Source organism: Gossypium hirsutum, chromosome A08 (assembly GCF_007990345.1).
Source record: "Gossypium hirsutum isolate 1008001.06 chromosome A08, Gossypium_hirsutum_v2.1, whole genome shotgun sequence".
NCBI classification, from domain to species: Eukaryota; Viridiplantae; Streptophyta; class Magnoliopsida; order Malvales; family Malvaceae; genus Gossypium; species Gossypium hirsutum.
Genome location: NC_053431.1, coordinates 105,694,897 through 105,746,451, shown reverse-complemented (window position 1 = coordinate 105,746,451; position 51,555 = coordinate 105,694,897). Strand labels below are relative to the sequence as shown.

The following is a 51,555-nucleotide window of genomic DNA, read 5'->3' as shown; positions in this document are numbered from 1 at the left end:
CCATCAATTTCTTCCAAAAGGTAGGGACATTAACAGCTCGAGAATAAATTCTATCCACCTGGAACCTGGGACAACGTAACAAAGCAGTGTACTCCTCTACGGTAGGCACCAAGTCTACCTCCCCTAAAGTAAAGCAACTGTACGCTGGATTCCAAAACTGAGCGAGGGCTCGGAACAAGTGCTCATCTATTTGAACATCGAGCAAGTAAGGTAAGTCTCCGTAATTATCGTAGAATAACTGTTTAGTCTTGTTGCCCCATTGATCCCAAATCTCCTTAAGCTCTTGGAGATTATTCTGCGTAACACTGATGCGAGTATATCCTGATAGCTCCGACATATATCCCGCACCTATACTATCTCTCTTTTCTAACTGATTTTGCTCAAACCATCTATGGACGTTAGCGTTGCCCTCCACTCTATCAAGAAGTCCGTTCTCCATAATAAAACTCTCTAATTTAGACACTGACCATGAATCGATACCTTTGTAAATGCAAAATGTCATGCAAACAAAAGAAAACAAATAGTCAGTATCACATGATATCAATAAATCTCAACAATAATTTATAAGGGTAATATCTAAAGTTTAACTCTAACTAAGTTGGGCTCTTACGGTTTTTTCTATATGAGGTTGGTTTTAAAGTTTGAGGTACCCGAACCAGCAGATTCCTCGATCCTCACCCCTTATAGGCTCATTTGAATCGAGTTCAGTTCAGGGGAATACATTTCCCTATGGCTACATGGGGATGAAAATCTCACGAAACCATAGGTACGGATGTATCCCGAAAGTGATCCACTATCCTGCACGGAGGCGAAAACCTCACGAAGGCGTAGCTTCTCACTCCCACTTAAGGGTGTGACCACAACGGTCATGCAAATGCAATGCGTATCAGAATATAGCAACACATGTAATAATACAAACACATGTAATGCAAAGAGGATTAAATTTTAAAATTTTTAATTTTCGACATTAAGACAAGAGATAATCAATTACACGGCTTGACTCTCCTATTGGTCCCAGTGGAGTCGCCAAGCTGTCGAGACCATTTTCAAATCGAGTTTTGGAAAATGGGAATCGATTTTAAAAACGAAAACGGGAGTCGCCACCAATCTTTTTAGGTGTGATTGGATCACCTTATAAAATGTTTTGTTTTAAAACATTAATTTTGGTCTACGAAAGTCGAGAAAATGGATTCGGGAGTCGATTACGTATGAGGAAGGGTTAGCACCCTCGTAACGCCCAAAAATTGGTACCTAATTGATTATCAAGTGTCTTTACTGTCGAAAATTAGAAATTTTAAGCTGCAATCCTCTTTGAAACATTTTTTATTTTGAAAATTGGAGTTCACTCGTATCAAAACATTGATACTGAGTTAGCCTTTTGGAAATCCCTATCTCGAAACAACAAAACACCACATCCAGTAAGTTAGGACATATTGCTTTGAAATTCCAAGACAGTCGCTTACATTTTGAAAACCTTTAAAAACTTAGAAGGGTACTTGATTATTAGAACTCGACGAGAACAGTCGCAACCCAATAAGTTAGGGCACTACTTTCTCGAAGTTTCCAAACATCAAGCATTGCCTTTTTGTATTTTTGAAGACTTTGATGCCCCCTCTTTTTAAAGTGAAGTGTGGAGAATTATATTGCATTATAAACCATACCTAGTAACATATTATTGTAACAGGTAAATAATACATGCATTTAATCAAAATGATGGCAATGATATAAAGAATAATACATATAAAGCAAATATTACAATATGCATACAAAGATATATAACATGTGTTAAGAATGAACAAATATACAAACATACAAAGTAATAATTAAATCATGCATGATATGCAAAAAGGAGTAATATTATATCAATATACATGTTCATGAAATGTAATATCAAATAATAGATGAAATAACATTTAACACATGGTATATACAAAATAAAATCCAATTAAATGAGTTATTATTAACAAAGTATACATATAACACAAATAAAGATACGATATTTAATGATAATTCTTGAAATAGTATTTGCTATACAATATAACACATCATAATAAAATATTTATAAAAGAATAATAATTATATATAAAATATATTGAGCTTTTCTTAAAAAAGGGATAAAAATATGTAAAAGATTTTATAAAATAATACATAATGTAAAAACATCATTTTAAAATAAAATAATACATAATAAATAAACAATTAATAATTTAATACATATATATAGTATGAGTTAAAAAATTGTTTAATTTACAAATCTTAAAATTTTAAATAGTATAATGAATAATATAAACATAAATAATATAGTAGATAATATATGATACACATAACATATATATAGAGAAAAATAAGTAATAGAAATAAAATAAATGCTAAAAAAATAACTTAAATATATAACAAATATAATAGACATAATATAAAATAATGAAAGTTTATATATAAAAATAATATGTATAAATAAATAATATATAATACAAGTAAAAATAAAAATAATGATATAAAATAATAATAATCTGTTAAAAATAATAGATAACGTAAATAATTATATGGTAAAATAATCTTATCATATATAGTATAAAAATAAAAAATAGTATATGGAATATATATATAATAATGATAATAAATATATAAGGGCTAGATTTAAAGTTTAGTAAAGTTACTGGGCAAATTTAAGAGAAATAAACTGAATTAAGGTCTTAATTAAAAAGCGCGTAAAGCAAAAGGACTTATTGGGCAAATTGCCCCATTCCCAAAACGGCTACGTTTTAATCTTGGACTTATAGCAGTTACTGTAGGGACTAAATCAAAATTGAGACAAAACAATAGGGCCAAATCATAAATAAAATAAAGCGTAATTATAATCGTAACAAAGAATAAAAGGACTAACTGAGCAATTATCCCTATTTAAAAAAAACGCGCGGATCCTCCCCGGGTAATCTGGTCAACGCGCGGATCCGGTCATTTTAAAACGACACCGTTTTATGTAGGCTATATAAGTCATATTTTGACTAAAAAAACATTTAGAAGCCTGCTAAAAAAAACTCAGAGAAATTCTATGAAAGAGAGAGGGAGGAGGGGAACTCCGGCTCTGGCCTCCGTCGGCCACGCTTCAGTCACGCGCGCACGCGCCACCCTAAGAACCACCGTACACGGTGGCTAGGGTTTGAAAAATCCTTCCTTTCGCTCGTCGTTCATTAGGTAACCTCTTCTCTTTTCTTTTTAAAAGTACTTTTGTATATATATACATATAAACATTCAGATGTTTCAATACTGACAATAGAGAAATGAAAGGCAAAAATATAAAAACAAAAATCACCTTTGAAACTGTTTTTTTATTCGTTTCCCCCCTTTACATTGGTTTAATTCTGGCTTTTATAGCCACTATTTATTACAAAAATTGGGAAAGAAATCTTCGATTTCTTTCTATTTCTTGCTCACTGTATCTTTGACCTTGATTTGCTGAGATACTTTTTAGTCTCCTTTTTCTTTCTCTATGTATCTATTGTGTTTCCTTCTCTGCTTTTGTGTCCTTTGTATTGTCTTGCAGGTATTTGCGAAAAATCTGGCAATGGCAAAGGCTTGACGATGGTCCACTGGTGGCGTTGATCTCAGTGTGACTTGGGGCCTGGAATCATGGCCTTGATGGGGTAGCTGGAACAGCAGGAGCTGAAGAGTCATGAGGCTTGGCTTCTGGAACCTTCTGTTTGCGGCGCGAGGAGAAAGAGGGCAGAAACCCGTAGGGTTTCCTGCCTAGGTCTGCAGATGTTTGGGCCAATTGGGCCTCTGGAAATTTTGGGTTTGTAATGGGTAGAGGTGTTTTGGGCTACCAGTCTGTAACAGGTCCATTGCAACTGTTTGGGACTTAGTTTAGGCTGGGCTAGTCTAGTAAAATTTGGCTGTTGGGTCTGTCTATTTAGGCTTTGTAAAAAAACTTTTATGGACTGTTTAAATTAAATAAATAAATATTTATTTATTTATCCATTAATTTTTCAGTTTTAATAATCCGGGCAAATTTTGGTGATTGCAGGGAAAATTTATGAATTTTTTTTCATGAAGCAGAGCCACACGCTCGTGGGGACACAAGGACACGCCTGTGTGTCTTCAAGATGCCCATGTCCTCAGGCCGTGTAACTCTCTCACTATGATGTCATCAAGCAAAATGAACCACACGGCCAAGCCACACGCTCGTGTGCTAGGCCGTGCCCTCCACATGGCTGAGACACATGGTTGTGTCTCTGCTCGTGTGACTAACACTTAGGCTATTTTCCAAGCCTTTGCGTTACCCTTAATTTTCACAATTCATTACATATATTAAGGATACATATCATGGCATCATTTTAATGATTTAACCTCCTTCATTAAGATATATTCTTAACATTAACATGTCATTATTCACTTATTTTGCATGATCGTGCAATATGAAGTCTAGATGCAAACATCCATGACCATTAACCTTATTATCGCACCACATTTACTAATAATCTAGAATTATTCACTTATCACTTGTGTCATTAGACCTTGAGCATTCAAGTTCAATCAACATCATCATCTTTTTTTTTTCTATATCATGCATTTTCTCATAGCAATGACCGATTCGATTGGTCATGAAGCATTCATCATACACACATGTTATACACCAACATGCATTTTCAACAAGCATATCCACATCACAAACATTATGGCTTAACATGGATAAATAGGCTTACAAGCCATAATCATTATAAGCCACATCTCATGGCTATATACAATGAATCATTATAAGCCAATACATTTGGCTACTCATAACAACATCTATCATAAAACTAAGTCCCTATACATGCCACTCACTTGGAATCGCTAGCATAAATATATTAATATTCCAACGAAGATGTCTCGATAGTGTAATGCTACCTCCGACGATCTTCAACCCCGAGCGGACCTGAAATTGCTAAAGAAATGGAAAGGAGGGAGTAAGATTTACGCTTAGTAAGCTCGCATGAAACATAATAAGCAATGTGATAACATGCTATTTTTAAAATTCTTTCTATTTATTCAAAGTCCAGTCAAGCTATTTTCCTAAGTCACGGTCACTAAATTATTAGTATCAAGAGCTACGGGACTTCGAATTGAGAACCGTTAATTTTCCCTAAAACTAGAATCACATATCTTCTTACCATAAAATTTTTAGAATTTTTGGTCTAGCCAATAATTACAGTTTATTATTTAAAGTTACCTTTGTTTTACTGTCTGACAGTTCTGACCTCTCTTCACTATAAATTAATTATCTCATAGTACGGGACTCGGATGATGCTTCTGTCTATTTTTTTTTTTTTTGAAAATATACTCATTAAGTATTTTAAGCATACAAATTATAACCTATAGTCATTTTTGTACAATTTTTAATGATTTTCCAAAATTAAGATAGGGGAGTCCGAGATCACTCTGACCCTGTCTCACAAAAATTCAAATATCTCCTCATATGAGATTCCTTTTCTTACGTCGTTTCTTTATCTGAAACTAGACTCAATAAGCTTTAATTTAATATTTTACTCAGCCTATAAATCAATTTTCATTATTTTTGGTGGATTTTCAAAGTTAGATAGCTGGTATTGTAATAATCTATCTTAGTGCAACATGATGATAACTATCACAAATTTGTCATAGAAACTAATCTCATAAATATCACTCATTCATTTGCACTCTTATCACAAGTCCATTTCATTTCACATGGCAAACACATGCTCATGGGCTTCGAGTACGTACCTATGCTATCTCTTAGGACAACCACTCATCTAAACATGACAATCATATACATCATACTAGTATCATCTAAACATAGATGAGTTTATCATTTCAAGTATTTCCATTCCATTTCTCATTAATTCCCGTTGAATTCCTCAGAATCTCGATGGATATCACATTTATCGTCAAGTCATGCAAGCAATCATTTCAAGTAAGCACTCCCGCGAACCTCATTCATTACGGCGGGATTACCAATCCAGGCTAAATCCCCCGTATCATAACTCACAGAGTGTTGTCGGGATTACCAACCCAGGTTAAATCCCTTACAATGACATACACTCTCATAAGTTCGGATCTAAATTACCAGTCCAGGCTAAATTCAATTCTTAATCGAACTACCCGTCCGAGTTAAATCCTTAATGCACCCATATTCTTCGGGAGGCTTGATCACTTGAGGAACACCCGTCCAGGCTATATCCTTTCTATATTGAGATCAACGGATTACCAGTCTGGGCTAAATCCTTTTCTGCAACACATGCAAGATCTCATGTCATGTAAACAATGATTTATCCATCGGATATCCCTTTTTATTCAACCGAGATTTTCTCTTTTCATCAAGTACATCAATAAGCATAGATGATCATGCAATGTACATTCAATTTGACACATTTTCATGTTTATTTGGGCATTAGTCCATACAACCAAAAACAACATATCACCTAGTTTTCATACAAACTTATTCATTTCATTTAAAATGTCAATTTCTATCAAATGTCCACTAACATCAAATTCAATACAATCGTAGCAAGATATATTTCATGTATAACAAAAATAACATGAATAATATGCTTATTAAATCACGCGAACTTACCTCGAATACGAAAACGAAAAAATTACCATTACTTATTTTTTCCCGATTTAAGCCCAAATCTCGATTTCTGTGATCTATCATTTCAAAAATGGCCTATTTAGGACTCACGTTATTCAAATTGACTCAAAATCATATTTTGGAAAATTACATTTTTGCCCCTAAACTTTATTGAAATTACACTTTTACCCCTAAGCTCGTAAAATGATTTTTATTCAATTTTCTCTTTTTATAAGCCTAGCCAAACATTTTCATAACTATAGCAAACTAAAATTCTCATCATAACACCCTTTTATTCCGTTTTTACAACTTTTACAAAACAGTCCTTTCGGACGTTTTCACAAAATCATCCTGTGAAATTGTAGACCATAAAAATATAATAAAAATAAATTTTATTATGTCGGTTTGTGGTCCCGAAACCACTGTTCTGACTAAGCCTTAAATCGGGATGTTACATTAACATTGACAAATCTTCACCGAACATTTTTGTAAGATCGTATTCACAATTAATTCAATAATAAAGCATTTAAAATACAATTATATGAATTCTTATTAACATACAAACGCACCTTGATGATAAAAACGTCGGAACAGGATCTACTAGTCCAATACTTTGTTTTTCCCCCGATCTAGATCCGAACTTCGCTTTTCTTGATCTATATATAATCAAATTTAACTTATTTAATTATAATTCTATTCAATTTAATCTAAATTTCATATTATGGCTACTTCTTTACAATTTAGTCCCTAACTCATAAAAATGCAAATTGATATAATTGCTAGCCAAATTTAAATTAAGTCCCAAGAAAGCCCTATATTCCATTTATTTCACACATTTACCACATAATTTTTATATTTCTCAATTAAATCCTTATTTGATAATTTTATCAAAAATCACTTAACAAATGTTGTTTATCTATTTCATAAAACATCAAAATACACACATATTCATCAATATTAAAACCCTAAACCTTTTAAAGTTTTTCAAAGTAGTCCCTGGGCTAGCTAAGCTACAACGATCTCAAAAACATAGAAATTATTAAAAATGGGACGAAAAATACTCACATGCAAGCAAAGAGATGTGGCTGAATGAAGAAGCTCAAAAATGGTGTGTTTTTCCTCCCCATAATTTGGCTAGAAGAATATGAATAAAAGAGTTTGTTTTGTTTTACTTATTTTGCTATATTTATTTATTAAATTACTAAAATAACCTTTAATTAAAACATTAAAATTCATTTAAATGATGTCTATCTTTGTCTACTAATAAAATTAATGGTATAATTACCACTTAAGGACCTCCAGTTTAAATATATATAGCTATTAGACTCCTTTATCTATTAGAACACAACTTTTACGCTTTACGCGATTTAGTCCTTTTTATCAAATTGAGCACTCAAACGATAAAATTTCTTAACAAAATTTTTACACAATCATACTATCATGCTATAGACATTAAAATAATAAAAAATAATTATTTTGACCTCATATTTTTGGTCTCAAACCATTGTTCTAATTTAACTAAAAATGAGCTATTACAATCATGATGTTGTTTTGGTAATCTTTTAATTGTTTAAAGCTTGATTTTATGGCATGTATATAGGCGATTATTTTTTAGTCTATCTTGAATGTTGGTACTTTGGTTCTTGATTGTGGTTTGAGTTTTGAATGGTTATGTTTGTATAAAAGTTTATTTGGTAACTTGATATGTGCGGTATGGTTTATGTCAAGTTTGGTCTTTAAAAGGTTAATGATAATGGCAAGTTTGAATGATGTTATTCACATGATTTAGTTTCTGGTATGCAATGATTAAGAAATGATTTGTATATGACTTGAGTTAATGCTTTGTTGGTGCTAATGAGGGCATATTGGTTGTATGTTTAAATGGTTATATGAATGTATGTTTTGATTTTGAAATGTGCATATGATATGTATCTAGTATTGATTAGAATGACTATGTTTGAATATGAATGATTGAGCTATTGTGATGAGATTGTCATGGTGAATAATCATTATTTAATAAGTTTTAACATAGTGAATAATGATGCATAATGGCTAAGTTGATTGAGAGATAAAAGGTACTTTAAGTGCATATAAAGTTTGGTATGAAATGTATGTAGCATAGTGTCATGTTTTGAATGTCAAATGAGATAATTTGAATGACATTTCAATGGTGATTTTGAGTATTAATGGCATGAAATTATGATGAAAGGAGATGGGGAATTGTAAGAACTATAGTTGTGAATACATATGTTTAAGTGTTAAGTTGAATGCTAACTTTGAAGTGACCGATAGGATCTGGGTCTCCAACCGAAATGAACCCGACCTGGAAGAATAATGTTCGCCTACAAGCATAGTCAACTGACGATCTCGCGAGAATGCTAGATGTTCGCAAAGATGTCTAACGCGAGAAACCTGCAAAGGGAGCTTGCATAAGCCTCGCAAGGATGAGGTCGCGAGCTATAACTATGAAAGGGATTGCGAGCCCTACAAGGGATCCCTGCTCGTGACTGGCATGTGCGAAGTTTGCTGGGAGAGTCAGTCCCAGGATCAGAAAGGACTACGTGCTCCTCAGGCAAGCGTCTAATAAGCCAAAGGAGGCCCAAAGAATGTCAGCACCAGGGACAGGGAATGTCAGTACCACCAGCCCAAAGGCTGAGACAAAACAGTGAGCCCTATTGTGAGCTATAATAGTAACAGTAGAAACATGTATAAATACCCTATGTGTTTTCCTTAATACGATACAAAAAATATTACTCAACAACTATATAAAGGATTTTTGGTTCCCTGTAGTATATGTGATGAGCTGCAAAAGCTGATGAACCGATACTGGTAGAGGTGGCGAGTGATAGGTCAAAAGGAATTAGATGGGCTTCTTGTCATCGATAATGTGCATTAAAGAAATTTGAAGGGATGGGGTTCTGTGCTTTACACTGCTTCAATTTGGCTTTGTTGGGTAATTAACTGCTCGAGTTATATCATCTCGATGCTTTAGTTACTCATTTTTATCCAAGCATAATATTTCTCCGATGGTAACTTTCTTAAAGCTAGTGAGTGTAGTAACTCATCCTCCGTGCGGCGTAGCATATTTTCAGTGAAGCAGTTGATTACTAAGGGGACCAGGTGGCGTGTGGGCAATGGGCAGGAAATTCATCGTGTTTCATGATTTGTAGCTTAGTAATGACAGTAACTTCTATGTTGACTAAAATCCATTAATGGGGATGGAGGTTATGAGGGTAGCTGATTTGTTCAAAGCCAATGTGCGCTCTTGGAATAGGGAGTATATTTACGAGCTTCTTTCGCCTACTGATGCAAAGTGGGTCCTACAAAACCCAATCAGCTATCATTCTCCAGTCGATCAGTTGGTTTGGCACTATGACACGAATGGACAATACACGGTTAAGTTCGACTATAGGGTGGCCTTATCTGTGTTTTCTAATGATGTGAGTGATGTTAGAACCGTAAAATAATAACTTATATAAAACTTAAAAGAGCATAAACTAGGATCTATCATATCAAATCATCTAGAATAAATCAAGAATAAAACTAGATGAGGAAAAGTACTTGAATTCATCGATTTCTTAAAATTTATGGATCTTGCAGTTTTAATCTTCTGAATTGGCACATAAGTAATCAAAAGAAGATGGCTCTCTCTTTTCTAAAGATGGGATGTTAGAAAAGTTATCTTATACGTAATTTGGGGACCATAACCCTAATATATAACTTTTTCAAATCAATACATATTTGACCCATACTTTATTTAATAATTAAAGCCCAATAAACCTTAACCAAATTAGATCACTTTTAATTTGGGCTAACCTATTATGATAGTAAATAATAACATGTAATTACCCTTATTATATATGATATGTCCATATTTTCCAACAATCTCCCACTTGGACCATTTATATTAATTACTCTATAATTACATGTCATTAGATAACCTTATGAGCTCAAAAGTTTACTATCATATCCAACCGAATAATCTAGTCCATTAATTATGTTAACATAGAACCAAGGAGACTTTCGTTGTATATATCGTAACTAAATCAATCCCTGATCATGTATATTAACACAACCAAATGACATAGATCAAGTATGGATATGTAGCATGGAAATTATATGCAATATGATCTAAACATGTATGTTTCCAACTGGTCCTCCTTAAACGTTGTGAGATCAAACATTACCAAAATTAGAGTGTGAATAAACCAAATAAACTTTATTTCTGTAGAAAATAAACTTAATATTCATAAACTGAAATAACTCAAAATGTGTTTATAACATAAAAGCATTAAAAAGTACAACCTTCCACTAAAACCAAATATTCTCAAAGGACATTACACTTATATAAGTAGTGCGCTCATAAAAAACCTTGAGGGTAGTCCCTTAGTAAACAAATTCGCAATCATGGAGTTTGTCCCAGTATGCTTTATAGGCACCTAACCACTCTGATCTTTTACTTTAACAACTAAGAACTTAAATTCTATGTGTTTTGATTTTGATATGCTCCGTTGTTATTGGATCAATATTCCACCAAAACTAGGAACTTAAAGTCTATCACAATTTGTACCTTACTGATAAAATTTTACATCAACATTCCATCAAAATCGAAGTATGTATACTTGATGATCTCTAACTTATTAGACCTCTGATATGTGAGCATTTAATCTTTTATTCTCTGAAGATACCTCATAACCCTCTTGGATGCTATCTAAGAGTCCAAACCAAGGTTGCTTAGATATCAACCTAACATCCCAACAATGTACACCATATTCGAATGTGTACAAACTTAAACATACAAACTTAAACATACATTAGACTCCCCACTCTTGAGACATAGAGAATCTTATGCATTTCCTTAATCTCAAAATCATTCTTGGGGTATTAGTCGAAACTTACCTTTTTATTGACAAGCAGTATTTCATTAACATATAAAACCAAATACAGAACCTTACTCCCACTGAACTTGTGGTATATATAATTATCAACCAAATTCATCTCTAAATCAAATAAGATAATCATTTGGTAAAATTTGTTATACTATTGATGAGAAGTTTGCTTACACTATAGATGAAGTTCTTTAATTTGCAAATCATTAACTTTGCATCATCAGACACAAAGTTTTCTAGTTGCACCATATAAATGTATGATCAATGCTACCATTAAGATACCATTAACTTAACATTCATCTAATGCAGTTTAAGGTCAAAATATTCCACTAAAGCAATTATAACCCTTTCTCTAGTGGACCTTTTTAATGACATTCGTTCTTGAGATTGTTGAGTTTGTTCTTCTGGAATAATTACCTCAACTTGAATAGGAAGTTGTCCAACATTGTCTTATTAAGGTTCTAATTCACTTCTTGATAAATGATAGGTATGAGAACCTAAACATCGTCAAAAATGATAGCAGGAATTAAGTTAGAATCCAATTCCTCCTCAAAAGCAATGTCTCTAACCTTATTTCTCCCTCCAAACTCAACATCCTTAAAAAAATACAGTTCCCATCTCAAAAATCTTTCTAATTGTGGGATCATAAAACTCATAGCCCCTAGATCACTTAAAATAACCAATAAAGTAGTTGCTTACTATTTTAGAATTTAATTTCTTTTCTTGTGGCCTATAGGGTCTTGCTTCAACTAGACATCCCCAATGTGAAAGTGCTTTAAACTAGGCTTTCGACCTATCCAAAGCTCATAAGTTGTTTTTGCAACTACTTTAGTGGGTATTCTATTCAGAATGTAAGCTGTTGGCTTTAGAAGCATTGGCCAAATGAGCATTTTCATATTTATCATGTTTCAACCTTTCTTCATTTTACGCACAATAAGAAATGAGCTCACTTAGAGTCCATTTCTCCTAATGACAGATGTAACTAATTTTAAATTGGTTAAACTGTGCAAGATGCGATACCAAAACCATAAGAACAAGCAATTCCTTAAAAAGCTCAATCTTAAATGTCTTAAGTCTTAAGGCAACATGAAACATCTCCATAATGTACTCCCTTATATTTCCTTGACCCTTATACTTCATAGACATCAAAGAAGTCAGAAGTGATGTCATCTCAACCTTATCATTTTAGCAAAACATTTTTCAATTTCGTCAAGAAAACACTTGGTCTGAGTAATCTTTTTAGATTCTATGCCCGTAAAGGTTTCTAGAATGATGTGCTTTATGATCATTAGACTCATGCGGTTTGAATGATCTCACCTCTAAAAATCCCTTTTAACATAAGAGGTGCTTTCTGCAATGAGATGTATGGGTTGTTCTTCCCTTAGTGTAAGGTCTATATTCATACAGCCAAGCACTATAAGTAAGTGTCTTTTTCATTCACTAAAATTAGTCCCATTAAGCATGGGTATAGAATTTATAATAGCATATATTATTGCAGCAGAAGATGAACTAGATGAATATAGAACAAAAAAAAGCTCACATCAATATTCATAAGTAAACAATAAATTCAAGATAATGGGTAATCTCATCTCAAGATACCAAGCACAACATTAATATCAAGCCTTTGGACAGTAATATTAACAGTAAGTGGTACTCTTATTGTAGCAATCAAACATTTATAATAAATTATGTCAAACAATGAATTAATTTTGGACTAATATATTGCTCGCATAAAGTACCTTATAATTGTCACACATTTATCACCACAAATGTCGTTGAAATTCTACCAATTCTACCAATATTAACTTACGTTTAGGTCAATTAATAAACGCATGAATCACAAAATATATAATCATCTTGATATTTTAAATAAACTAATATACGCAGAAGATGTCACTTTAACGGTATTTTGTTTCGACTAATCGATTTAAAATATTAGACATTCTTAATTAAATCCCAAAGCTAAAATCTGAATTTATTTGTTTCAAAATATTTCTTTTAATTCCATCTTTCAATCATATTTAAAGATAATAGTATATATATGTATATATATTTCCCAAAACAACATACAATGATGTTGGCAAATATAATAATAGTTGAATAAATCAAAAACAACCTCAAATAAGACTTCAAATTTAAACTAAAATAATTTTTGAATAAAGGTAAACCCTATCTCAAGATATCGGACACTCAATTAATATTTCATCTTTGGACAAAATATTAACTTGTAAGTGATGTATTAAACACCGACAATAAGAACATGCCGAACAATAAATCTTCCTTTGGGCCGATTTACTGCTCATATGTAAAACCGAATAATCATCACATGTTTATTACCATAGTTGCAAATGTAATTTTGTTAATATTAACCTTCCTTTGCTCCAATCAACATTAAAGTAGCTTAAGTTACATGCACACAACCTTTAATATTTTAAAATAAAATAATTTCAATATCAAAAGCCACTTTGGCGACTTATTATTTCAATTAGGTTATTTTAAAATATGTATAACTATATCAATATTCAAATCTAAAATTTCCATAACAGTTAAAGGTCAAAACTTTTTTATTGCTTTATAGTCTCTAAAATAAGGTTGCTTAGATAGTGCAATAAAAAAAACTGAAAACCTTAATCTTTTAAGTGATTTTTTTTTTCAAAACCATATATATCAAAACCAAATTTAACCAAAGTTTATAATCAAATTCATGCAAAATAAAATCATGCATTATTTCCTTAAATTCATCGATATATACATATATATATATATGCATATAATAAAAATATTACCGACTTACTTTGCATCTACCTATAACTCCAAGACTAAATATATCATTAAACTGATTAGCATGAAAACCATTTATTCTTAAACGTATAAACCAATGAACTAATACTGTCTCCGCAATTAAAACCTTAGATACACAATTACCAAAAGTTTTACAATAAAATCAAATATTATATATACCTTAAAGCCGCTACAATAAAAAATCAAATGCTGCCAACGAAATTAAACACATTCAAAACTAAATAAAAAAACACAACAATTCATAACCATTGGAAATCATTATAAATAATTTTTTAAAAATAAAATTCTCCATTGTACGATTTAATATATGTACGATTTAGGCTTCGTTTGGATGGGCGATTGATTGTGGTGCGGTGCGTTTAGCTTACTTTTTATCTCACGCTACAGTATCACTACAGTATTTAATCTCACCGATACCACTGTTTTTACACTAACCGCAGCTAAACGCACCGCCTATCCAAACTCACCCTTAATATGTATCTTAAAATTTTACAATAAGTTTTACAATAAAATCAAAGATTTAATATATGTACGATTTAATATGTATCTTAAAATTTCAACTAGTGGAGAAGGGCATTTCGGTGGCTCCTTTGTGCTCAAGTTGTGAGGGCACCGAAGACTTAGACCATGTCCTACTACTTTGCCCCAAGGCATGAGCTGTTTGGAAAGCGGTTGGCTTTTCCCCAGTCTACTGTCGAGTTTCTCACTGGTATATTCGCCTCATCTGTGCTTGGTCACATGCAGCGATGCCTCATTCTGCTATGGTTCTTATGGGTGCATCAAAACCTGCTGCTGTGGAAGGGTTAAGACTCGTCTGCGACTAATCTGGTGCGAATGGATGATGCATTTCTGCATATTTGGTAGTAACCCACGAGTATGTTCGCTGCTGCGCAGCCGGGCACTGTTGGCTGTTTTTAGACAGGTTCGGAAGCTGCTGGCGGCGACTTGGATGAATGGTCGCCCCCCTGTGGGCTGCTACAAATGTAATGTTGATACAGCTCATTTGGAGCAAAACGGGGCTGTTGGATTTGCAGCGGTAGTATGTGATTACGATGGCCATGTTGTGAAGTGTTTTGCAATCCATGAGGTGCTCTCTTAGTTAAAATCTATACTGCTCGATAATGTGATATTAGAGTCGGATTGCTTGACGATAGTCAATGCGCTTTTGCGCAAGTCGAGTGATGCTTTTGAGCTTGGTACACTGATTTACAATTGTTTACTATTGAAGACACAATTACAGTGTCTATATTCTGGTGGGACGAAATTCCCCTCCCGTCTTTCTCGAAGAGTTTACTCAATGTTTTGCGTATGGAGTGAGCCTTTTGACTTGGATACTTGCATTTTACTTTCCTTAATAAATGATTCTTTTTCCTAAACATAATATGAGAATAGTTGTGTTCCTTTTTTGGGTTCATTTACAGTCTTTTACATACTTAGTTATAAGGAATTATGGACAAACATAATGAATTATCATTTGTAACAATTTCTTAATTTTATAAAATATTTCAGTTTTTTTTTTATTTTAATTCTTAATTTTATAAGATCTTAGAAACAAATTTGATTTGATTTAAATTGAATGGAATGGAGATAAAATCACAATAATATGGGTTCGGATACTTCCAAGAAAAAATGAAGGCTAGTAGTCACTACAATCTCAAAAACTTCAAAGAGATGATTCCAGACCTAACATATTTGAGCATAAACAGTAAAACTTGATTAAAAAAAAATACCACTGCATGGACCAAGTTGAGCATAAACAAGGATCAATTTAGACTTCACAGTACGTCAAATATTGGAGAAATCAAATCAAAATCCATTTATTAAGCAAAACTGAAAACTACAACATTGATCTTTGTTTGGTACTTGTTAATACAGGTATTGAGGAAAGCCCCTCCCTACTCCTTACGAACAAAATACAACTTGCCCATGACATGGAGAATGGCAACAAATGCAATGAAACCAATGCTCATGACAAGCACCACATTTGGAGAGATCTTCAGCCCTGGGGCATCATCTGTGTAAAACTGAAGCATTGTGCCAGCAGCTCCTCCCGAGGCACCTGCACCACTTGTCGTTCTCCTCCTCCGCATGTTTGCAGCTGCTGCTGCACTTCCTCTTGGTGGTGCTGTTCCAGTTGCCATTCCTATATGACAACCAACTTCTATTTTCAATACTAGATCAAAATTTAGACAATCGGTGTTTTCAGAATCAATATATATATATGAAAATTTATTCATTAAATTTTATTGATGGGAGCATAGTGAAGAATGACTGCCCTGCCATGCTATATGCAATACATATACTATGTTCACACAAAAATGAGTTTTTGATACGAGTATGTGCATGACATGAATTTTTTTCAAAGCTCTTTTTTATACCAATGTTTGATTATGTTACGGATTTTAAATCTAGTAAACTAATTAAAAATGTAACATTTACATTAGTTTCTCAAATCCATAGATTTGAATAGTAATGAATTTAAAATTGTTAAAATTTTTAGGATTTGACAAACCCATCTAATATATATTATATTGAATATCCTAATATTTTTTTAATTTCAATTAATTTGCTCATATATTATGCATTTTATTCTTATTAAATAATAAATGAAATCCAAAATCCAAACTTTCAAACGGAGGACAAGAGAATAACAAAAAAATTTTCAAGGAACAAAACAAGAATGTTGCCAAAAGGCCAGAGGGGATCAATATAGTGTATAGATAGTTTTGAGAAGTGGCAAAGATACCCAAAATTTCACAAAGCTCCACGACTATTAATCAATTAAGCTAAATAATCATAAACCATGTTCAAACTAAATCCAATAGAAGAATCGTAATCTATGATCAATTCAAAACCATCAAAACTTGAATTAAAATCTTTATGGTCTAATCCAATTGAATTATGCCAAATTAAATTGCAGTAAAAGGTAAATCATAGAAATCAATCCATCAAAATTGAATTAAACGTTTATGCATGCTCCAAATCCTATAAGAAGCATACATGAGGAATTTTCAAAAGCTAAAACTTGAATATCTTTAGAAACAACACATAAAAAACGATGTAAAAGAATCAGATCTGAAAACCAGATCTACATGCAAGCAATCTAGTAGATCGATCTTATTGTGTATGGATGCCAGAAAGAGATAAGAACCATCGTTTTTATAAACATGCAACAATGAAAATAAAATGGAAGATGAAAGAGAGGGAGAAGAGAAACTCGCCTGAGTCGACTCGGAATTCGGATATGAGTTCGCAAGCTTTTGGACAAGACTATTTAATATCTTTTCGACTATATACTCCCCCTTTGAACACAATTTGTGGGCCTTATGCTTCGATTTTTAGGGACGGCGCTGCTGGGCATTTCCACGCACCACCGGCCAATAAATTTCGGCCACGTGTACTCCTATTGAAAAACTGGCCAATGTGAAATTGTTTCCAACGCTTACGATTGTGCAGACTAACTAGGCCCAACCTGTATAGGCCTAGTTGACCTAATTTATATACATTTTCCCCTTTTTGCGCCAGTAGTATTAGGTAAAAATACCATAAAAACTTCTATATTAAGAGTTAAAATATATTTTTTTGTTTAAAAAAGGGTAAGTTAATTCTTATAGTTTAGATTAACGAGTAAATTAGTTCTTTCTAATAAAAATTCATCTATTTTTATTATAAAAAAACAAGCATAACTAACAAAAGAACTAAGTAATTACATATGCATGCCATATGTACTTCATTCTGACATACATCAGGGACTAATTTTTAATTATAGAAATAGATAAAATTTTTAACAAAAAAAACTAATTTGTTATTTGATATAACATATAGAGACTATTTTACTCATTTTTTGAGTTGAAGAGATAAAATATAATTTAATTTATAATATAAGAATGTTTGTGATACTTTTACCTTACTATTATTTCCCTTTTTAACTCCAAATTCAATGTAAAAGTATGTAAATATGGTAGATAACAAGTATAAAATTAGCAAAATAAGCACACATTTTAAGATTTGATTCCAAAATTTTAGATCCTATTTCTTAGAGGTTAGATCGGACTGGAGCATCTTTTTTATTTTTATGTTTATTTTTATTTTTATTTTTATTTTATTTTAAAAAAAATTGAAGGAGTAGTAAGAAGGTTTTCCAATTAACTTTTTGTTGAAAAAAAAATTTAGATCAAATTTTAAACCTGTAAGCAAAATTTAAGATAAAATATGTTAAAATTTTGATTGGGACTTTGGGAACCAAAAACAATTACATGTCCCGTTGCCATCCCTACTACTTAAAAATGATTATATTGTAGAACTGCAATATTGCAATATTTGGCCCATTAATTGAAGGTGTTCACTCGCATACCCACGTCAAAAAATTGAATCATAAATCTAATGATCAGGGGTAACCATCGAATAGAATTTTTTTCATTTAGACTGTTTAATATTTTAAATTAATAAATATAAAATTATATTTTAATCTCTTAAAAATAATAAAATTTTAATTTAATTCTTTGAAATTATAAATATATAGACTATTAAAATATAAATTATCGTAAAAATTATAATTTATTTCAACCCCTAAAAGAATTTTCTAATTTTGCCCTACTAATGATGTATGTGTGGCAATAATTTACTTTTGCTAATGATGTATGAATTATTAAAAAATGACCATACAATAAATCACATGTTTTATTTGTTTGATAAAGCTCCATTTGAGATGCTTAGTTTTTTTTTTTTAACAAAATATGAATATAAAATATTTAAAAGAAAAAAAAAACCAAGGCATCTCTAACATTGATCCTAAATAAAAAGATCATTTATTCCATAAATAAAGGTAATCAAATAGATCCTAATTACAGTGAGTTTGAACAAAGAGCATAAAACTGTGTAAACTACATCATTAACCCTTGTGTTTTACATCAACTAACAAGTCAGATGATTCTACTTGTTAATAAAATTAAAAAAATCTAACCTCAATGAAAAATTACACGGTACAACATTCCCAGGCACCAAAAACACATTTATCAAAGTAATTCTTGCTTCACCATCTACACTTATAGCATGGATGGTGATTGTAGAATCCTAAGGGTCGTGTTTCTATCGCATTTTCTTTGCAGCTACTACTACTATTTGGTTCATATGTGCATTAACTACATCAAACCTAGATGTATGGAAATAGGCAGCACAATCAATCCTTTGATCTCTTGAAGAATTTATCACCTTTCCTTCCCATTCCAGTCCCTGCAAGATTCGATGATAGCAGAGAACGGGAATCTGGTCTCCATATCAACTCTTTCAGGACAGAAAACAAGGTTGCCAGTTCAGGTGTGACTTCAGTATCCTTGATATTGTTGCACAACATCACTCTCAATCGTTGAAGCTCTTTCCATGAAAGCACTACCAACTCCAGACCTTTGATAGTTAGCAACGAGCATCCTTCGAGAGAAAGAAGCTTCACTCTCCTATAAAGTGGAGACAAGGAAAAAGAAATATAAATCTACAGTCAGATTTCTAAGGTGAGGAGCAGAAAACGGAATCAAAATGAGATCGCATCATGATTATCAACAAAAATCAACAGGCGGGAACAAAACTGGGATTTCAAAGCCAAGCCATGGCAGATGACTGAGACATTTCAACCTATTGAGCATCAAGAGGAAGGGAATGCCTACATGGTCATTTGGAAGGAATCCCAATTCTGAACCCTCCGGAAATTTAATTGCTATGTTAGTGCAGATGACTATAAGATTAAATCAACCATCAAAGACACAAATTTTCTCAACAAAATTGCAAGACTAAAAGGGTCCCTTGTTTAAAAGAAGAAACCCTTCAAAACCTCATCCACTAATTTTTATCTCTCAGCTCTGTTGACACACTATTCTCTAATAAAATCACCAGTTTCCTACACAATAACAATGCATTATGAAACAAACAACAGGTAGCTTATAGGAATCAATGATTGCAAACAATCTAACACAGGAAACTGTCAGCTAATTTAACTCGATCCTCCTATAGATGGATATATCACATGAAGCATAAATCCAAGTAAAAGAAACAATGCTATTAGAAATGAGAAAGGAGTCTCGTACCTACAAATACTTGCAAGGCTAAACACATCGTCCTCCAAACCCCAACAATCATGTAACACAATATCCCTAACATTCTCACAAACCAAAAACAAAGCTTTAACACTTTGCTTGTCCCGAACTTGACAGCCCTGCAGATGCAACTCTTCAAGAGTCAAACAGGACCCCAAATGCTCATCCGCCCCTGGACTCTTATCAATACTTTTACAAGACCTAAGCCTCAGAGTCTTCAAATTCCCACAAAACGAAAGCCCAGCTAACCACCCACCATCCATTCTATGTTCAGAAAGGGTCAATTCTTCGAGCATTTGGCAGCATTGTCCTATCGCCTTAATCCCATCATAGCTACCTTCACAGCCACAAAGCTCGAGCTTAACTAACCTTCTACACCCTTGAGCTAATAACGTTAACCCAATATCTGAAATCGTTGAATTGTAGAACACACCAATGAACCCCATTAGTTTCACTACCTGTAAATTTTTAATCCCTGCAATACCCCTCAAAGCCAAATCCCCGCAGCAATGAAGCTCCAATTCTTGCAATGTAGGACACTCCTCTGCTATTCTCAACAACCCTTCTTCGCTTGCCCCGGTCGCCGCCAATCTCTGTAAATTCGGGTACTTTCCGGCTATCATTCTAAGCCCTTGGTCCACCGCATTCGATGGCAACAACGCCGTTTCTTCGAGAAATCCTTCGAGAATGAAATGAGTATCGACATGAACCGACATAGTCTTGTGGGTTACTATAATGCCAGAGCTCTTCGGCATCTGAATACACGAACGAACGAGGTCTAAATCGGTGAGATTGGGAAACCGGGTAAATACCCGACCCGAAGTAACAAAGGACCAATCTGCAACTTTAAGGGAGTACACCAATCGGCCGTGAAGGTGCAACCAACGTTTACAGACCAAGGAATTAGAGACATGTTGAGAGATGGGAAGCTTAGAGAGTATATTGAGGAGGAGTTCGTCAGAGAGGAGGGAGGTGTAATCTGGTGCGGAAGGGTTGAAGGAAAAGGACTGAAAGGATGTTAAATCAGGCTCGGATAGTGGAGAAGTAGATCGGGTGCTGCTGAGAGGACGGTGGAAATGAAGCTGCATCTTGTAAATAACATGCTTTAGAGTTAGGTCTGTGAACCAAATGTCTGGTAAGAAAGGTTTGAGTAACTGATGCAACTTGGCCTCCCCTGGGCATTTGGTGGTGGGGGTGGCTTTAACCTCAAGTCCTGACGGTAATAATGGCCAAAATTAGGGATAAAGCTAGGGTTAGGGTTTGTCTTGTGCGAGTTTGGTGGTTCTGGTGAATCTGGCATTTTGTAAGTGTATGGATGGTATTTTAAATAAATTTTGGAAAATCTAATGTAAAAGCCTTCGCTGAGATGGATTAATTAATTTTTTAAATAAATTAAAAAAACACGCTTAATCCTAAGCAAGATTACCAAGTAATTACTTGACTCTCTCTCAAAAAAAGAAAAAAGGAAAACTTTTTCTGAGGTATTTGTTATTACAGCGATTGGCATTGTGTTGGATTGCGTTTGCCATAATAACTGGTGGTGTACTTTAAAAGCTTATTACTTTTGTCTCTTTTAACCTGTGAAAACCCACTTTATTTGTGGATAAGATTTTGTTTCAACCTCTTCAGTTCTTGTCACTAACTTAACTCCCCAATGAAAAATCAAGGTAATAAAACTTTATGATTCCTCACAACTAATTTCCTCTTTTTCTAATCAAATTATACTTGTTTTCAAAATTAATTAATTAACTTTTAAAGTTTACATATTTTTCAATTTGGTCTTCATTTAATTAATTTAACTCATAATATTTACACATTTTATAAATTTAGTCTTAATTTATCAAATTTATCTCCCCAAAATTTTCACATTCTTTTAATATTTACACAAGATATATAAACATTGATAACTAAATTTGTTATTATATCAATCAAAATCAGGTACAATTAATAGAAATTATTAATATCATAACTAATTATCCTTATTTACTCAATTTAAAAATTGATAGGGATCGAAAATGTGTTTTTATCATAAATAAATAAACTCCCTAGATAGCCACTTGTGAGGTAACTTTTTTTATTCAATATCTCTAAAGCTATTTACAATCATTTCCTAACTTTTAAATAAAAAGATATTGACGTTTTACTATCCTCAACCCCAAATATTCTTGTATTGATAAAAATATTTTTACTAACCAAATTAAGACTTAATTAAACTCTCGTCAAGTAAATTTTAACTTCTAGTTATTTATTCACCTAGCAAAATGCTAACACAATTTTTTATTTATATAGTAACAAACATAACTCTAAATATTTTTTCATTTTATTATTTTAACTCTAATTTTAATAAATTTAATTCTTAATATTTACACATCTTAGCAATATAGTCCCGATTATAAAAATTAAATAAATCAAAAAACAATTAAGCATTAATAAAAAAATTCAAATATATATACTTAAAAATTATTAGAAATTATAAAAATATACTTAAATTTTTTCAATATATTTTCACACATTCCCTTTTTCCATTTTCCTTCTTTTTGTTCATTTTTCTACTTTTTGTCACGTTTATTCTTCCCTTCTTTCAAATTATTCTTCCTTTTTTTTAAAAAAAAATTAACATTAACCTCTTTTCGATTTGGAGTTAATCCAGATTTCATTTTGAGCCGAAATTTGGATAAATTCAAAGTTTTAAGATTTGGTTTCTGTCTTCATTTTAATTTATTTTTTGCTATCTCAAAAGCCAGAAGTCTGAACACAAGCCCGAAACCATGCAAAACCCTCCACCCTTCTTCACTCACCATCATCAACTTCCATCCAAGCACAACTCCTTTAACTTTGTAGTACCACCATCGGCTCATCCATCAACAAACCTGACAATCCCAATACAACCCTTAAAATAGGAATACTCTTAAGGATAGTTTAAAAATAAAAATAAAAAGAAGGAGATCATTTGGCTTGCATATGGAGTTCAAAATACAGAAAGTAGTATTACGAGATTAAGAGCTTCATGGATACTTTCATTTCGAGATAGTGAAACTAATAATGGCTTCAGCTTTGGAAGCATCGTTTAATGAAGGCTTGTAGGTCCATTAGTGTTAATACACAGAAAACGTGGTTCCATGTTCAACATCTGCATTTAACCCAATCTTGCTTATATATCTCCTGCGCTGCGATTGGTAGTTGGAATTTCCTCTTCCATTTTTACTGCAATTTATTGGACCTGCCTAATTAAGTTCATATAAACCGAAGCAACCACTGCTTCTGCTTTAAACTTAAGTAATACTGGCTCGGGGCAAAGCCAATTCCTCGCAATTACGTGTATGGCGTTTTGGCTGCCTTTTAAATTCGGAACCTTATAATGAGTTGTAAGTTGGAATTTTTTAAAAATTTCAAATTGTTTTGTTAAATTTTCGATTTTGAATTTATTAATATATTTTATTGTATAGTTTTTTTAACTTATTTAAAAATTTTCAAAATAAAAATAGTGTGACTCCCCAACTTCCTCTCTTATAATTTTACACATGGATTATCCCAAAATTTCGAGCATAGTCCATTCATTTAACAATTAAGTCTCAAAACTTTGTTTTGGGTCTAACCCCACTTATTTAACTAAACTTAATTTTAATATTAGTTAGGTCTTTAAATAAACCAATCTTAATATTAATTTTTAAGTGATTTCACAAGCTTTACTACTTTTGAAAAAACGCATTTGAAAATTTTAGTTTTAAGGTTTAAGTGTTTTTATTAAAAAGAATTTTAAAAATATAATTTTTTTAAATTTGAATATGATATTATAAAGTGAAAATATGTATTTAAATAATTTATAAATTCGTAAATATTATAATCTTTTAATAAGAATATAAAAAATAATTTATTATTGTTATAAAATAAAGAGAGATTGGGAGAATAAAGAACAAAGAAAATATGAAAGCAATAGAGAATGTACTTATTAATCAAATGGATGATTACAATGCTTCATCAGAGTCTCTATTTATATACATAAGAAATATAAAAGAAATAGAGATCTAATTCTAATAACTATTAGAATTTAAAGTACATTAAAACTTTATCTTGTTCATGATGGAAATCTACTTAATAAGATATTTATAACACTGCCCCTTGGATGTCCATTGGTAGATAATATGCCTCATTAAAACCTTATTAGGAAAAACCCTGTGGGATAAAAAGTTAATGAAGGAAAAAGAGTACACAATTTATAATACGCATAATATGTTGCCTCATTAAAAACCTTACCAGTAAAACCCAATGGGACAAAACCTCGGTTAAGGGAAAAAGAGTACAACGCGTATTTATTCGCCCTCATGAAAACATAACATTCTTTCTCATATTCTACGCATTCAATCTTGAATACTAGTTTTTCAAATGACTATTTGAATGTATTGCTAAGCATTTATCCCACCATTCTTTTGAAAATCATGAGTGAGGGAAAATTTTGGGGAAACATATTTTGATCTCTTCAGGAATTTCAACAATAATCATAGCAAACTTTAATCATGATCCTTCTATAAAAATACAAATAGGTATTTTGGATCATTTTATAATCTTCTTTCATCTACTATTTACTAAGTCAAATTTATTACATATGTTCAATTATTTCAATTCATATAAATGAAAAACTTTTCAAGAATTTCAATATGCTTCTAGCATTTTAAATCCTTCAAGAATTTTAATATAAGCTTTACTATATAGTGATTCATAAAAGGTTGTAACAATATCCATTAGACGCAAGTTAAATCGTTTATGAATTGTCAGTTTAATAATATATCTAAAGGTTATTGCATCCACCACAAAAGAATATTATATCTTTTCATAATCAATGCCAGGACTTAGCGAAAAAATTCATATTTTTATTCCGCTTTTGCAAAACTACTTTAATTGCACCTTTACTGGCTTTACACCTTTAGATATTTGGACTACTGGTCCAAAAACTCCATAAATTTAATTGTACTTGAGTTGCGTCTTTCTATTTTGATCAATTTATTCTATATCTATATTTCTCAATAGATTTATTCAGGATCTTCCTTTTATTTCATTATAATAATACTGCATGCAAAATCATTGTCGACTACTTTTATTATTCGGTTCCACATTTTCTCGAATTGACATAACTTATCGAGATCTTTTATTTTCATTATTTTAAAATTCAGTTTCTGGTACCTGAATCTCTTTTGAAGTTTTACTTATTAGTTATGTCTTGGGTCTCTTCTGGAGCACTCGCCTCCATTATATGACCATCTAGAATAATTTTCATCTTTGGAATCGATCAATCTATTATTTATTCTAACTGATTGTCCTACTGAGACTTTGATTCAAATTAAAATATTAAATGGTATATAACACTTGGTTATTCTCATTAGGTTGTAAATACATCTAACAGTTAACTTGTAATGAGTTATCCTTATTGAACTTCTGGTTCTAATTATTCTCCCCCTAACTCATTACAAGTTATTGTTTCCCTCCCCCTAATGTTGGGAAAATTGACAACTCATGTCACAATTAAATCTCGAATTAATTGCTTAAAAATATTATAAGAAGACTCATATAAATAAACATTCCCAATCTCTTATGACCTATGCATTGTGGTGGGGCAGTTGAAACATATACTGCACATCCAAAAATTTTAAGATGGGAAATATTTGGCTTTTGACCAAAAATCAATTGTAATGGGAGTATTTATAACTTATTGGCTTGATGCATACAGCATATAAATCAACATAATCTCATGCTGAAATAGAAAGTTTAGTTCTCATAAGTAATGATTTAACTATTAGTTTGAGGCATTTGATAAACAATTCAACTAAATCATTTTATGTGTAAACATGAGCTACAAGATGTTCAACTTTTATCCCAACTGACATGCAATAATCATTGAAAAGTTGGGATGTAAACTCACCAACATTAGCAAGATGAATTGTTTTAATTGCATAATCTGAAATTAATTATTTAGACAATCAATCTCGCAAACGACAGGTTGCGAGCTGATAACGCATGTAATTATTTTGTAGATCCATATGCAAAAATCATATAATATCAAAACCATCCACATGGTGGATGAATGGGCCCATATTCATTTCAGAAATGCAAAACATTAAATCTCAACTTTAGCAAGTGAGTTTCTAATAATCAATTTTCATTGAGAACAAACAACAAATGATAATTCTTTTAATTAAAGAATCTTCTAGTTCTTTAATTGAATGTCCATATGAATTCTCTATTAATTTTCGCATAATTTATGATCTAGGATGGTCTAACTGGTCACGTTAAGTAGTAAACGCATTTGTATTAGTAAACTTATGGTTTACTTTAACATGTGTTTTAATTGTACTAAATTGTAACAAATTGATAATTTTATTATCGTTCCTTTTAATTTGTATCCACATATAAGTGCTATTGTGACATTTACTACAAGAAATGTCTAAATCAATGTGAATATTATAATGTCACTAATTCAACAAAATAAATATAATTTCCAAACAATTATATGCAATATTCGCTTTAGGGAATATGCAAAAAACTTCAAATATTTTTTAAAAAAAAATTACAACTTTAGGTGCATCCAACCATAACAAGCTTTAGATAGAATTATCATATCCTATTGCTCATAAGTAAATCTTTTACAGTCAAACATTTTGCTTTCAACCCTTTAATAGGGATGATGACAAAAGAATATCACAAAGATTATAATATTAATAACCCAATCCCCTTTTTTATTCATATGAAATATAATCTTTTCCTCATTCACAATCTCAATGTGAGATCCATTACAAATAACTTTTAAAAGTAATACATTAACCATCACAAATTTTATGATTTTTAGATAATGATATATTAGCTCTTCTGGAGCTTTCAACTAATTTTCTACTATCAAATATTGGGATAATATTTGTTTGTTTCAATACCAAATAAGATAAATATTTTCTATCTATAATGATAGAATTCATTCCTACATTTTCATATCCTTCCTCAAAGAATATTAACAAAAACAAAATATCTGTTCATACGCCACATATGTGGCCAATAATATTTCATATCACATATTGATAACATAAGTTATCTTTACCCTTTAAAGAGTTATCTTGAGAATTCTCTTTGTTCTCTTATTTATTACTATGCTCCCACTTTTAGTGGTCCATTAGTATATATTTTATTTTCTTTATGTTTACATTCACTTCGGGGAATGCAACAAATCTAGTAGGACAGACTTATAAACATCCCAATAGATTCTTTATTTCATAATTACCATCGCAAACATGTGTGAGATTTCAAATCAAAATCTATCTATGCATGTTGTCATGATTAGTCTCCAAATATAATAAACAATAAATAAAACATATTAAAGTATACCTGAAGATCTTTAACATCATCATCATCACTAGAAGGTATGAGATAGTTCCAAAATATTCTTGATTTCATATGGATAACGATATCAAATCTTTCACCATCCTTAAAAAAAGAAAAATAAGTTAATCAAAATAATGATAACATATAATAAAAGATGAATGAAAAATAATAATCAGATATGAAACATTAAATAAAAGAAACTTCCTGTAAAAACTTTGCATCTTGCCGTTAAAGAAATTGAAAATCATGGAGGATAAATTTGATCGTCGATAAAAAGAACTATCACTTTGAGCAAGATCGTGCTGATAACATGTTATAAAATAAAGAGATATGGGGAGAATAAAGAACAAAGAAAATATGAAAGTAACAGAGAATGTACTTTATTAATCAAAGGGATGATTACAATGCTTCATCAGAGTCTCTATTTATAGGCGTAAGAAATATAAAAGAAGTAGAGATCTAATTCTAATAGCAATTAGAATTTAAAGTACATTAAAATTTTATCTTGATCATGATAGACATCCACTTAATAAGATATTCATAACAATTATAACTCATAACTAATTTTTTTATATGAAATACAAATTTTAAATATTTTAAAAATTAATTTGAATTTATAATCTATATTTTAAATATTATTAAAATATAATAATTACAATTTTAAATAAATAATGTTATATATTTGGAATAAATTCAATAGAAAAGTAATTGTATTCCAAATATAAATACTCCATAAAATATGTTGGACTATAAATAAGAGTTAAAAATATCATTTAGCTCAAAAAATACACTTCCCAAAAGCACGAAAACAATTTTGACGGGCAATTTACTAAAAAAAGCCCTTTTATATCATTATTTACCGAAATGACCCAACTTTTTGATTATTTACTGGAAAGGGTCATTTTTCCCGAAAGCGCATCCACGTCAATGCGAAGTTAGAGGACGTGTCAACAAAACGCTTCCCTGGGGAGCGTTTTGCCCCCAACGGTCACATGACAGTTTGAACTCCAACGATTAAAAAAAAAACTATAAAAGGCCCCTCACCCCTTTCATTTTTTCACACAATAGTCATCTCACAATTCTCTCTAAATTCTCTCCAAATTCTTTCAAATTTCTCTCAATTTTTGTCAAAGCTCTCTCTAATTTGCAAAAAAGCTCTGTTTAATTTTTTTTGAATTAGTTTTATTTATAAATTATAAAAATATTCGATCATGTTAGCAATGGCAGGAGAATTAATTCGTCTCAATACGAAACACATCTCCGTCGATCAAATGACAATGGTAAGTGATAAGTTTAATTAATTTTTGAATAGTATTTAATTTTTTTTTCATGCATGTCGAAATCATTTTTTTAGAGAAAAACGAGAATCGACTTTTTAAAACAAAATGTGGAGTCGCCACCAATCTCTCGGTTTAGGTGTGATTGGGCCACCTACTAAAATATTTTGTTCCATTAAAGACAATTTTGGTTCACGTAAAATCAAAAACAAATGGGTTCGGGAGTCAGTTACGCATGAGGAAGGGTGAGCACCCTCATTACGCCCAAAAATTGGTACCAAATTGATTCGATGCTATCCTTATATCAAAGATTTTAAGAAAAAAAAACTTTCAAAGCATGATTCTTTAAAATGTGTGAATAGTTCAAGTTAACTATCAAAATTCTCTCATTTCAAAGATATGCAGCATCATACCCAGCACGATTAGATACGATCCTTTATACATTCAAAAATACGATTGATTTTTTACTTTCAAAAACTCGTACACTAAAATTATAAAAGGTTATCCAAATATTTTAGTTCACCAAAAAAATCATACCTAGCACGATTGAGCACGATTTCTCGAATTCCCAAATATTGGATATTGCCTTATTTTAGAATTTTTGAATAATAAGGAAAATTGAAAATTCGCTCAAAACACGTTTATTTGTTTTAAAATAGGTAGAACACTTAATGCATTGTATCGAAACATTTGCATAGAAAAGGATTAATGAACAGGAAATAATATGATACAATAAGCCTCAATTTAAGAAATCCAACAATTATGTACAACTATTCTAAGTAAAATATAACCAAATTCTTAATCATGAATGGAGAGCAATTGATAAAACAATGACTAAATAATATACCACAACAATAAATGTAAAACAACCCACAAAACATGTACAAAATAAAGCGGAAATTAGCAAAAGATGTAGTATAAGACAATTTTTATAATAATTATGAATTAATGAACACATAATATACATACTATATGAGTATATTAATTTGAATAAAAACTAGGAATATATAATTATTGAAATAAGTATTAAAACATTTGAATTGAATAACATGCAAAATATTTTAAACGCAAATTCATTTAAAAATTAACAATATACATGATAGTTTATATAAAATATAAAAGAATAATAAAATACATGATAATAGATTTACAAAACATGCATATCTACAAATGAATGAAATAACAAATTAAAGTAATATTTAAAACTATGTTAAGATAATTTAAAAAAACAAATAATAAAATCTTAAATAAAAATGAATAAAAGCATAAATAAGTAAATAAAAACTTGATTGAAATAAAAATAAGATTAAGAGGACGATCTATAAACAAATAAAATTAATAAAACCAAAGATTAAACTAAGATGAAACATGCACCAATGGTCAGGGATCTAAAATACATATATCCCAAGCTTTGAAATGCGGCATTTAAACAAGGACCAAATTGCAGCAGTGCGTAAATCACAGGAAAAATGTAAAAACAAACAAACAGAATCAAGGCTAAAAAACAAATAAATGTAGAATAAGAGGGACTCGTCATGCAAATTGACCTTTCAAGGTGAAAAGGCAAGGCCATAATAACCTCTGACCGATTATTCTTCTCAAAACAGCTTTCAAAACCCTTTTCTTTCAAAATTTTTCAACCTCTCTTCCCCTTCAGTCGACTGAACCAAAAGATTCTTCACTCTTTGCCTCCACGTTATCAAATCGGACCCCCTTGAATCCCCATCAGAGCTTCGATTTCAACGAAGTAAACAAGGATTCGAAGACTCCTCAAGAAGATAAGTATTTTTGCTTCTGTTCATTTTATTTTATACACATACAAATAACAAAAAAAAAAGAATTCGAAGCAAAATCTACAGAAAAATGAGATTTAAAATCACCTCTTAAACTGTTCTCTTTTTTCTATTCAAACCTCTCTGTACAGATTTGTATCCCCCCTTTTACACTGTTTACAAATGGCCTTTTTATAGCCGAAAACCCCCAAAAAATGAAAAGAAATTGAGACTCTCATCATCCCTCTTTTCTGTTATCTCATTGTTTTAATTATCCTTACTGTTATTTGCTGTAGTTGTTAGTTCGTTTTGCAGGTGTGTATGGCGTGGAGTGAAGCTGTTTGTGGGCGTGCTGGCGTGGAGGAGGCAGTTGGAGGCTGCAGCAACTGAAGCTCTTAGGGTTTGCTGAGTAGTTTTTTTTTGTTTTGGGCTGGGATTTGGGTTATTTGTTGGGTCTGGTTTATTCTTGGTTTTAGGCCTCAAGTTTGGGTTTGTATTTTATGGACTGCAAACAATTTAATTTTATTTAGTTTATTTATTTATTTATTTGTTGTAAATAATTTCAAAGGCCCAGGAAAAATGGGTCTTCTACAATGCAATTTTAATTAGTATTGATTTTATATTTTTTTATAACAGTCTGTAGACTGGGTATTACAATGCTATATCCGTAATATGTCTGGTCCTCCATCGCCGTTGATAAAGAAGTACCTGCCGGAAGTGGGTTTTTGACATGTGGCCATGATAGGCCGGGGGTGCAAGTTGGACCCGAAACTAATCGGTGCATTGATAGAGAGGTGGAGACTTTTTATCTTCCATGCGGAGACTGTATTATCACTCTAGAAGACGTGCAATTGTAATTGGATTGTCGGTCAATGGGCACGCAGTCACCGGGTCTGCTCAATCTGCTGATTGGGGGGCCGTATGCTACGAGCTTTTGGGTGTTACTCTGGATAATATTAACGGAGGTCAGATCGAGATGGACTGGTTACAAGACACATTTTTGGATCCGGATAATGATTCGGCTGAATTAAAGAATACGATATGCTCGAGCATACATTCTTGAGATGATTGGAGGTTATCTGATGCCGGACTTGTCACGAAACCGCATACATCTGAGATGGCTGCTGAAACTCGTTGATTTTAGAGTAGCAGGTGAATTAAGTTGGGGGTCTGCCGTGTTAGCAACATTGTACCGGGAGATGTACGGGGCGACGCAATAGAAAAAAGCTAAAATCGAAGGATGCATATCACTATTACAATCATGGGCACGATTACACTTTCCATTTTTACGTCCTCGAGTGAACCACCCATATACATTCCCACTAATAATGAGGTAAATTTTATATTAGATTTTACAATTATTACGTAGATTTAAAATATAATTGTATGCTAAAAAATTATTTAATTAGGTGGAACCATTTAGCGAGTTATGTTGGAATACCCACATCTCTTGAAGATATACGGCTTCTATGAGACCAACGGTCGGAAGCAGAAGTAAATAGAAATAAAATATATATAATAAAATAGTCGTTTCGTATTTAATATTTAGTATTACCTATATAACTAATATTTTTATCATGTTCATATAGTTTCAATGGACACCATACGAGGATCCGGCAATTCGGGCAGTAATTTCGGATGAATTTTTTCAAAATCCGAACATTTGGTATGTGAAGGTCCCATTGGTCAACTATGCTATCGTGGAGATGCATCAGTTAGATAGGGTATTGCGGCAATTTAGATTCTGATAACCGATTCCCGTGGAACCTGAGGTGCTCGATGATGAGCACAAAGTTGACTTACGACTATTGAATACGGATTGGTCGAGACACTGGTCAGAATATATCGAAATGTGGGAAAATCTGTATGACTATATACCTACTCGGGAACCGATCATCGTTCCTGAGTTAGTATTTGTGCCAGAATACATGACATAGTTTAGGATCCGTGGCAAGCCATATTTACTGTCGAAAGAGGAGAGGCGACGACAAATTCATGTGCAAAGGGAACGACGATGCCCTTTAAATACAATAAGAAGGGATGACGACACGGGCCCACCAGCAGCACCCACACAATCACCGGGCCCATCAACAGCGCCCACACAGCCACCTGGCCCAACACTTTAACCAACGACACCTATATCACAGCATTTTCAGATTATGCCAAGTGCGTATCCTAGCCTTTATATGTATACTAACCCTTTTATGTTTCCTTTTTCTAGTCCTATGGCAGGTTGGAATGCATAGCCTGGTTCATCTCCGTTCTCAATTACTCCGAGTCAACTGCCAATCAATAGGCCACCGTCGTATGAAGGATCGCACGAGGCGCCGTCAGGGATCTCTTCTTTTTAACATTCCCTATCGGCTTATGAGATTCAAACACCTCCACCATGGGTGATGCAAACACCTCCGTATTCATTATTCTATCAAGGTGGGTCATCCTCCCAACACCCACAATTAAATCCCCTTCCAGAGGAACCACAATCCCCACCGGAGCAACCACAACTCTCGCCGGAAGCTGAACCAAGGAGGAATCTAGCGCGTAACCATTGACGACCCCCATGTGGCACTGATTTCGACCGGAACCAACATTGATTTTTTTAATATATTTGTAGAAACTTTTCTTATATAATTTCATATAATAAAATAATTTTTTTAATATTTTAATTGTACTTTACTTTTTCTAATTTTAATACAATAAATGTTCTTTTAAATTAGCCAATAATTTTTATTAAAATAAATGTTATTTTGAATACGATAATATTTTTAATATTTTTAATAAAATATAAATAATACAACATAATTTTTTTACAACAACTATCAGCTATTCCAATTTGGACATGATCGAGTTATATGGCTTGGGTTCCTACACCATCCGTACAACTTTTGTTGGTTCGTTGTTTCTCGAATATCCATATTGTTACGTATTCTAGTCGAGCAAGGTCGACCCTTTGGTTTGCGACACAATTATTTATCAGGTAACAGCTTAAACGGAGCAAGCGATACAGACGGCCACTTACATTCATCTAGGATCGGTGGGAATACGTGTGTAACAGTCCGATTTAGACCCTAATTAGAATGGTGGTTTCGGAACCACGAATCCTAGTCAGAAAAATATTTAAAAATTATTTTTTGTGTTTATTTTATGTGAATTTATATCTGTGAAATTTTCGTGATTTAATTTTATTGTTTAGGTGTCCGATTAAATAAAAGTACTTAATCACATAAAATAAAAATTTAGTGGTTAAATGTGAAAGTGCCTAACTGTTGTTGTCTTTATTAGTGGAGGTACTTATAATGCAAATAAACCTTTGAAATTTTGCATGGACACATTTGGTCAAGAGTAGGTGAATTATAAATAGTTTATATTAAGGTTAAAATAGTAACTTATGTAATAAAATGTTATAATATAAGATATATCATAAAATAATAAAACAAAACATAATGTGTTCATACTTTCTTATTGCCGAATATCAAAATAACAAAAGAAAAGAAAATAAACTTAGGGTTCAGCACTTTCAAGCTTGATTCAAGGTGAGTTTTAGCTCAGTTTTTTTATAACTTCTACGTTTTTGAGATCGTTGCTTCGAGTACTACAAAACCCATACTTGAATTTTCGATTTTGATGAATATTTTGAGATGTGTCATTGTTGATAGCTTGTGATTTTTGTTGTTTGATGATGAAAAATGAAAGATATGTTTTAGATTAACATATTTTGTATTGAAGTTTTTGATAATTTTTAGTAATTAGGACTTAATTGCAAAAATAATAATTTGAGCGACTAAAATATGAAATTGATAAAATATATGAACTTGTATGAACATGGGTACCATTAGGCCTAATATGGATGTCTTGAAATTTTGTGTATTTTGTGTTTTGTGCAATAGGGACTAAATTGTAAAAATTGTAAATATCAGGGGTAAAATGGTAATTTCCTATTTATGTGTTCTGGATTAAATTGAATGAAAATATGTTTGAATGAGCTTAATTTGAATATGTTTAGATCAAGAACCAAAGAAATCAGATTTGGACCGGGGAAAAACAAAAGTTGTCGACTAGCAGCCCCGTCCCGTTTTACTACGTCCGAGGTAAGTTTATAAGCAAATAAACGTGTTTAATTGTAGTTGAATATTAAATATACATGCTGTTATGAAATGTTGGAATTCATATTTGATATAGCCGAACATGGAATGGCTTGATTACTTTATTTCTGAATTCGTTCCGATCGAGTTGCGACGTCCTAAAGTCCTGTATGAACCTTAGGAATAGCTAGGATACATATGTCATGACATAGGATACCGATATATGTGTACGAGTAAGTCCATGGCATCGATTTGTGACTCCGATATGTGTTTACGAGTAAGACCTTGTCTGGGACAGTGGCATCGATATGTGACTACATGTAAGACCATGTCTAGGATGTTGGCATTGTACGATATATTTGATTATCTAAGTGTCCTATCCAATTCCGAATGGTTCATTGGGAAAAGGTAAACCGCGTACGGATGGTATAATACGAGCTAAATAGTCAGGTATGAGTTAATTTGGTATTTACTCAAGACAAGGTAAGAAAGTGTTGTAGTTGAATGCTGAAAATCATATATAATGCAAATGAGAAATCCATGTGTATTTGGATATGTGCATTCGGCTTGTGATGAACATTTTGGGTGGTATTGAAATGTTGTTTAATATATAAATATGTATACTTGTGTATTTGGCTATTTGGGTATAAGATATACTTGGGATGACTTTTAATGATTTTTGAATTGCATAAAAGAGTCATTGGATGTATGGTTGTTATGGCTATTAGGCTTGGAAATGGAAGTTGTTTTATAGTGTATTAGATGAATATATAGATATATGCATTCGGCTTAGGTAGTGAAATATGTTAATGCATTTCTTTAGTTAATAAAAATCAAATATGTTATTGAGTTGTTTACTGCTTATAACTTACTAAGCTGTGGTAGCTTACTTTGTGTAGTACATTACCCTGTTTTATATATTTTGAAGTCAAGTTGCAAGATCAGGGATCGTCAACCAAGTTCATCACACTATCTACAGCTTTGGTGCCTTATTAGCTAAACTTAAATTATGGCATGTATAGGCTAGCTTATATTTTGAAATGTTGGATTTATCTTTTGAACGTGTGTATTTTAAGCCATGCGAAAATGGCTAAATTCTTAAGTTTGATTTTAGTTATGTTTTGGTTGTGGTTTAATGTGTTTTAATTATAATGTTGCATGGCATGATATGTGTAATACATGTGTTAAATGGTGTATATTTGAAAAGTGGATGTTGCTATGATATTGTGTAATCCTATTTGTATAACATGTTACTTGCCACGACTATGACATTAGTATAGGTAAAATGAACAGGAATTAGATTGAATACGATTTCAATAATGAGTGGATATATTCGGTTTTTATGTAATTTGGTTAGGAGTTCTTCAAACTTGAATATTGATATGTATATATATTGTACATATTTCATGACTATGATTTAGTCAAATATATAGTAAACATATTATTTTAAGTGTAATTGATTTATAAACGAGTTACACATATTATATATATGTACTTCATTGATAAGTCCGATAATGGTGAAATGTGTTGAAAGTACATAAAATTGCCTAAGATAGATTCGGTATGTACTATTGAATTATGTTAATGTTATATTTGAAGTTTGAGGTAAGCATTTTGTGTATCGAAAATGGTTAAAAATCTTAGGTTTGCATTCGGCTTTGATTTAGTTAAGACCTAGGCTTAATATGTTTAAAATGTCGTATGGAATGTTGACCATTTTTGTGTTATTTTTTAAAGTGTATTGAGTATATAAGATTGTGGAAGTTCTTAGTGATTTGGCTAAATGTTTTATTGGATGATAAACAAAAAAATAAGGTAAGGTCATGCGTGTGCTCGGTATTTGGTCATGTTACATTGATTGGGATTTTTCAAATGTTATTCACTTATATATATACTTATAATTTGGTTAATGTATACATTTGTGTGAAGGGTAGATTAATTTGTATGGTATTTTCATATTATTAAATATGTATAAATAATTAAGTGTTGACCAACACATTAATGCCGTACAACTTATATGAATGGACGGAGTTAGTAATAAAATTTTGCTTAATGAGTAATTAACTTGATTATATGCATGACTCATATTTGCATAAAATATAGATCGAATTATTTTGTAAGGAAGTTATTAATTCGTTACAAATTCTGCATATGCTATGATTTATTTTAATGTTTATATATTTTGGTTTAAAATTTACTTAAGCTATGTAGTGATTGATAATGAACCTGTGATTTGATATTAGGCTGAATCATAAGCTTTGTTGTAATATACACTTTGAATTAATATGGAAATATTCAAATCTGTGCTTTTGTCTAGTAATGTCTCGTAACCCCTTTCCGGTGACGGATACGGGTTAGAGGTGTTACAACGTGTCTCTACACGTTGTACATGTATTCTATTTTATACACTTAGTCGACATACGTCATGGGATCCAAACGGAGATTCTGACAAGCTGCAATTATATGAGCGCATGGATAACGTAGTGCGTCAAACACCCCACAGTCGTATGTTCTATTTCTCAAGTGTACACGATATTGCCCACCAATAATACCTTGGTTCGGTCCGTCAAACTCTGTCACATGAAACCATAGGTTATCACGATCGTGACACACTATGTGCATGGTGTTAACTCATGCCTTCGCCTTGTTAATCTCTAGAAATACCTTCGCGCACCATACATGACCTCCCTGCATTTGGCCTTTATAACTCACTGCTCACTTTGGAAATAGTGCCGCTAAACAAAAATATGTCTCTCGCACAACGGCTGTTATCGGCAAATGATGCATTCCTTTTAGAACATAATTTATGCATTTAGCCAGGTTTGAGGTCATATGACCATATCGTAGGCTGCCATCGTATGCTTGTGTCCACTGTTCTAAAGGTATGTTACAAAGGTAGTCTGCGCCTTCTTCATTAACTGAATGCAAAACCGCTAACATCTCATGAAAACAGTCCTTACTTATCTCATACACTGCCAATATAAGTTGATAACAAAAATTACATACGACTCTTCCATTCAGAATAAATTGAATATTAAAAATGTAATTATATTAATAGAGATTAAATACCCATATTAGTCACTTGCCGTCGTTCAGTTGTAGATCGATATTGCCCGTAATAGTTGGACGTAACGTGCCTTAGGCAATACCGATGGTGTGTATGATGTCATTGGCTTCCTTGTTGCTCAATTGCGGCTAGTATTCTAGTGCCCCGATCCGATATAACACATTTATCAGGTTGAGGGCAGACATGCCTCCTTAACCTAGAAAGAAAGAAATCCCAATCATCAGCTGACTCCCCCGGTGTTATTGTAAACGCAATTGGAATGATTCTCCCACTGCCATCCTGTGCCACAGCTAGCAATAGCCGATGGGTATATCTACCATACATAAAGGTATCGTCAATTTGGACCAATAGCCCAACATTGCTTAAAGCTCCAGAACAGACGCTTGAACACTTGGTATTCACGGAGCAATCGGTCGTTGTAGTACGCAAGTGCCATTTCAAGGTCTGTCATGCAACCTGAGACATATCTCTCTAGCACCTGACACGACTCCCACACTTTATTATATGAAGCGTCCCATCTACCATGCATCTTTTCCAACGCCTTCTGCTTAGCTATCCAAACATTGCGATAAGAGAGCGTGTACTTCAATTGGCTACGAATATTGGCAATTAAGACCGGCACTGAAGTCTTCGGATCCGCCTTCACCGTCAGTAGTATTAAGCTAGATAACATATCTGAATCTATCTTGGGATGATCTTGTGAAACACCTATTAACGAATTATGTTAAATAATGCAACATTACGTAATAACAATATTATTCAAAAACCCTAAACACCTAGTAATACTTTACCGGTAACACATGTATGTGGACCTTTGTACTTTTTTATCCCCCACAAGCCTGCCCTTTTCCTTAATAAGGCCATGATTTTCCATGAATATGTACCGTTTTACACTGCACACTTGGCCTCAAACTTATCGTATGTGGATTTAACCACATTGTAGTTAACCCCGTTCATGATGCTATGTTGTTTCAATGTACCAAGAAAACTATCATTATTGGAAAACTTCCTACCAACTTCCATTTCACCCGAATCTAATGACAAACTTGTATAGTCACGCCTTCTGTGTGGTAGATCTGGAAACTCTAATGCATCATCTTGAGATATATCGACATTATGCATGTGGGCTAAAGACGAGTACGCCCTGAATCGTGGATCTTCTTCTTCTTCATCTGAACCCCCTTCAACATCTTCAGGTATGGTTGGAACAGGCTCCGGTTCAGAAAATAATCCAACTTCTGCACCATCGAGGCCGGGCTCTCGAGGTGGATCCACATCGGACTCATCATCCGACCCACCATCATCTGCAACGAACGAGGTCCCCTCGCTGATGGATGTCGTAGGGAGTACATCATCCCTTCTCCTGGATGTTTCGTAATGTCCCCAATCCGATGTGGATTGCCAACCACTAGAAGTTGATGTCATTCCCTAGTACGTATTTCCAGTATCAAACATCGACCCACCGAGGTGCATGTCCCATCCACCAACGGAGTGTCGTGCAAGGGTTGTATATTCCATACTGCTACCAAACACAGGTGCTTCTGTGTTCTGCCACCCACTAATGGAGTGTCGAGTAGGGGTCGTATATTCCTCTTGAACAACATTAGGTGTTGAAGTCGCAAATGTATCATTTGGCGATGAAAATTGTACATATAACTCAAGATAGGGTGATCCACTAGCAAGATGAGTCTGCACCATTGCCTCCAAGCTACGAAGACCTTTGATGTCGAATAAGTCATATCTCACAGGATCAACCGAAGTACAAAATCGATACTTACTAGACAAAACTTTCATTGGCGTCGTTCCGAAGATTTTACGCCTAATTCTTTTATGAAGTTCTGTCAAATCTATGTTCTGGTTAAAAACTAGTCGTATTGTGTTCTGCGATAAAAAAACAACGCCGTTCTCTGTGTCACAGACCTCGCCATCATAGTAAATAACAGCAGTAATACGTTCACTCATCTTCAGTTTCTATTTTACTTTAGCCTCAATTTCTCTTGCTGTAACTTATGCAACCTGAGAATAAAATTTGGCTCATTTATAGACTAAAGCTTTTTCAGATACTACTGTAGTAAAAGAGCGTCCACGTGGGAGCTTTTTTCCTTAATTTTGCTGACTGTGCATCCTTCTTGAAGCGTTTTTTACACTATTTTTTCAAAAACATCTTTTCAAAATTATTTTTTCACATACTACTGTAGCAAAAGAGCGTCCACGTGGGAGATTTTTTTCGTAATTTTGCTGACAGTGCATCCTTCTTGAAGCGTTTTTGACACTATTTTTTCAGAAACATCTTCTCAAAATTATTTTTTCAGATACTACTGTAGCAAAAGAACGTCCACGTGGGAGCTTTTTTTGTAATTAATACTTAATTTAATTAATAAACCTTAAAACCCTAAACCCTAATTTAATTGATTTTTTTAATTTCATAGTTAATTTAATTAATTAACCCTCAACTCTAATTTAATTAATTTTTCCCTTAAAAATACTAAAACCTTAAACCCCAAAAACCCTAAACCATTAAACTCTAATCTTAAACCAATCAAAAACCCTAACCCTAAAAAAAGGGGCAAAACACTCCCACAGGGAAGCGTTTTGCTGACACGTCCCCTGACTTCGTGCTGACATGGACGCACTTTCGGGGAAAATGACCATTTTCTGTAAATAATCAAAAAGTCAGGACATTTCAATAAATAATGATATAAAAGGGCTATTTTTAGTAAATTGCCCCAATTTTGACATCAAAAATTATCTATTTAGCATTATTTATTGTTACAAAATTACTCTTGACAAGTAATGAGAAACAAAACCTAATTCATTAGTTGCACCACATCACATTGTTGAATTTTCTTAATTGTAAATTCTTTTGGATTTTTTGATGGGTTTATAAATTTAGGATTTTTTTAAAAATAATTTTAACCTTTTAATTATTTAAAATATGCTTCTAACAAAAAATTTTACTTTTTAAGAGTATTAACGCAATATATTTTATATTTTTTAGAGATTAATTCAAAGGATTTAAAATTTTGCTTTAGAAAAAATGTAAGATCCTGACAATTATATATATATTTATATATATTAAAACCACTCTCTTTTTTCTTTTGTATGTGACGGTGAAAATTAGTGAGATTGGTTGGTGGCTCCCAGAAAATTAGCGTGGTGGTCTATATAAACTTGTCTATATATTTTGTTGTAGTTCCTTTTCTATATAAACTTTTAAAATATATAAAAATAATTAAGATATAAAATATTAAAATTTGTCTTAAAATATAAAATAGTATACCAAAAGGTAAAGGTCGATTCATTGCTGCAAGCCATGTTGCTCGAAATGAATAAAACACAATAAAAGTATCACAAAATTCCTATTTTATACTTTGAATTGCATTTTAGCTCTTTTTTAAAGAAAATGGATAAATTAGTCCATGTATATTAGATGAGTGAGAAAAAAACTCATTCGTCAAAATTTGGTGTTTGTATATAAGGTATAATAACAAATTTAACCCTCAACCTTTACATATTTATTCAATCTGATCCCTATTCTTTTATTGGAAGTAAATTAAAATATTTTTGAAATTAATAAGACTAAAATATAAAAAAAAACCTTAATAATAAATTACAAAAATCAATTTAACCCTTTTAAATTTTAAAAATTATAAACAAAATTAATAAAAAAAATTATATATTTTTCTTCCAAATAGAGAACTGATGTGGCTGCCTACAATACCACAATAACTAGTTGAAAATATGTCAATATCTTTTAAAAGGACATCAAATAATTTAGTTTAAGTAAATAGTCTTTGCTCTTTGCAACAACATTTATGTGGAGTGCGCCTCGTATTCACCACTCAACATGTTCACTGTGACGAATGGTTTATTTTCATTTTCGGGCTTCAAAATAACCCAAAAACATAAACTCATTCTTCTTATCATTTTTAAGTAATCCACGTAGAATTGCAAATGAATCATTTCTATTTTCATTTCCATTTGAAAACCTACATTCATTTCCAAATGATTCCATTTCTATTTCGAAAAAAATCATAATCATTATTGAATATTTCTCATTTCTCTATTTCCATCAATTCCATTCATTTTGATTCAAACACACAATTTATTTCTAGTTTCAATGAGTGTAATGCCCTGAATAATTTAAGTCTGTTTTTGTGAAATCTAACGACAAATGTGTATCTGCTTCAGTGGTTAAGTGTTTTAGGTGTGTGTGTGTGAGTTTTTGGGTTCAAGTCCTACTTTTGGAAAATTTTATTATTTTAGACCCTAACCCTATCCTTGGTGGGTTGGGTTATATTTTCTTGTTAGTAAACTCATATCAGAATGAGCTTGTTGGTTTGAGTGGTAAAGAGTTAAATTATTGGAGGTCTTGTGTTCGAATTCTTGCGTGAGCGTAGGTGTTAATTTTTGCCGACGGTGGTTCATAGTGGTTCAGTGGTAGTGGGATTCTGAGTTGGGTGGTTATGGATGTGAATATAGTGGGATTTGGTTTAACCTTTTTATTTTTTATTTTATTTTATTTTTCATTTTATTCTATTTTCCCAAAATCTCTCCTTTTTCTAGTTTCTAACTTTTTTTCTCTGTGTTTTCTTCCCAACAAAAAATTTCTTTTTTTTTTTCCTTAATCTGTCAAAATTATTCTCCCAAAATTACGATGATACGATTTTTTGAACTCTTCGTGTGTCTGGTAAGTGAAGGTAGTGAGTTTTGTTCAAATTGAGGGTAGTCGTTTTAATTGTTCTATACCAATTATGGTCCTTTTAGTAATGTGATTATGGGTTGTTTGGCAGCGAATCATAAGGAATGGAATTCTTCTCCTGCAAAATCGTAGTCGGGTTTGTTCGTGAAGTTGGGTAAGTAATGAGCGTTTGAATTTTACTGTTGAAGGTTTCGTTGGTTTTGTTTAATTATGGATTAAAAATTGATTTTGAGAGCGTGTAATTCATTTATAGGTTTTGGCGGGTCGGGATTGCTTACGCATCAAAATCGAACTAGGTGTGTACTATTAACTTGAGAAACTGAGATTTGACGAACGCCAAAAATTAGGTTTGTCAACGTCACACGAGCATGTGCCTGACCATGTGCGAGATACGGCCGTGTGACTGATAAATGTGTGGCCATGCACATGACACGACCGTGTGATGGTGTGAGTGTGGCCATATGAGCTATGCCAAGTTAGACGTGTGGGCCACACGGGCATATGGGCATATGGACCCTGAATTCTAAAATTTTCCCTAGGGTCGCACGAGTCGTTCCAATTTACTGTAGGCCTACCTTAGGGTCGATTAGGATTAACCAAACCCTATTTTTTTGTGAACTGATACTTTGATAGTCCGATTTGAGTAGGAAACTGATATAAATGCCTGATTGTATTGTTAAGTATGTATTTATCTGTTTACGAGCATGCTAAGCATGTTTATTCTATTATTTTGGCATCTGTATTCTGTATCTGTGTTTGGGATGAGATTTGTATATGTGGACGAAGTGATCTGTACGACGACCTTTCGTCTATACTCTGACAGCTTAACTGCATATTATCTGTTATTTGTCGTATTGACACTATATGGTGTGTAGGGATGGGTGCGTATTTTTAATCCCATATGGTGTGTTGGGATAGTCGGAGATGGTGTGTAGAGGATAGGAGTAGGATTCAGTATATCTGTTCTATTAATCTGACTCTGATATCTGTATTTGTTATGGACTTATGTCCGAATCTGTATCTGATTGTATATGAAATACTGTATATGTTGTATGAATATTTTTGTTGGGTTACACACTGAGTTTACGAAAACTCACATCTATTTGTCTGTTCTATTCCGGTAATCCATAGACATAGGCAGGTTGGTGCAACAGAGGCTCAGTGGTGACCACTTTACGAGAAACTGTTTTCATTATTATAATTTAATGGTTTTTACTGAAATTCTAGTTTTCGTGAGAATTTTGTAATTTTTGGACTCTCCGGACTTTTTGGACTGTTTGGTTTAAAATTTTGGTTTGGATGCGTTATGATTTTAAACTGCGACGATTCGACAAAAATATCGATTTTACACGAACAAATGTTATTTTTGAAAACACGAGCTTGATTTTGATTTAAACGGTTTTTCAAACTTTCGCTACGAAATGATTTGGTTAACCTTAAAGGATAACATGTAACGATCAATAATAAATATATAAATGAATATGTTTTATTAAACTTGGATGTTTTATCGAAGTATCATCGGTTTCAAAACCCTTAACGTCTAGGCTGAGTTGGGGTGTTATAATGAGCTAGTGAATGGACCGATTGAACATACGTAATTAGGGCTCAAATAATTTATAATTAAGTTCTGGCTTTTTTCTTATTAATTATAAATTCATTTGGTCACGAAGTCATTCCACTACAGTATCATGACTGAGGTTTCCCTTACAACATACCATTACGAAAGCAACTACTCAGTGCTCATCCAATGACGTTGTCATAAGTGTGTTACCCTCATAGGATATCCTTGATCTCTTTAGGATAATATATGTTTTCCCAATTTGATCATATTTTATCTCATGGTAACCGTTACATATTCCTTCATAAAAAATTAATTACTATCGGATAGTAATTAAGTTATTCGCCACAAAGACAAAAGACCAATGGTCATGTTTACTTTTCATCAATCATGTAATGCCAATGAGAGGATATTATTTACACATGTCTCAGACAATGAATTCCACTATTTAAATGCTACATACTACAGAAGTCGTACACTCAACGCACCAGCTTTCGGTTCCTTATCTATTTGAACTCAAGCTTTTACTTACATAAAAGTATGTAAGTCACACATATATAGTTCGCTATCCACTCAGGATTTAGGTATGTCACACTATGAATGTCATAAGAGAATAGATCCATAAATGGATTCATGATCTATTCTACTTGGGTCCAGTTTGATGTATTGTCAGTCCAGTTATATAACACCCCCTAACCCTTATTCGTTGTCGAAACAAGGTTACAGAGTATTATTAGACTTTTCCAATCAAATACGAACATTACTTATCATATTATTATAAATATAACAAATTAATAAATTGTCCCTTTTTATGAGCCCTCGAGGCCCAAAATATGTATTAGAAACAAATCGGGACTAAATCGGGTACTTAGAGAATATTTCCAAAAACATCAAAAATTTTCATAAAAATAAGGGACACACGCCCGTGTGGCCAAGCTATGTGGCTTACATGATCAAGAGACACGCCCATGTCTCTGGCCGTGTGGGCATTTTGAAATGTCCCAGCCCGTGTTCAAACTTAAGTGCATGCTGACTTGGAATATTAAGGTGCAGGGGTTACACGGCCAAGTCACACGCCCGTGTACTAGACCATGTGTCACACACGGTTGAGACACACACCCGTGTCTCTACCTGCGTGAAAATACCTGAGCATTCAGTTTTGATATTTTAAAGTTGCAGGGGACACACAAACCACATGCTAATGTGTTAGCCGTGTGTCTTACACGGTCCAGTCACATGCTTGTGTGTCTAGCGGTGTGGACCCAAAATGAACCTTAAACATCAAGGTTACCCTTCTCTGCTATCTTGGACACCAAGTAACTTTAAAACTAATTGTTCAACCAATTCAAAATACGATTAAACACATTCAAAACATGTCAAAATAGACATCCTAGGTGCCTGACCAATGTACCATCATAGGTACCAAAATTTTATTATCAAAACATATCAATAAGACCTTATTCAAATCAAATTTGTAAACATGCCAATTTTAACCTATTTTTCTTATATTATATATATTTGGACATCAATTTAAACATGATATATTATGACATCAATCATAAGCATATATTTATATATAACCAACCCAAAATTAACTTATAATCATATTTACAATCAATCCACAAAATATTTAACATTTAGATGCTCTAGGTACATGCTGACACAAAAAGAATAATACATCACCACATTTTGAGATCGGGATCATTGTAGATGCTGAATCGATGATCAACCCTTAAGTACCTAACTTGCGCACGGAAAACAAACCGTGTGCTGAGTATAAACTCAGTGGTATTTCTATAATCCAAATATTTTAAAACAAAATTTAATATAACATATGCATTTAATCGCAATTAATAAACAAATTATTTATAACATATTCAATTCTCATCATTTGCTATCTAAAATAGCTTTTCGCAATACGATACAGAAATCCATGTATCTCACTTGCATTTCACATTAAATGCTTTTCAGTTCCAAACATATTATTATTTCATTTAATTACCCCTATTAACATTACTCAGACTTGGATGAATACACTGATCCAACCAAAACATACCAGTTTGGTACCCAGTACCTCATCGGATAATTCGAAGTAATAAGTTGACACTCAGTGTCTCATCGGCTAAACCGAAGTAAGTTGGCACCCAGTGTCTCATCGACTCAGGTCGAAGAATCCCTGAACTCTTCCAATCATATGGCATGCTATCTATATCTGACTCAGCCTGATACAGTTAATAGGGTTTAATTTCACAATTCAAAAAAAAAAACAATCAATATCCAATATCCACATTTCACTTTAGTCACAAATTCAGATAAATTCAATTCAATATCAAGATGTAACACTCACCTTAATTACTTACAATAAATATGTAAATCAAATACAACAATTAATAATTAAATTCGGATTATAGAAATACAAACCAGAATTTCTGAGCTATTGTCGTCGACTTTATCCTTTCCTTTTTTAGTCGAAGTTTCCGGTACAACGTTAGTTACGGAAATTAAACAATTAAAATTTATCAATACTACATAATTAAATTTTCACATTGAATATTTCAATTTTTATTCAACATTTGCCTAAATTCCAATTTAGTCCCTAAACCGAGACTAACTTCATTTCTTCACAGTTAATTTTATATTTTTCATTCAATTCCCACTTTAAACTAGATTTAACTTTTTAATTTCACTTAAATCCCTAAATTTTAAAATTTTAGCAATTTAGTCCTTGATATTTAAAATTTACAATTTATCTTACAATTCAATCCTTTTTCATTTCTAGCTTAAAAATCTATCAATTTAATCACTAATACTCTAATTATTCAACATAGACAACATTTAAAAACTCAATAATTTCTAAAATTTTGACATAGATTGGGTAGTATTTAATTCTAGGATTCTAAAAAGATAAAAATTATAAAAAAAAGAGAGACTAAATTAACTAACCAATTGAGCTTTGAACACTTGAAAACCTTAACTTTTTCTCCTTTCTTTTTCTTTCCTTTTTTCCTCTGTTTCGTTTCAACTTTTTGGGTTTTTTTTGTTTCTTTTTTTGTTCTATTTATTTTATTTATTCTTTTAGTTATTTATAATAATATATTATAATATATTATATTATATTATTATATACTTAAATATTAAGTATTCATATATTATTATGTACATATGTATATTTTTTGTACACATGTATTTACTTATTACCATATAATTGTTACATAAGGTTTAACTGCATATTTAATCCCTTTACTTTTTCTTTAATCAATAATTAAACTTTTACTATTTATGCAATTTAGTCATTTTACCTAATTACTCTTAATTCAAGCTAATTCACCTAACACAAACCTAATTAACTACTCAACTGACTTCGTAAATATTTTTAATAAATATTTATGATTCCGTTTTACAAAAATGGAGACCCGAATATACACTTTCCGATTACCCATGACTAGCGGGTCGTTACAAGTTAGTCACAGCTATGTCTCTATCTTATGGGAGTCATCTGCTCTGATTCCCAAGACAAAACATCTCCCTAATTGGAGTTAATAGACGACATATTAGCTTTTAATCGATTTGCTCATTTTCAATTAAAGTAAAGATATGTTTAGGTTTGTCTACTAATACAAGTTGTCTTTCTGTATTACGATCTGACCACGTAATACCACTAAATATTAGTTAAACAATAGACAACTAGTGAGCGACATTTGCTTCCATTTTGCTTTGCATGCAAAAACTATGTGAGGACAATATATAAAGTGTTAATGAAATTCACGAATAGTTTTATAAACCAAACTGTTCGAACAAGTATATTTAGATGAAAATACTACACTTAAAGCACTAGATCCGACACGATCCCCAACAATTTCAACTTTAGTTTTTCCCTTGATTTTGATTGCATGACTATATCTTATTTTTGCTACATGTATGAACCTACAACAACAAAATTTACTATACAAAATTGTACCAAATTCTACACTAAAATCATGGCATTTTAATTAATAAATTTAACAACTACAATTTATATCAAGACTGATATTTCAAATTCAAAAAGTATAAACACAAAAAATGTAACACCCTTAACCCCTCTCCGTCGTCGGATTAGGGTCATGGGCATCACTAACCAGTTAGAATATTTAATTACATCACAAGCAGTAGTATAAGCTAATTAATATCGTTATAATATACAAGGGCAGATCATGAGTATCTTATATAATCAAATAGTGTATTATGCTATGCAATGCTAAACTTAGTCTTCCACTGTCTACACTCTTATCAATATTTACCTCCTCTTGAAAGCTAGAAGTTGGATACATAACAAGACTATTCCAAATATTAACATCAGTATATTGATCCATACTCCGACTACTACTACCTTCGATGGTATTAGTAGAATGACCTACTTCATCCAACTTAGATTTTCTATTTCATTCTAAATTAGAGTAAAAATGACTCTTGCAATCCCTAATATGAGCGTACAAATCCCTAGAAAGAGCTATGAACAAATAATGACTAATTTGCAACAATTTTGAAAGTTTAGGGCAAAATCTAAAAACTACCTAAAAATAGGGGACACACAGCCGTGTGTAACATCCTAGACTGTGTGACTTAAGAAGTTGGGACACATGGTCGTGTCCGAGCCAGTGTCTCTACCCGTGTAACTCATTGATTTGAGACACACAGTCATGTCCTAGCCCATATAACTCACTGACTTAGGTCACATGGCCGTGTCTCAAGCTGTGTGAGTATAAACGTACCTTAAAACTCAAGTTTACCAAATTGAGTTTGCTTGGACACTAAAAAACTCATTTACCAACCAACCTATTCAAAACACTATTAAACATGTTCAAAATATGCTAAAACAATCATCTTAGGTACCTAACCAATATACCCTCATTGGTACCACATTTCATATTTCCAACACATATTAAGGAATCAACCATTTCATTCACATTCATACCAAATTATCAACTAAGCTAACCTACCAAAACATAGCTTCACTCTCAACTATATGCATATATAAACATCATTACACATAGAATTCAAAACATCATCATATTAACAAAACAACATCATTCCAAAAGACCCCCTAGACATGCCATTACAAAATAAAACATCATCACACTTGAGCTCGAGATTGTTGTTGGATGCTGAGTCGACAATAAGTTGAAAGTATCTAACCTGCACACAGATAATAAAATCGTATATTGAATATAACTCAGTGGTATTCCTATAATCCAAACAATTTAAACTTGATATGAATAGATATAGAGATGCATAAGTAATTTTATAAAACATATGTATCAAATCGATAATGTTAACTTACTCATTCTTTATTCATATTCAATAGAGTTCACAAATTTTAGTAATGGCAATAGTATTTCGTATGGCAATTGAGAAACCAATTCATTCAATGACATATTTCATCTCTACTTCCAATTCATAATTTCATTTCTCATAATTCAATCCATATTCACAACAATCGACCATTTCATATTTAATTTCACGTCTCATTTCCATTTCTCAACCATGTCATTTCAATATCGAACACATCGATTTTATCGTTTATTTTCCCTATTAACACGACTCGGACTCGGACAGATATGCGGATCCAACCAACACACTAGTTTGGCACCCAGTCCTCATCAGATAAATCCAAAGTAATAACTACACCCAGTGCTATATAAGTTGACAACTAGTGCCTCTTCGGTTAAAACGAAGCAAATTGGCATCTAATGCCTCATCGACTCAAGGTTGAAGAAATCCCTAAACTCTTCCTATCCTATAGCATGCTATTTATATCCGACTCAACTCGAAATAGTTAATAAGGTTTCATTTCACTTTTCAATATAACAAATGTCTTAATTTCATATATATACACATTATCACATATAGTCAATTCAATATTCACATAATCAATACGTTTCATAATATACAAAATCAATCCATTTTAAATCAACTATGAATTCAATTCAATCTCAAAATACAAAAGTACTCACCTCAAATGCTTACCATACATAACAATGCAACATGTAATAATTTATAACTTAATTCGAATTATAGAAACACAAACCGTACATTCCGAGCTACTCGACGTCAACCTTGTCTTTCTGCTTCTTACTCGAGGATTTTGGAATGACATTTGCTACGGAATAAAATAATTACAATTAATTAATAACATAGCACTCAATTCACAAGAATTTCAATTTTTCTACTATATTTTGCTTAATCCTCAATTTAATCTCTAAACTGAGACAAATTTTAATGCCCATATTTAACTTCAAATTTTTATACTAATTTTACTATAAACTAAATTTAGCTCCCTATTTTCAATTCTACCCCTATATTACAATTTTTTTACAATTTAGTCAATATTTCTCAAAATCAACAATTAACTTCACTATTTAGCTCTTTTTCAATTCTAACTTTAGAATCTATCAAATTAATTCATAATACTTAAACTATTCAACAATGGCAATATCTAAAATCTTAAAGGATAATAAAAATATACCATGGGCCGGGTAGCTCTAAGTATTGGGATTCCAAAAATGTAAAAATTATAAAAAAAAATCAGACTAAATTGACTAACTAATTGAAGTTGGAAGGTTAAAACCCCTTAAGTGCCGTGCGTTTCTTTCTCTTCTTCCTTCCCAAATTTGTTTTGCATGTCAAAATAAAAGAAAAGAAATGGTTTGGTTTGGTTTGGTTGTTTATTACCACTACTTTTTCTTATTACTATTATTATAATATATATATTTTAAAATTAACTTAAATTATATAATATATTAACTTAAATTATATAATATATATATACACATGCGTAATTTATTAATTCATGACGAGCCACTTTAAAAGAAACAAAGATATAATTGTTAGTTTAGCCCCTTTAATTTATTTCAATCTATAATTTAACTTTTGACACCTACACAATTTAGTCACCGTACTTTAATAACTCCTAATTTCATAAAAATTATTTATCCAAAATTTAATTTGTTTCTAATATAACTTCGTAAATATTTAATAATAATATTTATGGGTCCGGTTTGTAGAAACGGAGTCTCGGGAATACACTTTTCGACATCCCTAACTATCAGGTCGTTACAAAAAATGATAAAATTACATATCAAATAATTAAATCTCATAACTTACACATAATATGAGACTAATAGCAGAACTTGATTTAATAAGTTTAATTGGTAATGACCGAAATTCCCAAATTTGAAAAATACATGAATTAAAATTGACTAAATTGAAATATAGTACTAAATCTTCAATTTACACATAGTATAGAGATTAATAACAAAATTGGGCTAAACATTTTCTTTCCCATCCCAGCATGGGCCTTGAATTGATGGCTGCACCCTTTTGTTGCAAACAATTA

The 51,555-nt window shown here is 32.2% G+C and overlaps 2 protein-coding genes and 1 long non-coding RNA gene across 3 annotated transcripts; 1 reads left to right on the top strand and 2 right to left on the bottom strand.

Annotated features, from left to right (window-relative positions):
- Positions 1-16,069: 16,069 nt before the first annotated feature.
- Positions 16,070-17,562, bottom strand: LOC107935858 (protein transport protein Sec61 subunit beta). The gene is made up of 2 exons (XM_016868486.2): positions 17,499-17,562; positions 16,070-16,420 (listed from the first exon to the last, which is right to left on the bottom strand). Exon 2 carries the CDS (start codon positions 16,416-16,418, stop codon positions 16,173-16,175), a length of 246 nt encoding a protein of 81 aa, XP_016723975.1. The 5' UTR covers positions 16,419-16,420; positions 17,499-17,562; the 3' UTR covers positions 16,070-16,172.
- Positions 17,563-19,069: 1,507 nt separating this feature from the next.
- On the bottom strand, positions 19,070-21,860 carry LOC107935877 (F-box protein At5g07670). Its single transcript, XM_016868502.2, has 2 exons — positions 20,355-21,860; positions 19,070-19,730 (listed from the first exon to the last, which is right to left on the bottom strand). The coding sequence occupies exons 1-2, from the start codon at positions 21,449-21,451 to the stop codon at positions 19,457-19,459; spliced, it is 1,371 nt and encodes a 456-aa protein (XP_016723991.1). The 5' UTR covers positions 21,452-21,860; the 3' UTR covers positions 19,070-19,456.
- An 8,742-nt stretch (positions 21,861-30,602) lies between these two features.
- On the top strand, positions 30,603-33,430 carry LOC121204487 (uncharacterized). Its single transcript, XR_005899405.1, has 2 exons — positions 30,603-32,107; positions 32,364-33,430. It is a non-coding gene; the product is annotated as an uncharacterized lncRNA (long non-coding RNA).
- Positions 33,431-51,555: the final 18,125 nt, after the last annotated feature.

Excerpts from the sequence above, each read along its gene's own strand:
- LOC107935858 (XM_016868486.2), bottom strand. The coding sequence starts at position 16,418 with ATGGCAACTGGAACAGCACCACCAAGAGGAAGTGCAGCAGCAGCTGCA.
- LOC107935877 (XM_016868502.2), bottom strand. The coding sequence starts at position 21,451 with ATGCAGCTTCATTTCCACCGTCCTCTCAGCAGCACCCGATCTACTTCT. Across the intron at positions 19,731-20,354 it reads AGCCTTGCAAGTATTTGTAG|GAGAGTGAAGCTTCTTTCTC; the intron begins GTACGAGACTCC and ends TCCACTTTATAG.